This window comes from Oncorhynchus mykiss, chromosome 17 (genome assembly GCF_013265735.2).
Source record: "Oncorhynchus mykiss isolate Arlee chromosome 17, USDA_OmykA_1.1, whole genome shotgun sequence".
Taxonomy (NCBI): domain Eukaryota; kingdom Metazoa; phylum Chordata; class Actinopteri; order Salmoniformes; family Salmonidae; genus Oncorhynchus; species Oncorhynchus mykiss.
This window is the reverse complement of record NC_048581.1, coordinates 39,470,640-39,542,728: the sequence shown is the minus strand read 5'-3', so window position 1 is coordinate 39,542,728 and position 72,089 is coordinate 39,470,640. Positions and strand designations below refer to the sequence as shown.

The window sequence follows — 72,089 nt, the reverse complement described above, 5'->3', positions numbered from 1 at the left end:
GAACACGTGAACGGAACCTTGGGAGAGATGAGTGCAGAGAGGAGGGAAGCCAGGGAGCTGTAACCCCGGATAAAGCGGCAATAAAGTTGGCGAATCCCAGGAAACTTTGTAGCTGCACCTTGGACGTAGGCTGTGGCCAATCCACCACCACTCTCACCTTCCGGGGATCCATCTGTACACTCCCTGCACAGCGATGATGTAACCCAGGAAGAGGATGGTGAAGCGATGGATTTCGCACTTTCCCGCTTTCACAAAAAGCTGGTTCTCCAGGAGGCATTGAGGACCTGTCGGACATGGAGCACATGTTCTTGGGCAAAGTGGGAGAAGACAAGGTTGTCATTGAGGTAGACTAAGACGAACCGGTTCAACATGTCAAGGAGAACATCATTAACCAGAGCCTGGAACACAGCTGGGGATGTCAAATGACATGACCAGATACTCGTAGTGACCGCTGGCCGTGTTGAAGGCAGTCTTCCACTCGTCCCCTTCCCGTATCTGCACCAGGTGGTAGGCATTCCGTAGGTCCAGCTTGGAGAACACGGTGGACCCCTGGAGTGGCTTGAAGGCCGAGGAGATGAGTGGTAGCAGGTAGCGGTTCTTCACCATGATGTCGTTGAGGCCCTGGTAGTCAATGCCGGTGGGGGAGGCAGAAGGACAGATGAAACCTGCAGCTAGGGAGTCCTCAATGTAGGTCTCCATAGTCTTGGTCTCCGGAACCGACAGAGAGTAAAGTCGTCCCCGGGGCATAGTGGTGCCTGGGAGAAGGTCTATCCCACAGTCAGGGTCGGTGCGGCAGAAGCGAAGTGGCCCGGGCTTAACTGAACACCTCCCAGAGGTCCTGGTACTCCGTGGGAATGGCGGAGAGGTCCGGGGCAACTTCCGAGCCCACAGACTTCAGACAATGGGCTTGTTAGAACGGACTCCAGCCCATAATGGCACCAGCAGTCCAGTCTATGATGGGATTGTGTTGCTGGAACCAAGAGAATCCCAATACCACGGTAACCTGAGGGACTTAGGTAGAGGAAGAGGAAAAGTTAGAGGAAAAGTTATCTATAAGGCCCACCAGGGTACTCACCCCTTCTTGATGAGCCTGGATTTTTAATGGGCAGGTAGCTACAAAATGTCCCATTGCTTAACAATATAGACAGCTCTGGGTGTGGAGTCGGCGTAAGCGCTCAGCCAGAGTCAATCTAGCTCTGTCCAGGTGCCTGGACTCCGAAGGAGGCGAGTTGGCAGCCCTCGGTGACTCCCCGAGAGAACTCGGGTGACGTTGGTTTCACTCGGACATGTAGACTTTGGGGGACTCCGGGAAGGTAGGAATCGAGGGCGAACGAGGGCAACAGGGCACAGATTCCCTCTCCCTTCTATCCGGATGGTCTAGGCTTACAGGGAGTCAAGGTCCATGAGCAGCTCCCGGGCTGCAAGCTCATCTTTGACCACCTCCGATAATCAGTGAAGGAACCTGTCGAACAATGCTTCCGGGATCCAGGAACTCTCAGCCGCCAACATACGAAAATCCACCGCATAGTCTGCCACACTACGATAGTTTTGACATAGCTGGAGCAGATTACGAGCAGCCTCTCTTCCGGACAACGGAGAATCAAAAACCTTCCGAACTTCCGCCACAAACTCCTCTAGACTGAGGCAGATGGCAGACTGTTGCCCCCACACTGCCGTAGCCCAGGCGAGTGCCCTCCCGGACATCAGCATTATGATATACTCTATCCTCGAGCGGTTCGAGGGGAACTAAGAAGGCTGCATCTCAAAAATGAGGGAGCACTGGGAGAGAAAAGCCCGGCAGGATCCAGAATCTCCAGCATAGAACTCATGAGATAAGCGGGGTTCTCGGAACACTGGGGTAGGCTGGGTGATTACGGGTGTGACCCGCTGCCCAGTGGGGAATCCTCAGAATTGCTCCAGCAAAGTCTCAAATGCCTGGTCATGGAGTCTGCCAGAGTATGGAGTCTCTCCGTAAGACATTGCAGTAATTCCTCGTGTCGTCTAATGGTGGCTCCTTGCAGGGAGACAGTTCGTACTATCACGTTTTAGGGAAGACCCAGATTCAGACCGTACCTTCTCCACTATGCAATCTCGTTTCTGAGCTGGTCATGGGTGCACCTCAACCATGCTCAAGGTCCTAAATTATATCATAACTGCCATCGATAAAAGACAATACTGTGCAGCTGTCTTCATCGACCTGGCCAAGGCATTCGACTCTGTCAATCATTGCATTCTTATTGGCAGACTCAATAGCTTTGGTTTCTCAAATGACTGCCTCGCTGGTTCACCAACTACTTCGCAGATAGAGTTCAGTGTGTCAAATCGGAGGGACTGTTGTCCGGACCTCTGGCAGTCTCCATGGGGGTGCCACCCGGGTTCAATTCTTGGGCCGACCCTTTTCTCTGTATAAATCAATGATGTTGCTCTTGCTGCTGGGGATTCTCTGATTCACCTCTACGCAGACGACACCATTCTGTATACATCTGGCTCTTCTTTGGAGACTGTGTTAACAAACCTCCAAACGAGCTTCAATGCCATATAACACTCCTTCCGTGGCCTCCAAATGCTTTTAAATGCTATTAAAACTAAATGCATGCTCTTCAACCGATCGCTGCCCGCACCCGCCTGCCCGACTAGCATCACTACTCTGGACAGTTCTGACGTAGAATATGTCGAACTACAAATACCTAGGTATCTGGTTAGACTGTAAACTCTCCTTCCAGACTCACGTTAAGCATCTCCAATCCAAAATGAAATCTAGAATCGGCTTCCTATTTTGCAACAAAGCATCCTTCATTCATCCTGCCAAACATACCCTCGTAAAACTGACTATCCTACCAATTCTTGACTTCGGCGATGTCATTTACAAAATAGCCTCCAACACTCTTTTCAGCAAACTGGATGTAGTCTATCACAGTGCCATCCGTGCCAAGCCCCATATACTTCCCACCACTGCGACCTGTATGCTCTCGTTAACTGGCCCTCGCTACCAAGTCTTTTCTAGGTAAAGTCCCGCCTTATCTTAGCTCACTGGTCACCATAGCAACACCCACCTGTAGCACACGCTCCACCATTTATATTTCACTGGTCATCCCCAAAGCCAATACTTTCTTTGGCTGCTTTTCCATCCAGTTCTCTGCTGCCAATGACTGGAATGAATTGCAAAAATCACTGAAGCTGGAGACTTATATCTCCCTCTCTAACTTTAAGCATCAGCTGTCAGAGCAGCTTACCGATGGCTGTGTACAGGTACAGTGAATCTGTAAATAGCACACCCAACTACCTCATCCCCATATTGTTATTTATTTTTGCATTTTGCACCCCAGTACCTCTACTTGCACATCCATCACTCTAGTGTTAATGCTAAATTGAAATTATTTTGCATCTATTTATTGTCTTACCTCCCTAATCTTCTATATTTGCACACACTGTACATATAGATGTTTCTATTGTGTTATTGACTGTACCTTTGTTTATGCGTAACTCTGTGCTGTTGTTTTTGTCGCACTGCTTTGCTTTATCTTGGCCAGGTTGCAGTTGTAAATAAAAACTTGTTCTGGTTAAATAAAGGTGAAATCACATTTTTTTAAATGAAATAGGTCAAAACCTCAAAATTCTACCTAGTGTTAATAGGGTTAGTGTATATTTTCCAAGCTGCTAGAAGGAGAGACAGGAAAGATGTCTATCCTCAGCGTCGGATGGATACATCCTCCCCATCTCTACCCCCAGTAGATCGCACATACCATCCCTCACTCCATACCATTCTCCACCCTCAAAATACACCCCTCTTCCCAAGTCCATCATGGCGCAGGTGCCTCCGGACCCCTGGCTCCTCCCCTCTCCCTCCTTTCCAGTCTGCTGATTGCTGCAACCGCCGTTTCATGCCATTTCATGACCGACTCTACTTCGCTCTCGGATGCTTCCAGGCGGCACGGATGCTTCCAGACGGCAGCTGATGAACAAGAGCACAAATGGTTGCAAATTTGTGAAAATGCAGTTGCAACAGGGTGAATGGAATACTGTAAAATGTAATCTTTCAAAAAGAGTTTTAGATACAAAGTTGAATGAGACTTACCAGTATCAGTTTGAAATCAGCCCCCTGTTGTTTGATTTCTACTTGTCAAAACCAGAATGTAGGGGATCTAGTTTCAGGCGTTTATGTTATACCTGCTATTTTAGGTTAACGTCAATGCTACCATGAATATGCATTATGGTTAATTATGAATTAATTGTGAATGATCAACAGTGAGGAAGTTACTGAGGGACAAAGATCATATCCCTCCCAAAACATTTAAACAAACCATACTAATCTCCCTTGTCATTGGTAATGGTGAGAGGTTAGCATGTGTTGCAGCTTCTGACTTTCTCACTCATCATTATTCATACCTAATTTTTCTTAATCATGGCATTATCATGATTTAGAAGTGTTCAGAAACATCTTACTTTATAAACTCACTTAAAAATAAAATGAGTCTAGTCATCATTCAGTTCAATTGGACAAAACATATCATAACCCAAAACAAACTGCAAAAGTCGAGTGTGTAGTCACAAGCTGTAGTCATTGCGTGCCAGGAATATGGGACTTTATTAAACTTTGAGTGAATTTGTCCAAATATGTATGAGTTCTTCAAATAGGGTTACTATACTGAACAAAAATACAAACGCAACAATTTCAAAGATTTTACTGAGTTACAGTTCATATAAGGAAATCAGTCAATTGAAATGAATTCATCGGGCCCTAATTTATGGATTTCACATGACTGGGCAAAGGCACAGCCATGGGTGGGCCTGGGGAGCTGTTGGCAGCCAGGCCCTCCCACTGGGGAGCCAGGCCCATCCAATCAGAATGAGTTTTTCCCCACAAAAGGGCTTTATTACAGACAGAAATAATCCTCAGCACACAGTCAGGCGATCCCGCAGGTGAAGAAGCTGGCTGTGGAGGTCCTGGGCTGGTGTGGTTACACATGGTCTGCGGTTGTGAGGCCGGTTGGAGGCACTGCCAAATTCTCTAAACGACGTTGGAGGTGGCTTATGGTAGAGAAATGAATATTAAATTATCTGGCAACAGTTTTGATGGACATTCCTGCAGTCAGACTGCCAATTGCACGCTCCCTCAAAACTTGAGACGTCTGCGGTGTTGTGTGACAAAACTGCACATTTCAGAGTGCCTTTTATTGTCCCCCAGCACAAGGTGCACCTGTGTGATGATCATGCTGTTTAATCAGCTTATTGATATACCACATCTTGGCAAGAAGAAATGCTCACTAACAGGGATGTAAAAAAATTGTGCCCCAAATTTGTGAGAAATAAGCTTTTTATGCATATGGAAAATGTTGGATCTTTAATTTTAGCTCATGAAACATGGGACCAACACTTTACATGTTGCCTTTATGTTTTTCTTCAGAATATATATGTAAAGTGCTTTCATATGTATATAGTGGATATGTACAAATTAATATGATATTTGAGGCTCTCTTTCCCCAATTGATAGTACAATGTACTACACACATACACTACCAAAAGTATGTGGACACCTGCTCGTCGAACATCTCATTCCAAAATCATGGGTTTGGAGTTTGTTCCCCCTTTGCTGATATAACAGCCTCCACTCTTCTGGGAAGGCTTTCCACTAGATGTTGGAACATTGCTGCGGGGACTTTCTTCTGTTTAGCCACAAGCATTAGTGAGGTCGGGCACTAATCGGCATTCCAATTCATCCCAAAGGTGTTCGATGGAGTTGAGGTCAGGGCTTTGTGCAGGCCAGTCTAGTTCTTCCACACCGATCCCGACAAACCATTTATGTATGGATCTTGCTTTGTGTACAGGGGTCTTTGTCATACTGAAACAAGAAAGGGCCTTCCCAAAATTGTTGCCACAAATTTGGAAGCACAAAATCATCTAGAATGTCATTTTTTGTTATAACGTTAAGATTTCCCTACAGTGAAACTAAGGGACCTAGCCCGAACCATGAAAAACAGCCCTAGACCATTATTCCTCTTCAACCAAACTTTACAGTTGGCACAATGCATTCGGGCACTTAGTGTTTTCCTGGCATCCGCCAAACCAAGATTCGTCCATCGGACTGCCAGATGGTGAAGCGTGATTCATCACTCCAAAGAACTGCTTCAGAGTCCAATGACGGTGAGCTTTACACAACTCCAGCTGACGCATGGCTTTGCACATGGTGATCCTAGGCTTGTGTGTGGCTGCTAGGCCATGGAAACCCATTTCGTGAAGCTCTCGACAAACAGTTATTGTGCTGATGTTTCTTCCAGAGGCAGTTTGGAACTCGTTAGTGAGTGTTGCAACTGAGGACAGGCAATTTTTACACGCTACGTGCTTCAGCACTAGACGGTCCCGTTATGTGAGCTTGTGTGGCCTACCACTTCGCGGCTGAGTCTTTGTTACTCTTAGACGTTTCCACAATAACAGTACTTACAGTTGCCCGGGGCAGCTCTTGCAGGGCAGAAATTTGACGAACTGACTTGTTGAAAAGTTGGCATCCTATGACGGTGCCACGTTGAATGTCACTGAGCTCTTCAGTAAGTTCATTCTACTGCCAATGTTTGTCTTTGGAAATTGCATGGGTGTGTGCTCGATTTTACACACCTGTCAGCAACGGGTGTGGCTGAAATAGCTGAATCTGCTAATTTGAAAGTGTGCATATCTGCACATCTGTAATCCCAGTCATGTGAAATCCATAGTGTTAGGTTCTAATTTTGAGTAAATAACTCACGGACACTAGAGAAGCTTAAACAAGTTGAATTCTTCCCAAAGGGTCGATACAGCTGTAAGTCAAATCAAATCAAATCTATTTGTCACATACACATGGTTAGCAGATGTTAATGCGAGTGTAGCGAAATGAAATGCTTGTGCATCTAGTTCCGACAATGCAGTAATAACCAACGAGTAATCTAACCTAACAATTCCAAAACTACTACCTTATACACACAAGTGTAAAGGGATAAAGAATATGTACATAAAGATATGAATGAGTGATGGTACAGAACAGTCAGACACAGACATGGCTTCCCCCGTGGTAGTATACATACCCCACTTGGGGTGGAGTCTCCTTATCGCTACACATTGCATCATTATTGCTAAGCAGGGAGTTAAGTGATATGAGCCTTCAACGGTTTCTCCCCTTATCAGTACTGCCACATGCAATCGTTTCCCTGCACTCAACACATTCCAAGCTTAATTGCACCCACTATATACCTTCCTCCTATAACACTTAACTTCTGGTGTAGACCCTCTAAACCTTAGCACTCCATCAGTGACATAAGTATATTTCATATTCTCAGAACCCAACAATAGATTAGGACCTAATGAATGTATTTCAATTGACTGATTTACTTATATGAACTTTAACTCAGTAAAATCATAGAAATTGTTGCATGTTGCGTTTATATTTTTGTTCAGTGTAGTTAGATTGCATCATATCAGCTTTCAAAATTAAATATCAACTTTTAATAATATGCACAGGTGTGATAGTTGTGTGAATTAATCACAATGCAAGCCTACTCCATTAGAAAAAAAACATTAGCAGTACTAATGCAATATTAGCTTCATAGTGAAACACCACTATTCTGACTATTAATCATTCTTAAACAGTCAGTAAAATAACTTATTTAGCTTAAAAAAATCATAGCCTGTATGATATCATGCATGCAAGCTTACCTGTCATGTCCACAACGATGGATGTATTCAATGTGATATGGCTTAGAGGAAAAACATAGAATAGTACATATATTGCATGCAGTCATATATAGAGGGAGACAAAAAAAAGAACCACCAGCAACAAAAATGGTAATAGCAATACTGTATTTCTAATACTGAAGACTTTCTGTTACCTCCTTATTTTACGTGATGTGGCTAGCCTATACTTTATTATACTGCACATCATAGTATCTAAACAACAGTTATTACAACCTGTTAACTTCACTATTACATTTTTTATTATTAACAAATTCCATAATTTATTTTAAACAAAATTACTTTTCACTATATCAAAATCAAATACAATTTTATTTGTCAGGCCTCCCGAGGGGCGCAGTGGTCTAAGGCACTGCATCGCAGTGCTAGCCGTGCCAGTAGAGATTCTGGGTTCGAGTCCAGACTCTTTTGCAACCGGGAGACCCATGAGACGGCGCACCAGCGTCGTCCGGGTTAGGGGAGGGTTTGGCTGGCAGGGATGTCCTTGTTCCATCGCGCACTAGCGACTCCTGTGGCGGGCCATGGCGCAGTGCACGCTGACACGGTCGCCAGGTGTACGGTGTTTCCTCCAATACATTGGTGCGGCTGGCTTCTGGTTTAAGTGGACATTGTGTCAAGAAGCAGTGCGGGCTTGTTTGGGTTGTGTTTCAGAGGACGCACGGTTCTCGACCTTCGCCTCTCCCGAGTCCGTACGGGAGTTGCAGCGATGAGACAAGACTGTAACTACCAATTGGATATTGGGGCGGAAAAGGGGTAAAAAAAAAAATCTTTGTTGCATGCTTCGTAAACAACTTGGCTATATACACAGGGTATCAGTACTGAGTTGATGTGCATGGTTACGAGATGTTTGAGATAGATATGTACATATATACAGTGCCTTGCGAAAGTATTCGGCCCCCTTGAACTTTGCGACCTTTTGCCACATTTCAGGCTTCCAACATAAAGATATAAAACTGTATTTTTTTGTGAAGAATCAACAACAAGTGGGACACAATCATGAAGTGGAACGACATTTATTGGATATTTCAAACTTTTTTAACAAATCAAAAACTGAAAAATTGGGCGTGCAAAATTATTCAGCCCCCTTAAGTTAATACTTTGTAGCGCCACCTTTTGCTGTGATTACAGCTGTAAGTCGCTTGGGGTATGTCTCTATCAGTTTTGCACATCGAGAGACTGAATTCTTTTCCCATTCCTCCTTGCAAAACAGCTCGAGCTCAGTGAGGTTGGATGGAGAGCATTTGTGAACAGCAGTTTTCAGTTCTTTCCACAGATTCTCGATTGGATTCAGGTCTGGACTTTGACTTGGCCATTCTAACACCTGGATATGTTTATTTTTGAACCATTCCATTGTAGATTTTGCTTTATGTTTTGGATCATTGTCTTGTTGGAAGACAAATCTCCGTCCCAGTCTCAGGTCTTTTGCAGACTCCATCAGGTTTTCTTCCAGAATGGTCCTGTATTTGGCTCCATCCATCTTCCCATCAATTTTAACCATCTTCCCTGTCCCTGCTGAAGAAAAGCAGGCCCAAACCATGATGCTGCCACCACCATGTTTGACAGTGGGGATGGTGTGTTCAGCTGTGTTGCTTTTACGCCAAACATAACGTTTTGCATTGTTGCCAAAAAGTTCAATTTGGGTTTCATCTGACCAGAGCACCTTCTTCCACATGTTTGGTGTGTCTCCCAGGTGGCTTGTGGCAAACTTTAAATGACACTTTTTATGGATATCTTTAAGAAATGGCTTTCTTCTTGCCACTCTTCCATAAAGGCCAGATTTGTGCAATATACGACTGATTGTTGTCCTATGGACAGAGTCTCCCACCTCAGCTGTAGATCTCTGCAGTTCATCCAGAGTGATCATGGGCTTCTTGGCTGCATCTCTGATCAGTCTTGTCCTTGTATGAGCTGAAAGTTTAGAGGGACGGCCAGGTCTTGGTAGATTTGCAGTGGTCTGATACTCCTTTCATTTCAATATTATCGCTTGCACAGTGCTCCTTGGGATGTTTAAAGCTTGGGAAATCTTTTTGTATCCAAATCCGGCTTTAAACTTCTTCACAACAGTATCTTGGACCTGCCTGGTGTGTTCCTTGTTCTTCATGATGCTCTCTGCGCTTTTAACGGACCTCTGAGACTATCACAGTGCAGGTGCATTTATACGGAGACTTGATTACACACAGGTGGATTGTATTTATCATCATTAGTCATTTAGGTCAACATTGGATCATTCAGAGATCCTCACTGAACTTCTGGAGAGAGTTTGCTGCACTGAAAGTAAAGGGGCTGAATAATTTTGCACGCCCAATTTTTCAGTTTTTGATTTGCTAAAAAAGTTTTGAAATATCCAATAAATGTCGTTCCACTTCATGATTGTGTCCCACTTGTTTTTGATTCTTCACAAAAAAATACAGTTTTATATCTTTATGTTTGAAGCCTGAAATGTGGCAAAAGTCGCAAAGTTCAAGGGGGCCGAATACTTTCGCAAGGCACTGTACATGGGTAGAGTGACTCGGCAACAGGATAAATAAGCACTAGCAGCAGCTTATATTGTTGGTTAAGGGCTTGTAAGTAAGTATTTCACTGTAAGGTCTACTACACCTGTTGTATTCGGGGCATGTAACAAATACAATTTGAATAGATTTGATTTGAAAAGGGGCTCAATGCAGATAGTCCGGGTAGCTATTCGATGAACTATTTAGCAGTCTTATGGGTTGGGGGTAGAAGCTGTTCAGGGTCCTGTTGGTTCCTGACTTGGTGCATCGGTACCACTTCATGTGCGGTATCAGAGAGAACAGTCTATGACTTGGGTGGCTGGAGTCTGACAATTTTTAGGTCCTTCCTCTGACACTGCCTGGTATAGATGCCCTGGATGGCCGTACACACTACCCTCTGTAGCAGCTTGTGGTCAGATGCCAAGCAGTTGCCATACCAAGTGATGATGCAGCCAGTCAAGATACTCTCAATGGTACAGCTGTAGACCTTCTTGAGGATGGGAAAACATGTTGTCGTGCCTTCTTCACGACTATGTTGGTGTGTGGACTATGTTAATTCCTAGGTGATGGGGATACCTAGGAACTTGATGCTCTCGACCCGCTCCACTACAGTCCCATCAATGTGGATGGGGGATTGCTCAGCCCTCCGTTTCCTGTAGTCCACGATCAGCTGACGTTGAGGGAAAGTCTTGCTGACGTTGAGGGAAAGGTTGCCCCCTGGCACCACACTGCCCCTGGCACCACACTGCCAGGTCACTGACCTCTTCCCTGTAGGATGTCTCATAGTCTTCGGTGATCAGGCCTACCACCGTCGTATCGTCAGCAAACTTAATGATGGTGTTGGAGTCATGTGCCGCCATGCAGTTGTGGGTGAACAGGGAGTACAGGAGGGTACTAAGCACGCACCCATGAGGGGCGGTAGTGTGATACGAGGCAATAGTCATTTAGACAGGTTACCTTGGCCACAGAGACATTGGTGGTCTGCTTGAAACATGTAGGTATTACAGACTGGGTCAGGGAGAAGTTGAATATGTCAGAGAAGACACTTCTGTGCATGCTCTGACTACACGTACTGGTAATCCGTCTGGCCTTGTGAATATTAAAAGTCTTACAATGCCTATGGAGAGCTAGATCACACAGTCGTCCGGAACAGTTGGTGCTCTCATGCATGGTTCATTGTTGCTTGCTTCGACGTGAGCATACACAGCTGGTTTACCTATGAAATCTGGGATAGTTTGCAAGCCCTGCCACATCCAACAAGCATATTTTTTATGGTGGTGGGGGTAATTAAAGAAAAGAGAAACAAAGGAAGGTGGGCCTACACTCCCAACTCCCCATTCCATTCCCCCAGCCCAACACGTCTCCGTTCAACTCCCTGCATTTGCCAAAGGGAGGGTGAGGGAGAGCCTTGTATGTGTTTCTGTTGTGAAGTAAAGGTGATCAAGAGTTTTGTCACCTCTACTTGCACAGGTGACATAAATGAGGTAAAACAGATTTCAGTTTCCCTGCATTAAAATCACTGGCCACATGAAGCGCCGACTCTGCATGTGCATTTTCTCATTTGCTTAGTCTTAGTGCCAGCATCGAAAATATAGATGAAAACTCTCTTGGTAAATAGTATGGTATGCAGTTTATCATGAGGTATTCTAACTCTGCCGAGCAAAACCTTGAGACTTCTTTAACATTAAAGATTGTGCACAAGCTGTTGCTATCAAAAGAGACACACCCCTCCCCCCTACCAGAGGCTGCTGTCCGGTCTAGATGATGCATGGAATAACCAGAGAGATGTACCAGTCAAAAGTTTGGACACGCCTACTCATTCCAAGGTTTTCTTTATTTTTACTATTTGAGAATCTCATTCTGGATAATGTCTCTGCACTCAATCTAGGAATTATTTTCCACTGCCATAAATCCATGTTCAAATGATGCTGTTTACAACAGCAACAAAAATATGGATTTATGGAAGAGTGGACATATTTTTCTAAAATTGAGTGTGAACTTCCCCATTAATGTCTATCACTGACGTATGACTGAAATAATCAAAATTATGTTTTCTATTAGTGTACTTTAGGATCACCACCTCTGAACCTCAAGATGGCGCTCAATACCTTTTTTCTGCCTGGGGACATTTACACACGTTCATTCACATTACCTGAGGCCCTATGATAGTATAAGTTAGTATAAGTTATAAGTTAATGATCAAATAATGTATTGAACCATGAAATAAAACTAAAACCGTAAGGAGAGTCGTATACCTAAAGCAATTAAATCTCAATGCTGCACTTAAACTCACATCTCTGGTTTAATATGAATGCTGATGTGGTGATATTTAATATGTAGCCTACTGGACACCTCATCAAACCACTACCTGGTCACTGTCTTCAAGCAGAACAATATAAGCCAGAAGCTATTAGAAAATAATATCAATACAAATGCAATTAAAAAGGGAGCCTATGTTGATTAATGCTCATAAACTGTACATTTAATGATCTAGGACCTAGGTCATGCTATGTCTTCAATATTGAGCGTAGCCAACTTGCCAAGGGCAAGACCATTCCTGTCCTGTTCTGCATGAGGACCATTTCCTGCAAGGTAAGAAAGGGTGTGTACATTTCTAACTCTATGACGTTAGAGACATTGTTGTGATATGGGTAGGGCTCATTTTAAAAGCTCTGGCATTCTTTCACTACAGTACTATGACAAGCAACTCGCTCCACTTGCAAACATAACCACGTGACAGATGGCTTGAATGGATTTTGGTAAATCAACTAGTACTGCTCTTCACAAGATTAAAAAAAAAATCTAATTCAGATAATGGAAAATGTGGATATTGAAATGTCAACGTAGTCTATATCATGTTAAGACAGAGGGTCATATAGTACAGTGGCTGGGCAATTGGGTGACATGAAAAACTAATACTGAGTATGGTAAAGGTGTAGAATGTCACATTTCCTTACACCAATAAGGATTTAAATATTTTGGATGTTCTGTTCATTTAATGATTTCTGACAGCAGTCATTTTAATGTTTTATTTATTTATTTACTGAGCCTTAAAAAAAAACGTTTTTAAAAGGCCTGTACAGTATATTGCAGAGAACTATATACTATTTACAGATATGGGCAGATCAGCAAATTATGTTACAGCAGGACATAACATGCGGATTTGTTCCTGTGTCTGTACATACTTTGTATAGTTACACTGTAGTTCATTATAAAATGTTATCAGTACAACCTTCCTTTTTTGAATGCTTTCTGCCGTTTAGGGCCGTTAATTTCCTCACTGCCATAATTTTTTATTTATTTTTTTAACTTGAATTAAATGTCATGGGCTACTCTGCAAATTTTTTTTACAAATAGATTGCTTTTTCATACTGTCCCAAGGTTCTCTTTCACCTATTTTTATGCATATTGTGCATGCATTAAGCATGATGAAAGGCGAAATGTTTCTCATTCCAATGGTCTCGACCAGCCTGACTGACAACCTGTTTCTGCTTTGCTGCTGTCAGGCAAAACTTTGACGTACCGATTATTGGAGGACCAAAAAAAAAGCCGATGCCGATTTTTAAAAAAAATGTATTTGTAATAATGACAATTACAATAATACTGAATGAACACTTATTATAAATTAATATAATACATCATCCATTTAGCCTCAAGTAAATAATGAAACATGTTCAATTTGGTTTAAATAATGCAAAATGTTGGAGAAGAAAGTAAAAGTGCAATATGTGCCATGTAAAAAAGCTAACGTTTAAGTCCCTCGCTCAGAACATGAGAACATATGAAAGTTGGTGGTTCCTTTTAACAACTTCAATATTCCAAGGTAAAGGTTTTAGGTTGTAGTTAATATAGTATTTATAGGACTATTTCGCTCTATACCATTTGTATTTCATATACCTTTGACTATTGGATGTTCTTATAGGCACTTTAGTATTGCCAGTGTAACAGTATAGCTTCTGTCCCTCTCCTCGCCCCTACCTGGGCTCGAACCAGGAACACATCGACAATAGCCACCCTCGAAGCATTGTTACCCATGCAGAGCAAGGGGAACAACTACTCCAAGTCTCAGAGCGAGTGATGTTTGAAACGCTATTAGCGTGCTCCCCGCTAACTAGCTAGCCATTTCACATCGGTTACACCAGCCTAATCTCGGGAGTTGATCGGCTTGAAGTCATAAACAGCGCAATGCTTCAAGCACAACGAAGAGCTGCTAGCAAAACGCACGAAAGTGCTGTTTGAATGAATGCTTACGAGCCTGCTGCTGCCTACCAAACTGTTGCATATACCCTGACTCTGCGTGCAATGAACGCAAGAGAAGTGACACAATTTCAACTGGTTAATATTGCCTGCTAACCTGAATTTATTTTAGCTAAATATGCAGGTTTAAAAATATATACTTCTGTGTATTGATTTTAAGAAAGGCATGGGTGTTTATGGTTAGGTACAGTCGTGCAACGATTGGGCTTTTTTCGCAAATGTGCTTTTGTTAAATCATCCCCCTGCGTTGCATCGATTATATGCAACGCAGGACACGCTAGATAACTACACATGGTTGATGATATTACTAGTTTAACAAGTGATTATGATTGATTGATTGTTTTTTATAAGATAGGTTTAATGCCTGCTAGCAACTTACCTTGGCTACTTACTGCATTCGCGTAACAGGCAGGCTCCTTGTGGAGTGCAATGAGAGGCAGGTGGTTAGAGCGTTGGAATCCCAGAGCTGACAAGGTAAAAATCTGTCGTTCTGCCCCTTAACAAGGCAGTTAACCCACCGTTCCTAGGCCGTTACTGAAAATAAGAAAGTGTCCTTAACTGACTTGCCTAGTTAAATAAAGGTGTAAAAAAAAAAGGGGAAAAAAAGAAAATCGGACAAATCTGTGTCCAAAAATACCGATTTCCGATTGTTATGAAAACTTGAAATCGGCCCTAATTAATCGGTCGACCTCTACAAGACAATGACAAAAACAGATTGATGTCCACAATGCACATTTTATGTGTTTGCAGACCACATTCATGTTAAACATTGCATTTGTTGGCTCAATCGGAAATTACCTTTAAATGGTGCATTGTCCAAATCAGCAATCGGATTGAATCCAGACCTACATTTTATGATCAGGACAATATAGAATCAGTATTTTGGCTAAGGGATACCTTTCAATTATATGGAGGATAAATGTCAGAAAAGCAGGAATTCATGATTAATTTCTACTTTGGTAGTTGCGACAAAAAAAATACTGATCTTTTTATTAATTTTCTTTTTTGAAGACTTTGGTAAAGTGGAGCTCCACTGTAAGAACAACAAAGCCCACAACACCAATGACATCTCAGTGGTCCTTCCTGGTCACCTTTGACCTCCATGGCCCTTTCAGGCCCCCTGTGTTGACCATGGAGACAGGTAGCAAGCTCTGCTATACTATATATAGTATTGCTGAGATCTAAGTAACGCGGACAGAAAATACTGTTTATTTTTGGACAGATAGTACCTCACCATTTCATCCATTTTTGAAAGTTTTCCATTTCGTGCCTACTGAGCACAACCTTAAACTAATCCCCCACCTCCATCCAGGGCCCCAGCCTTCAGAGACGTTGGGGAGCAAGTCTGTGTTCGGGCTCCCTGAGGCCGTGGGAAGTGTCAGTCACCTTAAGTGTAACCAGCCCAGCAAACACCCCAGTGGGAGAGTACAGCCTGTATTTAAAGACAGGGGCCACTGCCACAGAGGGCACAGAGGGCACCACCCTGTAATGGTTTTACTATTTAATACATTTGCAAAAATAAGAAATAAACTTTTTGCTTGGTCATTATGGGGTTATTGTGTGCAGCTTGATGAGCAAAAAAAAAACATTCATCCATTTTAGAATAAGGCTGTAACGTAACAAAAATGTTGAAAAAGTCAAAGGGGCTGAATACTTTCCAAATGCATTGTAAGTAAAGTTTTACAGTATTAGCACGTTCAATGTCGATTCCCCACTGAGCATTTTAGAAACAAAACAGATTCTTAAGGAAACGTTATCATTTCAACATTATTTTCCTTTCCCAGATCAGCGCTAACGATGACAGAGGTGTCCTGATGGGGCGGTGGGATGGTCAGTACATTGGTGGCATATCTCCCACTCACTCGAACGGCAGTGTGGAGGTACTAAGGCGTTTGGCTCAAATATGGCGGCCATCCAGTCAAGTATGGCCAGTGTTGGGTGTTCGCAGGTGTAATGTGCACAGGTAGGCCAATCACTGTCTCTAAACCCTCTAGACATAGACATATCTGACAGTCAACTACTTTTGAATCTGATCCCATAAGGCCCATGATAATGTATGGTAAGTGCTATATGAGGTCATTATGGCTACTTAGAGAGGTGTCAATTGGATAAGGTCTTAAAGACTGTTGTGTTTCTGCTCAGGACATACCATGTGTGGATGGAGACTGCCTGATCTCTCTGGAGACTCCTTATGACGGCTGGCAAGCTGTAGCCTCCACCCCACTGAAGAAAAGCACTGGTACGCTCCAACTTCCATCTCATCTCACACTCCTGGGATATTTTTTGTTTTTATTGCGCAGATTGACCTCAAGCTTGTACTGAAAAGCAACCACCGTGTGACTCAGATACTACTAATCCATGTCAACACATAAGGTACACTGGCATCCCATCCTTCCAGATAGACCGAATTGAAAGAACAGGAGATCCGTCCTAACCAAGGTAGAGTGACAATGTCGCCTGAACTCTTATGAGTAGGCCATTGGGAAACTCTTCTCAAAACCACATTACAGCTATTAACTTTTAGAAATCTTTGTCACCATCCTGGGTTTGATGCATGCATCAATCTAAATGATTGATTATGACAAAAAGGTGGTGTATTTCAGGAGGGCAAATAGTGAAGGTCTTGAAAAGGTCACTAACGTTGTCCTGTGACCTCCACAGTATGTTGGCCTGTGATACCATGACATTGAAATACATAATCTGTGGACAGATCTGACTATCCCCATCTCCTTCTGTGTACGGTGAGCACATGCTGGAGAACAACAGCATCAAGGTTTTGGCTGTGGTCACAGACAAGGTCAATAGTGAGAAAGTGTATATCACAGAGAAAGACATTGCGCTAGAGAGGCCTTCCCTCGCCATCAAAGAGAGTACAGTCCTGACATTTTGTAATTTCACAATCTGTCAGATCCTTCAGCCACTCCAATAACTTCCCTAGAACAACAACATTCTCTGAGTGACATGGAACAAGCCCCAAGGCTCTTTACATACTCTTAGGTAACCATTTTAATTTGTAGGTGGCAAACATTCTAGTAGCGAGAATAACAATTTGCAAGGGAAATAAACTTGTTGCGAGACTGAAAAGACTGAAAATCAAAAGTGTGTTAGACTGTCATCTGAACAGTTGATCTAGTAAATACCATCCCAATATCAGTAACACCCACTAGATAAATGGTTTATTCAGTGTAAGTTTATTCAGTACTTTAAAAAAAAGTTGCAGGTGAAAGACATTGATTATCCCGGACCAGGGCTTAAATACTTGAAAAGGGCGCTATAGAAGGTTGCGTGCGGGCACCCTGATGAAATTACGGTGGCAAATGAATAAATCACCTCTATCCTCTGTTCTATTGCTGAATGTGCAATCACTAGAGAATAAACTGGACAAGTTCCATTCGAGACTATCCTATCAACAGGACATTAAGAACTGTAATACACTATGCTTCTCTGGACATGGCTAATATACATCTAGCTGGTTTTTCTATGCATCGGCAAGACCGCACTCAACGAGCTGTATAGGGCCATAAGAAAATAAGAAAATGCTCATCCAGAGGCAACGCTCCTAATGGCCAATAATTTTAATCAGCATGTCACCTGTGCAACTAGAGGGATAAAAACTATAGATCACCTTTACTCCGCATACAAAGCTGTCCCCACCCTCCATTTGGCAAATCGGACCATAACTCTATCCTCCTGATAAGCAAAAACTCAAACAGGAAGTACAAATGAAGCGCCAAATATGGAAGTGGTCCGATGAAGGGGATGCTAAGCTACAGGCCTGTTTTGCTAGCACAGACTGGAATATGTTAAGGGATCATCTGATGGCATTTAGTTCAGCACTACCAGTCTGTAATACTTACATGTTTCAAGCAAACCACCATAGTTCATGTGCCTAAAATTGCCAAAGGTAACCTGTATAAATGACTACCGCCCGGTAGTGCTCACATCTATAGCCATCAAAGGCTAGTCATGGCTCACATCTACACCATCATCCAAAAAAACATGGATCCACCCCAATTCGCATACCGGCCCAACAGACCGACAGATCACTCAATCGCTATTGCACTCCACACTGCCTTTTCCCACTTGGACAAAAGGAACACTTGCATGAGAATGCTGTTCGTTGACTGCAGCTCAACACTATAGTGCCCTCCAAGCTCATCACAATTCTGACTTGTGCTCGGATTTCTTCGCTCGTAAAAGCCTGGGTTTTCAATTGAAAGTGTGGGTTCACAGCTCCAATCTAGATGTTGGTCATTACTGAGACGTGGTTAAAGAAGAGAGCTTTAAATGTTGATCTTAACCTTTCTCGGCAAGATAGATCGTTAACAAAGATCATCTTCAGCGCTCGGTTGTCTCCACCAAGTCTGTCCAAACAATTTGATTTGCTGGTTTTAAGCGTTAAACTTTTAAATAGCTCTTTGTTGACTGTTGTTGGATGCTATTGTCCTCCATCAGAATCAGCCTATACCCTACCTCCAAACACCCAGAAAGTGCTACTTTCCTCAATGTTATCCACAAATAATCCTGATAGGTATCAGTCTGGTGTTTTATGTAATGATCTTAGTAATCACTGTTTTACAGCCTGTGTTCGTAATGGCTGCTCAGTGAAAGGACCTGTCAGACGCTTTAATGAGCAAGCCTTCATGAACAGGCCTCTGTAAAATGGTATAGAATTAGCTTGAAGTGGGGGAGATAAAGCTGATCCTTTATCAGGTCTATTTCTATTTGCCCTGTTTATCAAAAGTGTAGGAAAAACTTGTCAATAATCAACGGATTGGCTTTCTTGATGTCTTATAGTATTCTCTCTGGTATGCAATCTGGTTTTCACTCTGGTTATGGATGTGTCACTGCAAACTTAAAAAGGTCCTCAGTGTCACCACCATTGCCCTTGATTCTAAGCAATGTTGTGCTGATATTTTTATTGACTTGGCCAAAGCTTTTGATACGGTAGACCATTCCATTCTTGTGGGACAGCTAAGGAGTATTGGTGTCTCTGAGGGGTCTTTGCGCTGGCTTGCTAACTATCCCTGGAAGAGTGCAGTGTATAAAGTCAGAAAATATGTTGTCTCAGCTACTGCCTGTATTCACCAAGGGAATACCCCAAGGCTTGATCCTAGGCCCCACACTTTCAATTTACATCAACAACATAGCTCAAGCAGTAGGAAGCTCGCTCATCATTTATATGCAGGTGATAGTCTTACAGTGCCTTGCGAAAGTATTCGGCCCCCTTGAACTTTGCGACCTTTGGCCACATTTCAGGCTTCAAACAAAGATAAAACTGTATTTTTTTGTGAAGAATCAACAACAAGTGGGACACAATCATGAAGTGGAACGACATTAATTGGATATTTCAAACTTTTTTAACAAATCAAAAACTGAAAAATTGGGCGTGCAAAATATTTATTATTAACTTGTAGATTCCATTTCAAAATCAACCAAAGCTTGAAACTCTAGGCCTATATGTGATCTATTTTTAGTGTAAACCTGGATTGAATTTAAAAAATGTTAATTACTTCCCAAATGCTATATCGGACAAATGGCATCCATCACTGATGCTAGACGATTGATAAAGTAAAGTTACATTTCACTTGCTCTGTTGAACCTACCCTTTGGAATAACTTCAATAGCAACAGTGAATCTATTAAGTGGAGATTCCTCAAATCATTCTCACAATAGCAGATTGGTAATAGTCAGTGACAATATCAAAGCTAAATAGTGCTGGGCTTAGTTAAATCCATGGATGGGACACTGAAGGAATAGCTGAAGAGAAAATCTCCAGTACGAGGTGCTGCACACCGTTTCTTTCCTTAACGTGGATATTACATTGAAGATCTGACGTTGTTTCAAAAATGTACACATAGAAACCTTGTAGAAAATTGGTTACCATGACAATCACAGATGAAATGTTACCCTCAAAACAGTTTACTTTCAAATCCAATGTATTTGCTACAGATTCTACATCACAATACATTGACAAATTGTGTTGATTTAACCAGTTTGTGCCCAGTGGGATGTGACACTTCTCTGCTGGCTTTACGAACTAGGTTTCAGTTTGTCATAAAACCTAAATATCCATGTGGAACCAATTTAGCTCTTAATCTTGGAAACACAGAACTAAAGTCTCACGGAATTTCCTCAGATGCTTGATTAGGTTCTGGCGGGAGAAATACTAAACGAGACTAGCGAAGTCTCCACCCCTCTAAACAGAAAATGTCAGCCAACACACCCCCCCCCCCCCCCCCCTTCCAAAAACTTCCTGCTTGAAATCCCTTCACCCACTTTCAGCACTACCTTCACACAATCCTTGTGTCTAAATAACCAGTGACAGAAAACCAAAGCACCTGAACTACGATTGCTCATTAGTTGTCATATCTCAATCTTTTGACAATACCATTTATGTAGTCTGCCCATGAGAGATTATTGAGCTCTTGGCTAAACTTGAAAGGACATGCATTCATCCATGGATTGGTCATGTGGTTAAAGCTTTGAGTTCTCTCATCTGTGATATTTTACACACAACCTTGTGTGTTTGTAGTTTAGAAGTCTAGAAATGTTTTGGAGGTATAATTTGTACATGTCTCAGATTTTCTCTGCTAAAACCAGGGCATCAGGTACGTGTGCAGGTGCCCTTCACTCCAAAGAAGCTAGTGGCCAATTCACAGATATTAAGGCAAGCTGCAATGTGACCGGTGTCTACAGGCAGAGACCGTAAAGCCCTCGTGAAGAATAACGAAAACCACTTCTGAAAAAGAAATGTAATCCTGCTCATGTTTGAGTGCAAGGCGAGTTACTTTTATTTTGTATTTACAAAAGTGCCGGTCATTGTCATTTAATAAAATCATATTTTATAGCATGGTCTTCATTGTTGAACAATATTCAGCAAAAATTCTAATTTCCAAAAGTGGGCAGCAGAAGTACACAGAAATCGCTTTCCCTCAATGTATAATACTGTAGTTTGACTGTGTACAAATTCTATGCAAACGGCATCTTGTTATTGTTCTTTGCAAAGTCAAGCCTGTTGATTAAAGATCTCCAAACAGACTTATGCCACTGCAAAACATCCATCTAGATGAGTGGTAAAGCCAAAATTAATCTATAAATATTTATACACACATGAAGCAAGATTTTTACATTTTGCAAATATGTCTGCTGTCTTAATGATGTATAGAGTGTGTACACAAGGGGGAAGTAAACACTTGCATAACATTCAACAAAGTCCATTGAGCTCAGGGTCAGAGAGGATGGCCCCAGTCCTCTTCACACATCTTCCCTTTCTCCATAAACGTATACACACACCTTTGTCTCCATTCACCTCACGCACACCCTCCACTCATCATCTAGCTGGAGCCTTGAATCAGACCTTTGATCTTCTGTAGGTTGTGATCCAGGGCCCCGTTCAGAAACTGCACCCAGTTCAGGTCTGCTTCTAAACACACGTGACTCACCCTGAGGGAGGAGGACAAGAAGGCTGTGTCAAAGTAGAGTACACTAAAAAGCAATACTTTTCTTCCTTCCCTCATTCATCCACTTATCAAATCCTCTCAGACTGGTCCCCTTGATGAAAAACTAATAATATTGAGACAAAGAGTTTAAGTGAGATGTGATTTAAAGAGCAACTTAAGTCATTATTTCTCTCATGAAAGTGTGATGGCTGGCTTCCTCCCTACAACTATGATGCATCAGAAACTAGTGGTTCTCGGTAGACTGTAGCTCATCCGCTACCATTGTACAGTCGTGGCCAAAAGTTTTGAAAATGACACATTAATTTTCAAAGTCTGCTGCCTCAGTTTGTATGATGGGATTTTGCGAATACTCTAGAATGTTATGAAGAGTGATCAGATGAATTGCAAAGTCCCTCTTTGCCTTGCAAATGAACGAAATCCCCAAAAACATTTCCACTGCATTTCAGCACTGCCACAAAAGGTTACAGCTGACATGTCAGTGATTCTTTCATTAACACAGGTGTGAGTTGATGAAGACAAGGCTGAAGATCACTCCGTCATGCTGAGTGAGTTCGAATAACAGACTGGAAGTTTCAAAAGGAGGGTGGTGCTTGGAATCAATGTTCTTCCTCTGTCAACCATGGTTACCTACAAGGAAACACGTGCAGTCATCATTGCTTTGCACAAAAAGGGCTTCACAGGCAAGGATATTGCTGCAAGTAAGATTGCATCTAAATCAACCATTTATCAGATCATCAAGAACTTCAAATTGTTGTGAAGGCGGCTTCAGGGCACCCAAGTTCAGCAAGCGCCAGGACCGTCTCCTAAAGTTGATTCAGCTGCGGGATCGGGGCACCACCAGTACAGAGCTTGCTCAGGAATGGCAGCAGGCAGGTGTGAGTGTATCTGCATGCACAGTGAGGCGAAGACTTTTGGAGGATGGCCTGGTGTCAAGAAGGAAGCCACTTCTCTCCAGGAAAAACATCAAGGACAGACTGATATTCTGCAAAAGGTACAAGGATTGGACTGCTGAGGACTAGGGTAAAGTCATTTTCTCTGATGAATCCCCTTTCCGATTGTTTGGGGCATCCGGAAAAAAGCTTGTCCGGAGAAGACAAGGTGAGCGCTACCATCAGTCCTGTGTCATGCCAACAGTAAAGAGACCATTCATGTGTGGGGTTGCGTCTCAGCCAAAGGAGTGGGTTCACTCACAATTTCACCTAAGACACAGCCATGAATAAAGAATGGTACCAACACATCCTCCGAGAGCAACTTCTCCCAACCATCCAGGAACAGTTTGAAGACGAACAATGCTTTTTCCAGCATGATGGAGCACCTTCCCATAAGGCAAATGTGATAACTAACTGGCTCGGGGAACAAAACATTGATATTTTGGGTCCATGGCAGGAAACTCCCCACACCTTAATTTCATTGAGAACTTGTGGTCAATCCTCAAGAGGTGGGTGGACAAACAAAAACCCACAAATTCTGAAACTCCAAGCATTGATTTTGCAAGAACGGGCTGCCATCAGTCAGAATGTGGCCCAGAAGTTAATTGACAGCATGCCAGGGCGGATTGCAGAGGTCTTGAAAATGAAGGGTCATCACTGCAAACATTGATTCTTTGCATCAACTTCATGTAATTGTCAATAAAAGCCTTTGACACTAATGAAATGCTTGTAATTATACTTCAGTATTCCATAGTAACATCTGACAAAAATATCTAAAAACACAAGCAGCAAACTTTGTGGAAATTAATATGTGTCATTCTCAAAACTTTTGGCCACGACTGTCATTAGAAGCCAGTTCTATCAGGTCTTTTCTTAAGAATAATTTATAGATAAGCCTTGCCAAGTGGATGTTTCAGTAGCCAACAGGTAAAAACATAACACTGTCTACGTGGCTCACACAGACAAACAGGCCCTTCTATACACACCTGATGATATCCAACACTTTCTTTAGCACCAAGGTCAGTTTACATGCCTGGAACGAAGACAGAGAGCGTTTGGAAGAAACATAAAAGTAAATGTTGCTTTAACAATACAAGCCATCCCAAACATACTTAAACAGAAAATAAATTAAGTGTATGTATACAACATGCCAAGTTGTCTGTCTCCTCCGCTATTGTGTTTCAACTACTTCAACAAAGCCTTTCAATAAGGAAATCCTAATAGCATTAACAAAGTAAAACATTTAAATAATGGTATTATTCATTTGGATCCACCACTTCCAATTAAACAGCACAACTTTCGTCATGACTGAGGTACAATCACTTAATTATATACACTGTCTGGCACAAATGATCCAAGCGCCTTACGTTTTGATCCACTCCTGAGTAATCCATGGGTGGGTAGAGACTGAGTACCAGGTCATCAACACTGGAAGCACACAGAGAGAGTCAGAGGTCAACCCCATAAACAAGCGTTGGTTCCTGAGTTAAGCGTATTTCAAAGATTACTAGATCGATCATATACTGTGACCTTGTCCCCAAGGTCAGTGTCTGGTGTGGGCATTATATACACTTTGGCTAATGATGCACAAGCATGAGAACAAACTATTCTCAGTCATTACATGAGCATATCTGGTATTCAGTGTAGTTGTATCAACCTGCTTCCTAATTGTGCACCAATTGGCTACCAATGTGCACTCTTTATTTAAAAATGACTTTTGCTGCTTCATGTACTTGATGGCAAGGGTCTTTGGAGGTACTAGGAACCAACAATTTATTAAACTTCTGCAGAGTAATGCCAAAACCCGGTTTCCTTGAATGTTGGTGTGTCTATGGTTGCAAAATTCCAGAAATTCACTCCAAATTCCCAGAAATCCTGCTCATTGGACTCCAGATTACTTGCTCCTGATTCTGGCAATATTCCAACCGGCATTTCTGGAAAACAGTGGAATTTTGGGAAAGTTACCACCGCTCCTGCACTTTTAATTTCTCCTTTATATAGATCTGTCAATAGCCCACGGATCTAATCTCTTGAGTCTTGAGTCTGATTGTAGTGGGACACTAGCTACACCACTGCATTCAGAAGAAACTACTCCTTTGATTTGGTAGACATATTTTATGCCACAAACAGCTTGTCTGTACTTGTTTTGGAGTATAAGTATATGGAGTAGCCAGCCAAATCGAAAAAAATAGCCAGCCAGGGAGTTCCGGGCTGGGGGGGGTGTAATTGGATTCCATCTGAAATAAACAGCAAAATTATTGAATACTTGAATTACTTTACCTCCCAGATTGGTCAAATTTGTTGTGTTATTGAGTAGAAAGACATGACATTACAATTATTGAACATTTATTAATTGAGTGTTGTTTCAGATATTGTCTAGGCCAGGGGTCTCGAACCCTGTTCCAGGAGGGCTATCCTCCTGTAGGTTTTCGCTCCAACCCCAGTTGTAACTAACCTGGTTCAGTTTATCAACCAGCTAATTATTAGAATCAGGTGTGCGAGATTAGGGTTGGAGTGAAAACCTACAGGACCGTAGGTCTCCAGGAACAGGGTTGGAGAGCCCTAGTTTAGGCACAAAGTTGGTAAGGTTTCAGACCTGTCAAATCTCTGGTTGAGACTTTGAGGGAAGACGGTAGATAATTAATCTAGTCAGAAAAACGAGTCTACTGTTTCGATTTAGTTTGTGGCAAAAATGTAAGAAAACATTTGTTTTCTGTCAAGTAAACATGGATTCCCTGTTGAGAAACATAGAATTGCAGAAAATTTGTGTTAAAAATGCAACCCCCCCCCCCGCCTGATTGTAGAAAAGTGGGTGTGGACAAATCCAGGCGCCCATGAACTACAATTATGATTGAAGAATGAAGCAGGTGTTAAACATGGGCTTTGCTGCACAGAAAGCAGCAGTTAACTGCATTGTTGACACTAATCAAAATCAGTAGGCCTATATCATAATAAACTCGGCAAATTGAGTTTTTTTTCCAGAAAAAACTTAACATGTGTAAATATTTGTATGAACATAAGATTCAACAAGAGACAAACTGAACAAGTTCCAGACATGTGACAGAAATGTGTCCCTGAACAAAGGGAGGGGGGGGCACTTTGAGATATCAGATGATGTAAAAAGGGCTTTATAAAAAAATAAATAGATTTGATGTGGCCACAAGCTGTGTTAAGTACTGCAGTGCATCTCCTCCTCGTGGACTGCACTAGATTTGCCAGTTCTTGCTGTGAGATGTTACCCCACTCTTCCACCAAGGCACCTGCACGTTCCCAGACATTTCTGGTGGTATGGCCTTAGCACTCACCCTCCGATCCAACAGGTCCCAGACGTGCTCAATGGGATTGAGATCCGGGCTGCGTGAACATTGTCATTGCAGGCAATCTCAACGCAGTGCGTTACAGGGAAGACATCCTCCTCCCTCATGTGGTGCCCTCCCTGCAGGCTCATCCTGAGATGACCCTCCAGCATGTTCTGTGCGTGACTTCCTGCAAGACAGGAATGTCAGTGTTCTGCCATGGCCAGTGAAGAGCCCGGATCTCAATCCCATTGAACACGTCCAGCAACGGTGGGTTTGTGCCCATAGGCGAAGTTGTTGCCGATGATGTCTGGTGAGGACCTGCCTTACAACAGGCCTACAAGCCCTCAGTTCAGCCTCTCTCAGACAGTCTGAGCACCAGTGGAGGGATTGTGCATCCCTGGTGTAACTCGGGCAGTTGTTGTCATCCTGTACCTGTCCCGCAGGTGTGATGTTCGGATGTACCGATCCTGTGCAGGTGTTGTTACACGTGGTCTGCCACTGCGAGGATGATCGGCTATCCGTCCTGCCTCCCCTGTAGCGCTGTCTAGGCGTCTCAGTACGGACATTGTAATTTATTGCCCTGGCCACATCTGCAGTCCTCATGCCTCCTTGCAGCATGCCTAAGGCACGGTCACGCAGATGAGCAGGGACCCTGGGCATCTTTCTTTGTGTTTTTCAAAGTCAGTACAAAGGACTCCTTAGTGTCCTAAGTTTTCATAACTGTGACCTTAATTGCCTACCGTCTGTAAGCGTCTTAACGACCGTTCCACAGGTGCATGTTCATTAACTTCTTGGTGACAGGGGGCAGTATTTTCACATCCGGATGAAATACATGCCCAAATTCAACTGCCTGCTACTCATCCCCAGAAGATAAGATATGCATATTATTAGTAGTTTTGAATACAAAACTCTGAAGTTTCTAAAACTGTTTGAATCATGTCTGTGAGTATAACAGAACTTATTTAGCAGGCGAAACACCGAGGACAAACCATTCAGATTTTACATTTTTCTTTTGAGGTCACTCTTTTCAATGGGTTTTCATTGGGAATCCAGATTTTTAAGGGACCTTCTTGCAGGTCCTACCGCTTCCATTGGATGTCAGTCTTTAGAAATTGGTTGAGGTTTTTCCTTTGTTTAATGAAGAAGTCTTTATTTAAGTCGGCTGTTCAGAACGAGGGTAACTTGAAGTGTACTGTTAGAGGCGCGTGACCAGAAAGCTAGCTACAGTTTGTTTTCCTCCCGTATTGAACACAGATCACCCAGTCTTCAATTTTATTGATTATTTACGTTAAAAAAAAGTTGTAAAGTTGTATTACAAAAGTAGTTTGAAATGTTTTGGCAAAGTTTACAGGTAACTTTTGAGATATTTTGTAGTCACGTTGCGCAAGTTGAAACCGGTGTTTTTCTGGATCAAACGTGCCAAATAAATGGACATTTTGGATATATACCAACGGAATTAATTGAACAAAAGGACCATTGTGATGTTTATGGGACATATTGGCGTGCCAACAAAAGAAGCTCGTCAAAGTTAAGGCATGAATTATATTTTTATTTCAGCGTTTTGTGTCGTGCCTGCAGGGTTGAAATATGCTTATTTTTGTTTACTGGTGTGCTATCCTCAGATAATAGCATCTTTTGCTTTCGCCGAAAAGCCTTATTGAAATCTGACATGTTGGCTGGATTCACAACAAATGTAGCTTTAATTTGCTATCTTGCATGTGTGATTTAATGAAAGTTTGATATTTACGGTCATTTATTTGAATTTGGTGCTCTGCATTTTCCCTGGCTTTTGGCCAGGTGAGACGCGTCCCACATATCCCAGAGAGGTTAACTGTTTATGGTTCATTGAACAAGTATGGGAAACAAGGTTTAAACCCTTTACAATGAAGATATTTGGATTTTTACAAATTCTTTGAAAGACAGGGTCCTGAAAAAGGTATGTTTCTTTTTTTTGCTGAGTTTGTAATAATACCATACAAGTAGCTTTTAAAACTTTCAATCTGCTTTATTTTACCATATTTTGGACCAGAATGAGGCTCTCTCCACTACCTATTGTTCCTGCAGTGATGATTCGTCATCGAATGTTTTCATAATTTATCTGCAGATAATCTCCAAAATCGCTTGCAACATGCAACAATATCAGTTCATTGCAAAGTTGATCAGGCTGTTGATTGTGGCCTTTGGAATGTTGTCCCACTCCTCTCCAATGGCTGTGCAAAGTTGCTGGATATTCGCGGGAACTGGAACACGCTTTTGTACACGATCCAGAGCATCCCAAACAACTGGGTTGTGTCCATAGAAAAATAACAAAAATTCTGGCAACGGAACCGATAGAAAGCTGGTTTGGGTAGCAACCCTAGATTTGTGTCTGGACTAATATGTATATATATATATCTTGTGGAATGATGAAATAGTATGAATAAATTCATCAAAACACTAATGAAAATATGCCAATCATTATTTGAATATGTTGGTAACCCATTGTATACTGCTCAAAAAAATAAAGGGAACACTAAAATAACACATCCTAGATCTGAATGAATGAAATATTCTTATTAAATACTTTTTTCTTTACATAGTTGAATGTGCTGACACCAAAATCACAAAAATTATCAATGGAAATCAAATTTATCAACCCATGGAGGTCTGTATTTGGAGTCACACTCAAAATTAAAGTGGAAAACCACACTACAGGCTGATCCAACTTTGATGTAATGTCCTTGAAACAAGTCAAAATGAGGCTCAGTAGTGTGTGGCCTCCACGTACCTGGATTAAAGCATCCGCCAACTCCTGGACAGTCTGTGGTGGATGGAGCGAGACATGATGTCCCAGATGTGCTCAATTGGATTCAGGTCTGGGGAACAGGCGGGCCAGTCCATACCATCAATGCCTTCCTCTTGCAGGAACTGCTGACACACTCCAGCCACATGAGGTCTAGCATTGTCTTGCATTAGGAGGAACCCAGGGCCAACCGCACCAGCATATGGTCTCACAAGGGGTCTGAGGATCTCATCTTGGTACCTAATGGCAGTCAGGCTACCTCTGGCGAGCACATTGAGGGCTGTGCGGCCCCCCAAAGAAATGCCACCCCACACCATGACTGACCCACCGCCAAACCGGTCATGCTGGAGGACGTTGCAGGCAGCAGGACGTTCTCCACGGCGTCTTCAGACTCTGTCACATGTGCTCAGTGTGAACCTGCTTTCATCTGTGAAGAGCACAGGGCGCCAGTGGCAAATTTGCCAATCTTGGTGTTCTCTGGCAAATGCCAAACGTCCTGCACGGTGTTGGGCTGTAAGCACAACCCCCACCTGTGGACGTCGGGCCCTCATACCACCCTCATGGAGTCTGTTTCTGACCGTTTGAGCAGACACATGCACATTTGTGGCCTGCTGGAGGTCATTTTGCAGGGCTCTGGCAGTGCTCCTCCTGCTCCTCCTTGCACAAAGGCGGAGGTAGCGGTCCTGCTGCTGGGTTGTTGCCTTCCTACGGCCTCCTCCACGTCTCCTGATGTACTGGCCTGTCTCCTGGTAGCGCCTCCATGCTATGGACACTATGCTGACAGACACATCAAACCTTCTTGCCACAGCTCACATTGATGTGCCATCCTGGATGAGCTGCACTACCGGAGCCACTTGTGTGGGTTGTAGACTCCGTCTCATGCTACCACTAGAGTGAAAGCACCAGCATTCAAAAGTGACCAAAACATCAGCCAGGAAGCATAGGAACTGAGAAGTGGTCTGTGGTCACCACCTGCAGAACCACTCCTTTATTGGGGGTGTCTTGCTAATTGCCTATAATTTCCACCTGTTGTCTATTCCATTTGCACAACAGCATGTGAACTTTATTGTCAATCAGTGTTGCTTCCTAAGTGGACAGTTTGATTTCACAGAAGTGTGATTGACTTGGAGTTACATTGTGTTGTTTATGTGTCCCCTTTATTTTTTTGAGCAGTGTATAAAAGTGATAATGCCCTCAAATGCGGTGTTGAGGATATATTGGCACGGGACTTTACCGGTAGGTGTGTGCCTGCATAAGTGTGTCCCCCTGTTTAATATGTGTGGGAGATTATGCATTTGCCTTATTTCTTTGATATTAATAGACAATTATATACACTTAATAAATAGTATGACCTTTCTATTCTGTTGAGTTGTGTGTTCCTGTAAAGGGATGGGTTCCACTTTAGCTTTCCGCAGTTAGCCTGGGCTATGGTCAAGGAAATGGGTTTTTGCCAGAGATACAGTTGAAGTCGGAAGTTTACATACACCTTAGCCAAATACATTTAAACTTTCAATTCCTGACATTTAATCCTAGTAAAAATTCTGTTTTAGGTCAGTTAGGATCACCACTTTATTTTAAGAATGTGAAATGTCAGAATAATAGTACAGAATGATTTATTTGTTTCATCACATTCCCAGTGGGTCAGAAGTTTACATACACTCAATTAGTATTTGTTAGCATTGCCAATTGTTTAACTTGGGTCAAACGTTTTGGAAAGCCAAGCTTCCACAAGCTTCCCACAATAAGCTGGGTGAATTTAGGCCCATTCCTCCTGACAAAGCTGGTGTAACTGAGTCAAGTTTGTAGGCCTCCTTACTCACACATGCTTATTCAGTTCTGCCCACATATTTTCTATGGGATTAAGGTCCGGGCTTTGTGATGGCAACACCTCAACTCTGTTGTCCTTAAGCCATATTGCCACATATTTGGAAGTATGCTTGGTGTCATTGTCCATTTGGAAGACCCATTTGGAACCAAGCTTTAACTTCCTGACTGATGTCTTGAGATGTTGCTTCAATATATCCACATAATTATTCTTCCTCATGAAGCCATCTATTTCGTGAAGTGCACCAGTCCCTCCTGCAGCAAAGCACCCCCACAACATAATGCTGCCACACCCGTGCTTCACAGTTGGGATGGTGTTCTTCAGCTTGCAAGCCTCCCCCTTTTTCCTCCAAACATAATGATGGTTATTATAGCCAAACAGTTATACTTTTGTTTCATCAGACCAGAGAACATTTCTCCAAAAAGTAAGATTTTTGTCCACATGTGCAGTTGCAAACCGTAGTCTGGTTTATTTATGGCGGTTTTGGAGCAGTGGCTTCTTCCTTGCTGAGCAGCCTTTCAGGTGATGTTGATATAGGATTCATTTTACTGGATATAGATACTTTTGTACCTGTTTCCTCCAGCATCTTCACAAGGTCCTTTGGTGTTGTTCTGGGATTGATTTGCACTTTTCGCACCAAAGTATGTTCAATCTCTAGGAGACAGAACTTTCTGAAAGGTATGACGGCTGCATGGACCCATGGTGTTTATACTTGCGTACTATTGTTTGTACAGAGGAACATGGTACCTTCAGGCATTTGGAATTTTTTTCTGAGGTCTTGGCTGATTTCTTTTGGTTTTCCCATGATGTCAGCAAAGAGGCACTGAGTTTGAAGGTAGGCCTTGAAATATATCCTTAGGTCCACCTCCAATTGACTCAAATTATGTCAATTAGCCTATCAGATGCTTCTAAAGCCATGACATCATTTTCTGGAAGTTTCCAAGTTGTTTAATTAAAGGCACAGTCAACTTAGTGTATGTAAACTTCTGACTCACTGGAATTGTGATAGTGAATAAGTGAAACAATCTGTCTGTAAACAATTGTTAGGAAAATTACTTGTGTCATGCACAAAGTAGATGTCCTAAACGACTTGCCAAAACTATAGTTTGTTAACAAGAAATTTGTGGAGTGGTTGAAAAAATATTTTTAATGACTCCAATCTAAGTGTGTGTAAACTTCTGACTTCAACTGTAGCTTGAGTTGACAATAACTGATAGAAACCTACAGACTGCATTCCATAGACAAGATGTGGTGTGTGACCTGAGATAGCCTGGAAGAGTTTAGAACAACGCCTCATTGTCTCATCATCCTGGCATCTGGGAAACTAAGCCAGGGTGGGTGGTAAAACAACATCCGGTGTAAATAATCAGGAGATGAACCTTATGAGAGTACTGGCTTATGAGAGTACTGGAACCAGCGCTGACTAAGCACTTTTAAGTTCTACATAATGTCTATCATTATCAGTTATGCACTCGGCAACACACACTTCGGAGTGTGGGGTCGACGGTTTCATTATTGCAATAATTAATCGATATTGAATAAAGTTGATTGTTTGAAGAAATGACAGTCTCACTTGATTAGAATATTCCACAACATACAGGCGACATACAAACATAAAACTCTGTGGTGAGTGTAATTCAACCATTCTCTAATGGATGATTAATATGATGAGGGTGAATCAACTAGGCTAGGGGTAGAGTTTCCATGAAACGTTTTCATATTATAATCTACAGTACTTCTGACTAGTGCATTAGACTAGAATTGTTGTCAAAGTGAAATATTCTATAAAGTACTTTTCAGCAAGTGTTTTTATGGCATGTCAACGCATACTAGGTGTGGTAAAGTTACAAGCTAGAAATTGCACTGTACACTATTTTGTCCTGTCACACCAAAATGGAATAACTTGTTCTCAGACTAGCTTTTACTAGCATTCTAGCTGAGTGAAACACCCTTAGTAACAAACCAAAGTAGTAAAGAGCTGTTTTGATGACACCTTCAAGGTCATCTGCCAAACACCAAAATCAACCCTCTAACCTAGCTCTACACCCTAATAAGCACTTATGTAGACTAAACTGCCTTAACTTCTCTTTCCCTTTAAATGCATAGGTGAGGAAAGGGCTAGGAGTGGATTTGGAATTGACCATCCTCTTTTACCTGGGGCTGATCTCCTTGCTGATATCGGCCAGGTCGTCCAGCTGCGCCACAGTCTCTGGTATGCTTACGTTGCCATTGGCCTTGACGGCAGACAACAGCTTCCTCAGGCAGGCAGCAGATGCTTTCATCAGGCCCTGGCAAGGCGCCATGAGCTGGCGGTCCTCCTCGGACCAGTATGTGTCCTGGTTGCCCCGCGAGTCCTGGTCCTCGTCATCCAACACATCACTGAATGGGTCCTGGCTCTCAGCCTGTGCCTAGTGGGAGGGAGAGGGGATTTGAGTATATAAACTAGGGCTATGTCACAATTATTGTTCCTTCCTCCGAAAGCGTGCACTTGTTCACTTCCTTTCACTGATTTAAAAGGAAATTACTGGTACAAGACATATGGTCTCCCTTCAGCATCCACAAATCCAATACTTTGTAATGAACGAGTGTACACTTCAGGATAATTAAATAATATATATTATTGGGACACACCCAAGCGAACAAGTATAGGATACAAAAGGGACATGTGGAGACAGACATGGCAACATAAGGTGACATTACATTTTCAGCTCAATGAAAATGCTAATGTATTCATGGAAAATGTGTACAGCCATTTTTATTAAGTTAGCTACAACTATAAAAGGGTTATTTTCGTGAAGAAAATGTGGTGAGAAGTGAAATGAAGCCATCATTGGTGAAAGAGTAAAGGGCACCTGTTCCATCTCCTCTATGGCATCCTTTACCACCCCGATATAGGAGGCCAAGACCCCCAGCACTGCTGCCCGGTTATCTGCATGGACAAACACGACAGGCACATGCTCTTATGGCCCTATGGTTTTCGTAACAATCAGATTGTAGAAAGGGCTGTATAAAAACGCCAGCAGTTGCATGCCTAACCATGTATATTTATGGCTCTGGGCCAGACATTATATACACTAGATTTTTTTTACAGGAATATACTGTATTAACATGAGAATGTACACAGTTGGGGATTGCTTTGGAATAGTTCTTCCTTGTACATAAAACACTTGATTACGTGGGTGCCAATCAAAATGTATCATCCTTTTCTTACACAGCTTATCTTTGTCAGAAAAATATGTTCTAGACTAGAGCCAAGTATTATGAAATGTTTGTTTTTCGCCAGACATAATAGGACCCGTTTCCCCAAAAAAGCACCTGGATGATCTTGGAAGAATGTCCATGGACAGAGGAGTCAAATATATAACTTTTTGGACAAAATGGGTCCCATTATGCCTGCAGAAAACCAAACACTACATTCCTCAGTAAGAACCTTACACCAACGGTCAAGCACGGTGGTGGTAGTGTGATGCTTTGAGGATGCTTTGCTGCCTCAGGACCTGGGCAACTTGCCTTGATAGAAGGAACTGTGAATTTTGCTCTGAATCAGATAATTCTAAGGGAGAATGTCAGGCCATCCGTATGGGAGCTGAAGCGCAGCAAAACAATGATCCCAAACACACAATCAAGTCCACATGAAAATGTCTAAAAAGCAACAAATTTGAAGTTTTGGAATGGCCCAGTCAAAGTCCAGACCTAATCTCAATTGAGATGTGCAGGACTTGAAACGAGAAGTTCATGCTTGAAAACCCACAAATGTCGCCGTGTTAAAGCAGTTCTACATGGAAGAATGGGCCAAAATTCCTCCACAGCAACGCGAGACTGACCCACAACTACAGAAAGCATTTGGTTGGAGTCATTGCAGCTAAAGGTGGCACAACCAGTTAAGAGTAAGGGGGGAAATTACTTTTTCACACTGGGGCATTGGGTGTTAGATAACTTGGTTTATGAAATAAGTAAGTAATTGTTATTTGTTCACTCAGGTTCCATTGATCTAATATTAGGTTTTGGTTGAAGACCTGATAACATTCAGAATCAAAAAGAGAAAATTAGAAAGGGGGCAAATACTTTTTCACAGCACTGTATACTTAAATGCCTCATGAGCTTTGATCAACCCAAAATATCAGCTTGTTTGACGCCAATGTTTGTTTACAATGTAAATGTAAACAAACGTCTAAAACAGTACTTAAAACAGTCCTTCCTTCCATAGCTCTGTCTATGAATTTGAGAAGTGTTACATTTCTCCAGGCCCATCCCCTTTTAACTAAAACAGAAGCAGGGTGGCCACTTTGTTATTGCTACAATTAAGGATTCTTGCTTTAAAAGAGCCCTGTACTACAAATGTAAGTTGAGGAGTTAGCGAGACAACTTTAGTCAACTTTGAGTTCTATTTAGGATAACCGGTACCATGAAATTGGCTCATCTTTTATACAGGTACATTTCTATGGCAACAAATCATTCAGATCTAACCTGCTCCGGGGTAGGCTAACTTAGGGCTAACTACATTTAACCTGAATGAAGTGTCAAGAGGCACAAGTTGAGGACCAATGAAATCAGATTCCCTCCCTCTTACAAAGATTGCGTCATTATCCACTTGATTTGCGGAAGAGTGATTAAATATTTATTAAATCAAATGCGTTTGTGTGTGTTAAAAATAGTCATGTTAAAATACCTATCACATTACACATTTAGTAATGATAAATGCATTGGAAACTTCACACAGTAAAACTTTAGAGGGGAAGAAAGCTGCTTGTACATTGATAAAGACACCAAAGTAATAAAATAAAGACGGCACTTCTAAAAGTCAATTTCACACGATAGCCTGCTGAATTTGCAAAACTTCTTAATTGATGTTTCAACATCGTCCTACTGAAGAGTTCGGCGTTCGACTAGCAAGTGTGGCATGCACACGCAGTTACAAGTCTGCTAGAGTTAGCAGCAGGCAGATGAGCAATTTCCACTGTTGTAGTACGTATGAAGCCTGAGCTGGAATGGAAGGTAACTGAAACTGACTAGCTTTAGAAAACCCTGAATAGATCTAGCTTGCTTCGTAGTATACTTTTCTGGACATGGAGGCTCAGGGCTGCGTTCAGCAGGGCAAACCGTTGTGGAACATTCAGATCGAAATAGACACGTCTTGTTCACACAATCTGACAGGTACAGTAAGCAATCATGCCAGCTCTATTCATGTCATTTTTATCTGCAACGTTCAGTACATGCTGAACTAGATGGATTCTGTAAAGTTTACTCACCTCTTGGTAAGTGTGCAAACTGGTCACACGCTGACCACACCCCACCTGTAGATTGGAGCTGTTCCTGTGATAAACTAAATACAAAAGCTTTAGTAAGTATTGTAGGTCCTTCAATAAAACTGTATAATTCTCCTGTCTGACACACTAGCTAGGATTCCATCCAATTGGCGACAGATTTTCATGCAAAAATCTGCATTAAAACAATACGCACATTTTTCACCAGAGATGTTTCTATGAAATTGACTTGTGCGGATAAAAGGCTGTGTGTGATGACGTAATGCACATTAAAAATAACTTTTCGGTTAAATTCTCATGTCCCGAATAAAAAAATACAAGTTCAGATGGTTTTCAATCGCATTTTCAACTATACGAATGGTTTTGTTACAAAAACTGTTGCGTTATATAGCAAATGTGCCCACTCCCGTATTTGCACATGCGCTCTGGTCAACAGCCCGCAGATACAGTGGAGGTAGGCTAGCCTAAATGATGACGCTATTAAGAGCGATTATTTTTGTCAAATGGCAGCCAAGCATCAATCGTCATGTCACCAGAACAGAACACTTTCCAATATTTATTGGAAAAGGGCATCAAGCTGATCACATGCACTTTTACCAAACTGTGAAGTTCATAACTTATTTTATCTGTTGCCTAATAAACCACATGCTTTCCCAAGTAGTAGTGGGAGAACCACAACATATCATTGTGTGATTTGCGCATAAAAAGCTGTTTCCAATCGCCATTTCACGCATAATTAATTTTACTGACACAAAAAGATTCCACCATGTTGAACAAACACATTTTGTTTCGGCATTTATGAAATTGTACTGACATTTCCTTTTTCCATCACCTACGCGTTGACTTTCCCACGTGTCAGGTAATTAATCTGCATTGAACTGTTTGGATCGAAACCTGCTAGTTGACATGCTAAAAAAGCAAAGTTCACCCAAGTGATTCCCAAACATTTTTATAGAAAAGCCAACGATAAAGGCTTACGTAATTTTTTATTTTATTGTGTTGCATTGTTGGTGGTAGCCACACCTGATTCAGAAGTCCTGCGCACCGCACCGGGTAGGCAAAGTGTTCCCATTGTGGACGATTTCATTTTTCTGAAAAGACAAACTTCGCCAACCCAGCATACTGGGAGATCTGTGGCTAGGTGTACATACTGCGCTGGCCAATCGGATAGCTAAAATCACTGTGCCTACAAGCTTCCACGACCTGGCCAGAGCAAAGTTTGATACCAGCCTAAGAGAATATCAAACTTTTAAAACCATGACCAGAGACTGTCAAATAATACCGCAAAGAGTTTGTTTTTATGAGTTCATGTTTAAGTTTTTAATCAACACTATTACAAAGCACACTTCTCCCACCTCCCACTTCAGCTGCAATGAATGAGTAGCCAAGTATATCGATATCCCTGCGTTTTTATTCATTATTAGCAGCTCGTCATGTCCTTTTTAGTATTGAGGAATATTTAACTTTCTCTGGTCATAGTAACAACATGAATTTGTGCATGAGGCAGATGCAGAGCGACTCAAGGTTTTCCATCAGGTGGAAGACTGTGTCCCCTCTCTGGTCAGTCCCACCGGATGAAAGGAAGGAGAGAGCAGGGACCATGAGCAGCCTCTGCTGCTCTATCCCTCCTTCCGCGGATACTAATGCCTTGTTCAAAACAAATGGGAACTCAGAAATCTCCGAATTCAGTGCATTCAACAGAACTGGAAACTCAAAAACGGTCATCCAACTAGGCATTCCAAGTCGGAAAATCTGGGCTCTTTCTAGAGCAGTTGTCTTCAAAGCATGACCATCAGTCCATTAAAATAAAAAAGCGAATTATTTCAATTTATGTTCAGCTGTACCTTGTAATTGCTACACCAACTGATCTATTTTGCATCAAAGCTCAAGTTCTGAAATAATATGGTCTGAGAAGAACAATATTGGCAGGTCAGACATATAGCCAAAATGCTATAATAATATTAGGCCTACTGCACAAACCTCATTCCTACAGAACTGTTTTTACTAGGGTAATGTTTTTTTAAAAAGATGAGTATAAGATCTCGGCTTGCTTTTTGACTGTGAAAGTGATATTGGGGCCTCCCGGGTGGCGCAGTGGTTAAGGGTGCTGTACTGCAGCGCCAGCTGTGCCATCAGAGTCCCTGGGTTCGCGCCCAGGCTCTGTCGTAACCGGCCGCGACCGGGAGGTCCGTGGGACGACGCACAATTGGCCTAGCGTCACCCGGGTTAGGGAGGGCTTGGTCGGTAGGGGTGTCCTTGTCTCATCGCGCACCAGCGACTCCTGTGGCGGGCTGGGCGCAGTGTGCGCTAGCCAGGTGCACGGTGTTTCCTCCGGCGCATTGGTGCGGCTGGCTTCCGGGTTGGATGCGCGCTGTGTTAAGAAGCAGTGTGGCTTGGTTGGGTTGTGTATCGGAGGACGCATGACTTTCAACCTTCGTCTCTCCCGAGCCCGTACCGGAGTTGTAGCGATGAGACAAGATAGTAGCTACTACAACAATTGGATACCACGAAATTGGGGAGAAAAAGGGGTAAAAAAAATAAATAATAATAATAATAATTTTTTTTAAAGTGATCTTGACTCATTTCTAAGTGACTATATTACCCCTTTTTCTCCCCAATTTCGTGGTATCCAATTGTTGTAGTAGCTACTATCTTGTCTCATCGCTACAACTCCGGTACGGGCTCGGGAGAGACGAAGGTTGAAAGTCATGCGTCCTCCGATACACAACCCAACCAAGCCACACTGCTTCTTAATATTTTATCCTCGCGTCTGTCTCCCAGGCCTTCGATTCCCACAATGCATTGCGGGCATGAAAACTGTCACTGGGTGCATATTACCTACAGCGATTACACATGCCTTAGTAACAAAATTATTGTTTGTGCAACTAAGCTTGAAGCAGCCTCCTCAACTTCAAAACTGGTCCACCAGCTTTACCCAAATGCTGTCAAAGCGAGCAAAGTTGGCTGCAAAGACTACAAGTTTTGAAGGCAATTGCCAAAGAAGAAACATTTTGCTTGACAGAGCTTCAAGTAAGATTTCTTAAATAAGTTGTCAATGACATTTTCTGAGAATATTAACAGTGGGTTGAATGAATACATGTGAGAAAAACAATTGGGAACCTTTTCCTTTAATAAGACTCTGCATCAATTCTACTAAGGACACCCTGAAAAATAGTTATTTTATTGTTTGTTTTGTATCTGACTAAATATCTCCATAAAATTACTCTGTTCAATTCCAAACTCCTGCACTCCAAATGTAGGCAATAACAAATCCTACACAGTAAATAGCCATGTAAAAAAAGGTTTAGTTTAAATTCTAACTAATAACTAGCCTCAACATTGTAATGCATATCAATGTAGATTGTTTCAAGGCTGTGGGCAGTGTTACCTCTGTAGTGGGGAACTGACGATGACATCCACCAGTTGCACAATGCCATCTAGCACCTCAGCTGTGGCATCTCTCACCAGTCTCCTCAATGTGATACCTACACAAGGAGTAGGAGAGAATTTTAAGACAACTAGCTTCCGTAGAGTACAACTAAAAAACCAATAGGGTGCATCTGTTTGTTTTTTGGGGGGCGGCATATTCAGGGATTAAAGCAACAACAAAACATGACTGATAGTTAAGTCGATCTGAGATTGATTTTCTGAGGCCAGGTTAACCACACCTTTCATGTAAAAAAAGTAATGACCATCATGCTTGTAGAGAAAGAGGGTAATTTTGTACATGTATTAAACTGCGAGTTTGACCAATTCCAGTCCCCTTACATAGGATCCTCTCCGGGATCATGTTTATGTACAAGGACTGAGAATACTTTTTACACCTAAATTAATTCAAATTAAATGTTTCTGATGCCATCTAAAATAGAATTTGCACCTCCGGAAATGATCCCAATAACATATTGGTAAAAATGATATAATTTTTATATATTGGACCATGTGCCTATTATCATATACATCATTAGCAATGAGCACTATAATCTATAGCCCAACTGATGCTGCATAGTGGCTATAAATACATAGGCTGAAGAATGGGGTTTGTCCTTCTGCATTTACCTATTGGACACAACATACTGATTATTATTATTTACTCTAAGAATTTTTTGGGGACTTCTATTTTAAAGCATTTCATTGCCCTTGTTAGACACCATTGTCCCTTTATTAAGAGTGAGCCTCGAGAGGAATATTAATCTTGCATAGAACACACAAGCCGACTAGGTAAAAAGTTCTAACTATTCTAATATGGGGTTGTCTGATTTTGTTTTAATAACATGGCAAAAATAGTACCACTGGAAAATTACACCCCGAGTGATAAAGTGTGGGCTTTGAACCACTGAGTTGAGGGCTGCGGCAGTGCATATTATAGACTTTTTAATTTCCTTCATCTGAATATCTGAGTGTCAGCAACAATCATGCATGTCAGTTCAATGCACAAAGCATATCAGAGAAAATAAAATATTGTAGAATGCATTTGGGGATTTATTTCATAGGACAGACCTGATTCTGTAATCTTCAGTCCCCCCCACCACCTCCCCAGAGAATTGTATTGTGGATCTACACTGACCTCAAAGAGAACTCTTACCACCGCATATTATGTTGACTTCAAGCAATCGAGTATTTCCTTATTGATCAGGGTAATAATTCCAACAAGGCATGCATATATCAGTCCTACATGCAGACACTTTCTGCATTTTCTGTAGCTTACCATGGCTTTTGGGCAACCAGTAATACACAGTGGATAGTGCCAAAACGCTCTTCTGGATGGATTCAGCAAACTTCTCACCATCCTGATGAGGAGGAAGAAGAAGTGGAAACATTTACTAATGACAAAATGTTTACTAGCATTATGGTTATAACTCAATTAAAATTGAACTTCAAGCCCATGTTTTAGAGACGACGGGGAATGCAGCAGCAAAGTGTAAGAAGGGTTGAGGGGGATTGGTTAAGGTTTCAGACTTTCAGTTTTGGGATTTGTTTGACGTGTTTTAATCTACAGTTTGAGGCATGTACCACCACGATTGGGAGACTGACTGTCGTGGTCTTCCATGCCTGACTGCAGTGCCTGTCAGCAATCCCCCTGTCGCTGGTGGCAGCTTCCCAGTAGTTTGTGTCAATATTTTGGGCCAATAATTATGGATGAGGGATGATGACAACTATTGTACCCTTGAGTAACTGTCACCGAGGAGAACCATATTACTTAGCTAAACATTTGTAAATTCAGTTTTACCTCTTGTGTTGGCAAGGGAGGCTTAGAGAAGGCAAGGCTGAGTTTAGTGGCTTCCTGTGAGGCTGCTTTCACTGCTTGCACTGAGGATTGGAGGGTTAGCGTTATTCACAGCTTTTTTTTATTTTTTTATCACCGAAGCCTTAGAAAGATAACCAAAGGCAATATGAAAGGAAATGTCAGTGCAATTGAGTCACATCTTGATGTGTGTTAAAGAAAGCAAAACTCAACTCAGCGTATCCCAGAAGTTTGACAGGTTGAACACCCCATTGGACTCGTTGGACTCCCCATCTGAAGACAAACAACGTTACAACAATTTCTGAATATGCTAATTAGCTAGCTACTTATATAATTGATTATAGCTTTAGCAAACGTGAGCTAGCTAGGAAGACTTAAGAAGCTAAAACATCCTATATTTAATTTAGCTCCCTCAGAAGGCACGCCATGTTTGCTATCTGCATCAAAACGGTGTTGTTAACGTTAGCGAAGCTAGCCTCCTAGCTAACGTTACCACCATGTTGCTAGCTAACAACAGCTATCACATGGCTCTAGATTGAAGCAAGCTATCTAAATGGTAAACATATCAATACAAAAAGCTGGAAACACCATTCACATAGCTACCCTTTACTCGGTCTCGAACACCCTGGACCGAGTTTAGGAGATTCCGTAAAGGTACCGACACGTCCGCACAAGAATTATCAGCACTCATGGCACCATGTACACACGCACAACTTCATGCTATTCTGGAACTATTATTTAGAACATTTTTGTAATGGCAGTCGGAAGAAAACAAGTGACACACCATCATAGCTCGGTTTCTGACTCCACCTTGGGGCAGTCTCATGTTACTGCAATCAGATTAGTTTATTTCACTAACAGTAAACCAACAAATTAATTCAGATATGCCTAATTTCTCTGAAGTTCTGTCAATTAAAAAACAAATGGTGGTGCTTCAATAAACATGTTGATGAACCAGATAACAATAAACGTAATTCAAATGAACAGTTGTGTCAAATATGTTTATAATTTATCCAAGATAGACCACGGCCTTGTCGTTTCAAATCGGAGCAAATAAATCATAGTGGGCACAGCCTATTACTCGCTAACGAGATCCTATTGCCGCGTTCTAGCATATATTTGCATATTTCGGTTAGTACGTCATACTTGAGTAAAAGTAAAGATACCTTAATAGAACATGACTCAAGTAAAAGTCACCCAGTAAAATACTACTTTAGTAAAAGTCTTGAAAGTATCTGGTGTTAAATATACGTAAGTATCAAAAGTAAACATAATTGCTCAAATATACTTAAAAGAAAAATCCACCCAAAGCCACTCTTCCCTGTCCACATATTAGTGGTACATAACATTTTTGTGAACAAATGTTTAATTTTGTCGTAAGGTTGGTAGCAACACGTGGAAATCTGTTGCAGCTCAAATCGACTACAAAGTCCACAATGCAATGCTTTCTAGGGTATGGCTGGCTAGCTAGCTAGCAAACGTAGCTACACACAACAATACAAAAGTCAATAACAGCAGTCAGCTAGTTAGCTGTAAAATCACCTAAACAAGCTGCGCTATCAATTTAGGAGTTTACAATATCCCAATGTTCGACCTGCAGTACAGATCATTGTGCCTCAGAGTGGAGTCTGGCATTCGTACCGCACCATGCAATGCACTCTGGACTGAAGAGGCAGACAAATAGGAGAAATGTGTTTGACCCTCTGTTATTAAAAAGAAAACATTCTCGAGGTAGGAATCAATGGCTCCTTCGAGAGAAGACAACCTATTGCAATTGTATTGCAAGTATTGAAAATGTATGATAGAAGTTTTCACGATCTCTAAAACTCGTATTCCTATATTTTATTTGAAAAAAATATTAATACAAAATACAAAAATGAAATGGGGAACAAAAGTATATAAAGAATATACAAAGGACAGTTGGGCTAGGGTACAATATCACATTACATAAGGACGTTAAGGGACATACACACATTTGTCATTCTAACAGTATTTAATTGTCTTAAAATATCGTTCAATTTATTTTTGTACGGTAATACAATGTGGTGTTTTGTTTGAAAATGTACATTTGTGAATATGAAATTTGGCCAAAAGAATAATGAAATGAATTACGTAACATTGTTCTACTTATTTCTATCAAAAGTAAATCATCCAAGCAGCACATCTCTCTATAATAGTGTAAAATCTTCATAAATGTGTTCAATTATAAATCTACTTACACTAATAAAATGCCAAAAACGATACAAACGGGGTTGTTTCTGGGTGGTCATTACAAAAGGTTAAAAAAAAGTGTTATGTTATGTGCCACACTGTCACGTTCTGACCTTAGTTCTGTTATTATATCTTTGTTTTAGTATGGACGAAAACCCTTACAGAAACACCCACCAACCAAGGACCAAGCAGCGTGGTAACGGGCAGCAGCAGCAGCAGGACTCCTGGTCATGGGAGGAGATACTTGACGGCAAGGGACCCTGGGCACAGGCTGGGGAATATGAGGAGGCAGCGCGACAGGCACGAGAGGCAGACGGGAGTGGGGCTGAGTCAGGTTGGAGACCTGATCCCACTCCTCGTGCTTATCGGAAGAAGCGCAGTACTGGTCAGGCACCGTATTATGCGGTCAAACGCACTGTGTCGCCAGTACGCGCTCATAGCCTGGTGGGCTATAGGCCAGCCTCCCCGCAAGTGCCATGCGAGAGTAGGAATCTAGCCAGGGCGTGTTGTGCCAGCCCAGCGTGTTTGGTCTCCAGTACGCCGTTTCGGTCCAGGATATCCTGCACTGCGTGCTGTGTCTCCAAGGCTCTGGGAGGGTGCAGTGCGTTCTATGCCTGCGCTCCTCCCGTGCCGGGCGAATGTGGGTATTGAGCCGAAGGGAGAGGTGCGAGTGGTATGCACCAGAGCTCCAGTGCTTACCCACAGCCTGGTTCAACCTGTGCCTGCACTCAGGAGGGTCCGGGCTAAAGTGGGCATTCAGCCTGGAGGAGCGGTGCCAAGGCTGCGCACCAGAGCTCCAGTGCTCCCCCACAGCCCGGTCCATCCGGTGCCTCCTCCATGCACCAGGCCTCCTGTAGGTCTCCACAGCCTGGTGGGCCCTGTGGCAGCCCCATGCACCAGGCTGTCTCTCTGTCTCCTCCCTACAGGTGGTCCCGCCTGTCCAGCGCTGCCAGAGTCTCCCGCCTGTCCGGCGCTGCCGGAGTCTCCCGCCTGTCCGGCGCTGCCGGAGTCTGCCGCCTGTCCGGCGCTGCCGGAATCTCCCGTCCATTCGGGTCCCGTGGCTTGGGTCCCCAGTCCGAGGACGGCGGCGAGGGTCGCCGCTCTAAAGAGGCCACGGAGGCGGGCTAAGAGGCGGACAAGGACTATGGTGAAGTGGGGTCCACGTCCCGCGCCAGAGCCGCCACCGCGGTCAGACACCCACCCAGACCCTCCCCTATAGGTTCAGGTTTTGCGGCCGGAGTCCGCACCTTTGGGGGGGGGGGGGGTACTGTCACATATCTTTTTTTTAGTATGGTCAGGGCGTGAGTTGGGTGGGCAGTCTATGTTTGTTTTTCTATGTTGGTTTTTGAGTTCGGCCTAGTATGGTTCTCAATCAGAGGCAGCTGTCAATTGTTGTCCCTGATTGAGAATCATACTTAGGTAGCCTGGGTTTCACTTTTGGGTTGTGGGTGTTTGTTTTCCGTGTGAGTGTTTGGTCCACACGGTACTGTTTTCAGTTTTGTATATTCACGTCATCATTTGTTGTTTTGTTCGAGTGTTCTATTGTCTTTATTAAAAAAACATTATGGATACTTACCACGCTGCGCATTGGTCCTCCGATCCTTCATACTACTCCTCTTCGTCAGATAGATCCATTCCAATAAGGTATAGATCCTGTTGAAACAAGGCTCGTATAGCTCTATTGTTGTTGAATGGACTAAAAGAAAAACAAATGTTTCCTACTGATGAGTCAACGGGGTTAATTGTAGGTATGTTCTGAGGGTCAGGTCTTGACACACATGGCATCTAAAAACAATTGCAAAATCTTTAGGTGTTACAGGGATCTTGTAAAGTGGTAAGAATTCCTTATAATTAAGTAAAAGACCCTCTGTATTTAAAAGTTGGCTAACCAAATAGGATATTATTTCGGAACCAACATTCTAAAAACAAAGTATTTTTATACAATCTGTCCCGATTATTCCATATATGTATTTGTGTGGAGAAAAATTATGCTTATAAATTAAGGACCATGACAAGAGAACCTGCCAATGAAAAGTAGAGAGTTTCACTGGAACTTTGTCTGTCACACCCTGATCTGTTTCACCTGTCCTTGTGCTTGTCTCCACCCCCATCCAGGTGTCACCCATCTTCCCCACTTATCCCCTGGGTATTTATACCTGTGTTTTCTGTCTGTCTGTGCCAGTTTGTCTTGTTTGCCAAGTCAACCAGCAGTTTTCTCTCAGCGCCTGGTTTTCCCCAGTCTCTCTTTTTCTCGTCCTCCTGGTTTTGACCCCTTTTTTAAAGGGGTGGGTCAGCTTTAATATTGCGGTAAGACTGTTGCTTCCATTAGTCTGCATTTCCAATCCCACATATATATTTTTTGGGGAGTGTGTATTCATGTATTACACATACTTTTTTAGTGTATACCTTTATCATTCCCCTCAAACCCTACCACCCCTCCCCCAATTGGCGTAAACAATAACACTTATCAAATCAAATCAAATCTAATTTTATTTGTCACATACACATGGTTAGCAGATGTTAATGCGAGTGTAGCGAAATGCTTGTGCTTCTAGTTCCGACAATGCAGTAATAACAAGTAATCTAACTAACAATTCCAAAACTACTGTCTTGTACACAGTGTAAGGGGATAAAGAATATGTACATAAGGATATATGAATGAGTGATGGTACAGAGCAGCATAGGCAAGATACAGTAGATGGTATCGAGTACAGTATGTACAAATGAGATGAGTATGTAAACAAAGTGGCATAGTTTAAAGTGGCTAGTGATACATGTATTACATAAGGATACAGTCGATGATATAGAGTACAGTATATACGTATGCATATGAGATGAATAATGTAGGGTAAGTAACATTATATAAGGTAGCATTGTTTAAAGTGGCTAGTGATATATTTACATCATTTCCCATCAATTCCCATTATTAAAGTGGCTGGAGTTGAGTCAGTGTCAGTGTGTTGGCAGCAGCCACTCAGTGTTAGTGGTGGCTGTTTAACAGTCTGATGGCCTTGAGATAGAAGCTGTTTTTCAGTCTCTCGGTCCCAGCTTTGATGCACCTGTACTGACCTCGCCTTCTGGATGATAGCGGGGTGAACAGGCAGTGGCTCGGGTGGTTGATGTCCTTGATGATCTTTATGGCCTTCCTGTGACATCGGGTGGTGTAGGTGTCCTGGAGGGCAGGTAGTTTGCTCCCGGTGATGCGTTGTGCAGACCTCACTACCCTCTGGAGAGCCTTACGGTTGAGGGCGGTGCAGTTGCCATACCAGGCGGTGATATAGCCCGCCAGGATGCTCTCGATTGTGCATCTGTAGAAGTTTGAGTGCTTTTGGTGACAAGCCGAATTTCTTCAGCCTCCTGAGGTTGAAGAGGCGCTGCTGCGCCTTCTTCACGATGCTGTCTGTGTGAGTGGACCAATTCAGTTTGTCTGTGATGTGTATGCCGAGGAACTTAAAACTTGCTACCCTCTCCACTACTGTTCCATCGATGTGGATAGGGGGGTGTTCCCTCTGCTGTTTCCTGAAGTCCACAATCATCTCCTTAATTTTGTTGACGTTGAGTGTGAGGTTATTTTCCTGACACCACACTCCGAGGGCCCTCACCTCCTCCCTGTAGGCCGTCTCGTCGTTGTTGGTAATCAAGCCTACCACTGTTGTGTCGTCCGCAAACTTGATGATTGAGTTGGAGGCGTGCGTGGCCACGCAGTCGTGGGTGAACAGGGAGTACAGGAGAGGGCTCAGAACGCACCCTTGTGGGGCCCCAGTGTTGAGGATCAGCGGGGAGGAGATGTTGTTGCCTACCCTCACCACCTGGGGGCGGCCCGTCAGGAAGTCCAGTACCCAGTTGCACAGGGCGGGGTCGAGACCCAGGGTCTCGAGCTTGATGACGAGCTTGGAGGGTACTATGGTGTTGAATGCCGAGCTGTAGTCGATGAACAGCATTCTCACATAGGTATTCCTCTTGTCCAGATGGGTTAGGGCAGTGTGCAGTGTGGTTGAGATTGCATCGTCTGTGGACCTATTTGGGCGGTAAGCAAATTGGAGTGGGTCTAGGGTGTCAGGTAGGGTGGAGGTGATATGGTCCTTGACTAGTCTCTCAAAGCACTTCATGATGACGGATGTGAGTGCTACGGGGCGGTAGTCGTTTAGCTCAGTTACCTTAGCTTTCTTGGGAACAGGAACAATGGTGGCCCTCTTGAAGCATGTGGGAACAGCAGACTGGTATAGGGATTGATTGAATATGTCCGTAAACACACCGGCCAGCTGGTCTGCGCATGCTCTGAGGGCGCGGCTGGGGATGCCGTCTGGGCCTGCAGCCTTGCGAGGGTTAACACGTTTAAATGTCTTACTCACCTCGGCTGCAGTGAAGGAGAGACCGCATGTTTTCGTTGCAGGCCGTGTCAGTGGCACTGTATTGTCCTCAAAGCGGGCAAAAAAGTTATTTAGTCTGCCTGGGAGCAAGACATCCTGGTCCGTGACTGGGCTGGATTTCTTCCTGTAGTCCGTGATTGACTGTAGACCCTGCCACATGCCTCTTGTGTCTGAGCCGTTGAATTGAGATTCTACTTTGTCTCTGTACTGGCGCTTAGCTTGTTTGATAGCCTTGCGGAGGGAATAGCTGCACTGTTTGTATTCGGTCATGTTACCAGACACCTTGCCCTGATTAAAAGCAGTGGTTCGCGCTTTCAGTTTCACACGAATGCTGCCATCAATCCACGGTTTCTGGTTAGGGAATGTTTTAATCGTTGCTATGGGAACGACATCTTCAACGCACGTTCTAATGAACTCGCACACCGAATCAGCGTATTCGTCAATGTTGTTATCTGACGCAATACGAAACATCTCCCAGTCCACGTGATGGAAGCAGTCTTGGAGTGTGGAGTCAGCTTGGTCGGACCAGCGTTGGACAGACCTCAGCGTGGGAGCCTCTTGTTTTAGTTTCTGTCTGTAGGCAGGGATCAACAAAATGGAGTCGTGGTCAGCTTTTCCGAAAGGGGGGCGGGGCAGGGCCTTATATGCGTCGCGGAAGTTAGAGTAACAATGATGCAAGGTCTTTCCTCCCCTGGTTGCGCAATCAATATGCTGATAAAATTTGGGGAGTCTTGTTTTCAGATTAGCCTTGTTAAAATCCCCAGCTACAATGAATGCAGCCTCCGGATAAATCGTTTCCAGTTTGCAGAGAGTTAAATAAAGTTTGTTCAGAGCCATCGATGTGTCTGCTTGGGGGGGGATATATACGGCTGTGATTATAATCGAAGAGAATTCTCTTGGTAGACAATGCGGTCTACATTTGATTGTGAGGAATTCTAAATCAGGTGAACAGAAGGATTTGAGTTCCTGTATGTTTCTTTCATCACACCATGTCACGTTGGCCATGAGGCATACGCCCCCGCCCCTCTTCTTACCAGAAAGATGTTTGTTTCTGTCAGCGCGATGAGTGGAGAAACCCGTTGGCACCGCTTCGGATAGAGTCTCTCCAGTGAGCCATGTTTCAGTGAAGCAAAGGACGTTACAGTCTCTGATGTCCCTCTGGAATGCTACCCTTGCTCGGATTTCATCAACCTTGTTGTCAAGAGACTGGACATTGGCAAGAAGAATGCTAGGGAGTGGTGCGCGCTGTGCTGTACTTAGAAGCCTATCCTCAGTTTATACACATTTTATAGACACAATATATTTTACAATAGTCATATTATTTATTTTTAGTCCTTCCTCTTTCTGATGTCCAGCCAGTTTGATTTCTATTTGTAACCGGTATTTCACCATTTCTGAACCTATATATACATTTTACAGACCCCATATCTTTTACAATGGTTGTTGTTAGTCCCACCCTTCAGCTCCATTCAACCGCTCCCATATAAGGCTGCCGGAGCCTTCCTCCTCTCCAGCGCTGCCGGAGTCTCCCGCCTGTTCAGAACTGCCAGTCTGCAAGGAGCTGCCAGTCTGCAAGGAGCTGCCAGTCTGCAAGGAGCTGCCAGTCTGCAAGGAGCTGCCAGTCTGCAAGGAGCTGCCAGTCTGCATAGAGCTGCCAGTCAGCATAGAGCTGCCAGTCTGCAAGGAGCTGCCAGTCTGCAAGGAGCCGCCAGAGCTGCCAGTCTGCAGGATGCCGCCAGAGCCGCCAGTCTGCATGGAGCCGCCAGAGCCGCCAGTCTGCATGGAGCCGCCAGAGCTGCCAGTCTGCATGGAGCCGCCAGAGCCGCCAGTCTGCATGGAGCCGCCAGAGCCGCCAGTCTGCATGGAGCCGCCAGAGCCGCCAGTCTGCATGGAGCAGCCAGAGCCGCCAGTCTGCATGGAGCAGCCAGAGCCGCCAGTCAGCATGGAGCAGCCAGAGCCGCCAGTCAGCATGGAGCAGCCAGAGCCGCCAGTCAGCATGGAGCAGCCAGAGCCGCCAGTCAGCATGGAGCAGCCAGGGCCGCCATTCAGCATGGAGCAGCCAGAGCCGCCAGTCAGCATGGAGCAGCCAGTCTGCATGGAGCAGCCAGAGCTGCCAGTCAGCATGGAGCAGCCAGTCAGCATGGAGCATGGAGCAGCCAGTCAGCATGGAGCAGCCAGATCTGCCAGTCAGCCAGACTCTTCCAGATCTGCCAGTCAGCCAGACTCTTCCAGATCTGCCAGTCAGCCAGACTCTTCCAGATCTGCCAGTCAACCAGACTCTTCCAGATCTGCCAGAACTGCCAGTCAGCCAGACTCTTCCAGATCTGCCAGTCAGCCAGACTCTTCCAGATCTGCCAGTCAGCCAGACTCTTCCAGATCTGCCAGTCAGCCAGACTCTTCCAGATCTGCCAGTCAACCAGACTCTTCCAGATCTGCCAGTCAACCAGACTCTTCCAGATCTGCCAGTCAACCAGACTCTTCCAGATCTGCCAGTCAACCAGACTCTTCCAGATCTGCCAGTCAACCAGACTCTTCCAGATCTGCCAGTCTACCAGACTCTTCCAGATCTGCCAGACAACCAGACTCTTCCAGATCTGCCAGTCTACCAGACTCTTCCAGATCTGCCAGTCAGCCAGACTCTTCCAGATCTGCCAGTCAACCAGACTCTTCCAGATCCGCCAGTCAGCCAGGATCTGCCAGATCTGCCAGTCAGCCAGGATCTGCCAGTCAGCCAGGATCTGCTAGATCCAACTACCTGCCTGGGCTTCCTCTCAGTGCTGAGCTTCCTCTCAGTGCTGAGCTACCCATCAGTCCCGAGCTACCTCTGTCCCGAGCTGCCCTTCTGTCCCGAGCTGCCCTTCTGTCCCGAGCTGCCCTTCTGTCCCGAGCTGCCCTTCTGTCCCGAGCTGCCCTTCTGTCCCGAGCTGCCCTTCTGTCCCGAGCTGCCCCTCTGTCCCGAGCTGCCCCTCTGTCCCGAGCTGCCCCTCTGTCCCAAAGTTTGCTTTGTATGTTTCTATGTTTTGGTTGGTCAGGGTGTGATCTGAGTGGGCATTCTATGTTACATACATGTTACGTCTAGTTTGTCCAGTTCTATGTTCGGCCTGATATGGTTCTCAATCAGAGGCAGGTGTTCGTCATTGTCTCTGATTGGGAACCATATTTAGGTAGCCTGGTTTTCACTGTGTGTTTGTGGGTGATTGTTCCTGTCTATTAGTTTTCACCAGATAGGGCTGTTTAAGTTTTCGTTACGTTCATTACGTTCTTTATTTTGTAGTGTTTGTATTGATTCGTGTTTTACGTTTGTTTATTAAAACATGGATCGAAATCGACACGCTGCATTTTGGTCCGACTCTCCTTCTCACCTAGAAAACCGTTACAATGTGTGGCTTAACTCCACCAGTCCTATTTATGATATAATTTACAAAAATGATACCTTTTAAAAAGAAAATATTGAAAAAAACGTTTTTTTTATCAATTAGTATATTTAGGTTTAACCACAATATTTCTTGTACTATTTGTTCTGTCTTTTCAGGTGGATTTAACTGAAATTGCAACTAACTTTCTATGGCTTGTTTAAAAAATTACGATATGAAAAATCACAGAAAGTGAGCAGTTGTAATCTGAATAAAGGTGAAAAACCCCATTCTTGAATATGGAGTGAGACATTCCTACCAATTTACTAGAGAACCATTTCAGATTTAGGTATAACTTTTGTGTGACTGATGCCTTTAGTGAGAGGTCTAATGCTTTAATATTTAATCATTTCTGCCCTCCGAATTCATATTGTTATAAAAATTGTCCCTTTCAATTTTGTCTGGCTTGCCATTCCAAAAAGAAAAAAAACCAACATTTTGTTCATATAATTTAAAAAACAGGTCACTAGGGTGTAGGCGAAACCATAAGCAAATAGGTAAACTGTGATATGACTAAAGAGTTAATCAGGGTGATTTTTCCACCCATAAACAGGTATTTTCCTTTCCATGGTAGCAAGTTATCTATTTTTGCTAACTTTCTATAAAAATGTATTGGAGTGAGATCATTTATTTCTGGATTTGTATACCGAGTATGTCGACATGCCTGTCAGACCATTTTTATTGGTAAACTACAAGGTAATGTAGAAGTTGCATTTTTTCAGTGATCCAATACATAATATTTATCATAATTTGGTTTTAATCCAGAGAGGTTAGCAAAAGTATCTAGATCCTCTATGAGGCTGTGGAGGGATTCTAATTGTTGTTTTAAAAGAACATGAATCAGCGTACCTGTCACACCCTGACCTTAGAGAGCCTTTTTATTTCTCTATTTGGTTAGGGCGGGGTGTGATTTGGGTGGGCATTCTAGTTTTTCTATTTCTTTGTTGGCCGGATATGGTTCCCAATCAGAGGCAGCTGTCTATCGTTGTCTCTGATTGGGGATCATACTTAGGCAACCTTTTTTACATCTTTAGTTGGTGGGATCTTGTTTGTGTGTAGTTGCTTTCTGCACTACATGTAGCTTTACGTTTGTTTTTGTATTTTGTTGTTTTTTCGGTGTCATTCTACCACGCTGCACCTTGGTCCAATCCATCTCTAAACGATCGTGATAGTACCTTTGTTTTAAAGCCACAGATTTTTAATCCCTTAATATTGTTGTTGGATTTAATTTTAATTACAGCTACCCCCCTACTTTGTGCAATTTCCACCTGAAGACATACCCAAATCTAACAGCCTGTAGCTCAGGCACAGAACCAAGGATATGCTTATTCTTGGTACCATTTGAAAGAAAACACTCTGAAGTTTGTGTAAATGTGAATTGAATGTAAGAGAATATAACACAATAGATCTGGTTTAGATAAAACAATGAAAACATAATCTTTAAAATGAACAAGATAAAACAAACATTCAGATAGGATGATGGGGAAAATTTCAGTGAAAAATATAAGAGTGCAACAGTACTTGTGCATAGTTTCAGAATGATAACTTACAAAATGAGTGTGCTACATGACATTTATCATGAAGTCACCCAGGTGTCCCACACAAGTAGCACAAATGTACCCAAGTGGCCAAATTGAAGGTATACATTTTGAAACAAATAACTATGTACAAAATACCAAAATGGTATTCTAACACACCCCCCCCCCAAAAAAAAAAATTGAGAAAAAAAATGGGGAAAAAATAATTATTGATTATAAAATATACAAGAAAAAAAAAATATATATATATATATATATATATACATTTACAAAATAACATGGGTAACTATTTACACACTTTCAATATTTGGAAGACCCTCAGTCCTCTATCAAATCAAATATATGTATATAGCCCCAGCCTAAAACCCCAAACAGCAAGCAATGCAGCTGTAGAAGCACGGTGGCTAGGAAAAACTCTGTAGAAAGGCAAAAACCGAGGAAGAAACCTAGAAAGGAACCAGGCTATGAGGGGTGGCCAGTCCTCTTCTGGCTGTGCCGGGTGGAGATCACAATGGTTGTAGAGGGTGCAACAGGACAGCACCTCAAGAGTAAAAATGAACAGTTTAGGGTTCCATAGCCGCAGGCAGAACAGTTGAAACTGGAAGAGCAGCAAGGCCAGGTGGACTGGGGACAGCAAGGAGTCATCATGCCAGTAGTCCTGACGCATGGTCCTAGGGATCAGGTCCTCCGAGAGAGAGAAAGAGAGAATTAGAGAGAGCATACTTAAATTCACACAGGACACCGGATAAGACTCCCATTTGGAGTCAGTGTCACTGTGTAAGAAAATGTTCAGTTAGAATAGTTTCACATATGAGCCCTGTATCAACAGGTATAATAAACATACATATATATATATATATATGAGTACAGGGAACATAAGGTTGAATATATTATTATTACCTGCTAGATCTATTGTCTCTTTTATATTATGACATTTCAGCTAGATCTACTGTCTCTATTATATTATGACAGACCAGCTAGATGTACTGTCTTTATTATATTATGACAGACCAGCTAGATCTACTGTCTTTATTATATTACAACAGACCAGCTGTATCTACTGTCTCCATTTCACTTTGGCCATTGATGTGGTCCTGCCCTCCCCTCAACAGCCTCAAATAGGCTATTTCATGTGGGTTGGGGTGAGGCGGCAGACACACGCATCTCACATTTCATGACATTACATGTTTATATATTGCTTCTAAAATGTAAAGAAAATCACAAATAATATTTTATATTATTAATTTCAAACAAAGGCATTAGCATGATAAGAACTTACCAGTCCAAAACTATGTCCTCTCCTGTTCAAAAAATATTCCTCCACAATCGCTAAATGAATCGTCCTACAACAATCTCTGTCTCACTTTCCCAATCAATTTATTCTAAAATTGTGTGTACATATGTATATCTAGACTTAGATTTAGCTTTCCCTGACTTAGTCGCCATACTGATTGATATGTAAACAGCTGAATCTGCGCGTTTACCAAACAATGCAGTGCGTAATATGTGTTTCTCTTTCCGGTATGAAATTTCAATAGCGAATGACTCTCTTTACGCTGGAGCTTACTACATGGGTTGGTCTTGCAACACATAAACATGGCCTATTGCCGTTTACCTCAGCTCATTGGCTATCTACCCAGCTAGATTTCAAGATGATCAGTGGTCATTGGGTTAAAAGACAGTCATTTAACGAAACAGCGGGCAAATCATTGGTGCACAATGATGTCATGACTTGTTGTCTTCAAATCGGTTTCTTTCAGTCAATACGTCCCGCGAAATGGCCCATCAGGTTTGATTGTGTTACAAACAAACCAGTTGATTGCAGTGAAACCAAACATGACTGGAAAAGTCACGTATTGTGTGGGTTATTTACCTGGAATGTGTCGTCGAAAATGAAATGAGACGGAATTCACGACACAAGCGGTTCACAAAATGTTTTGTTTTAGGCTATAAAAAATGATTTTATCAAACAAAAGATCATTCATTGTGTAACAATGAGCATTGGAATTGCAAACAGACGAAGATCGTCAAAAGTAAACAATTTATTTTAATGCAGTTTGTGATTGTTACGCCTGTGCTGGTTAAAATGGTTGTTTTTTATGGGGCTCTATGCTTAGATAATCGCAGTAAATCCTTTTTTAAATCTGACAACGCAGTTGGATTAGCAAGATTCTAGGCTTTCGATACATGTGAGACACTTGTATTTTCATGAATGTTTAATATGACTATTTATGTAGCGATCACCGTATGTTGTGGAATTTCAGCCCGCTAGCGGGTTCCGTGCGCAGAGAGGTTAACAGCTAACATTTCGATGGCAATAATAAATAGATATGCCGATAGTGGACAACCTTGTTTCACTCCTCTTGACAGTTTAAAACTTTCTGAGATGTAGACATTATTTACTATTTTACATCTAGGGTTACTATACATAACTTTAACCCATTTTATAAGAGATTCTCCAAAACTGAAATATTCTAGGCATTTATATTTAAACTCCAGTCATACTTTACCAAAAGCCTTTTCAGGTAAAAAAAAAACTATCTGATTAGGATGAATAATATTGTCAAATGGCGTGCGTTCTGGGAGCGGAGTCATGTGCAGGAGAGCAGAGAGTTGTGAACAGGCACACACTTTATTTAGGCAGGAGAAACCAACAGACGGATGCCACTGCGTCAACCTCCAGCCAATGCAAAAGTGCAAACACGCAAACAGTCACAATAATATTGTATAAACACAAGAACATATTTTGAAATAAAATATGGAATAAAAGCATACCAGCAAAGCGTGCAAACATTGACACATAACACAAAACAATCTCACACAAAGACATGAGGGGGAATAGAGGAATAAATACATGTTGTGTGATTGGGGAATGAAAACCAGGTGTGCAGGGAACAAGACAAAATTAATGGATAAATAAAAAATGGAGTGGCGATGGCTAGGAAGCCGGTGATGTCGACCGCCGAACGCCGCCTGAAAAAGGAGAGGGGCCTACTTTGGCGGAAGTCGTGACAAGTATCTGACAATACCTTTTTAATTATATGCGCCAAGCATTTAGATTTTTTGCATTACAACACTGAAGTGTAAGAGGCCTCCAATTTTTAAAAAATGGACTGGATCTTTATATATACCACTTGGATTCTGTTTCAGTAATAATAAAATCAGACCTTGTTGCGTGTCCGATAATCTACCGCTTATATAGTGGTAGATTGGTCAAAACATGCTCATAATGGTCCTCTGAGTATATAAAAAAAAAGTTTGATATTCTTCCACTGGTATGCTACCCAGCCCTGGAGTTTTCCCAGCCTTTATCACATTCGTCATAACGAGGAGACAAAGGTGCAGCATGATATGAATGCATTCTTCTTTGTTTAAACAAAGAACACTAAACAAAATAACAAAATAACAAAACGAACGTGAAGTTATAACACGAGTGCTGACATGCAACTACACGTAGACAATAACCCACAAAACCAAAATGGAAAAATGGCAACCTAAATAGGATACCCAATCAGAGACAACGATAAACAGCTGTTTCTGATTGGGAACCAATTCAGGCCACCATAGACCTACATATACCTAGACATACTAAAACCCCATAGATATACAAAAACACCTAGACAATTCAAAAACTAAACCAACCACCCTTGTCACACCCTGACCTAACCAAAATAATAAAGAAAACAAAGATAACTAAGGTCAGGGCGTGACAGCCTTAAAGGCTTTAATTGCATCAAGAAGTTCCTCCTCTGTAATTTGGCCTTCACATGAGTATTCCTGTACAGATGTTAATTTTACATTATTAATAGGGAAAAAATCCATGCAATTTGCTTCGGTTAGTGGAGATGGAGGAGACTGAAACGAAAACATATGCTTCAAGCACTTTACTTTCTCTTTCAAAATATCATTCAGTGACTCATGCGTGACTCCATTTGTAACAAGTTTCAATATATGTTTTTGGTAGCATTTCTATGTTGAAGATTGAAAAGGAATTTAGTGTATTTTCCCCCATATTCCATCCAGTTCGCTTTATTTTTTATAATATATTACACTGGATCTTTCTTGAATAAATTCCTCCATTTCTTTTAGTTTTTACTCTAACTTATTCTGTACCTCTATGTTTGTAATGAACATGATGGGAGACAGAGAGATGGTTTCAAGCGCAGAGCGCAGCAGGTGTTTATTGTAAAGGACCACAGGAGGAGGCAGGTAGCTGGGTCCAGGGGCAGGCAGAAGGTCATACACAGGGGGTCCAAAAAGGCAACAGTACAGGCAGGGAAAAGGCTAGTAATGTCATCCGGGAGATCAGCCAAAAGGTTGATAACAGAAAATCCGTCTAAAGTACAGGCAGGGAATAGGCAAAAAGCGTTGTTAGTGAGGCAGGTAAACTATCATACACAGGAGGATTAAATTAGGGGAAAGGGAGCTCTGAATAGAAGTGTCACAAAGCAAACAATACCTCACAATGATGGGGTGCAAGGAACTGAACTAAATAGTGTGATAATGACATACAGGTGATTGTGATCTGGAGAGTGAGCTGCGTTCAGGGGATCTACGTGTTTGAGAGTGTGTGTTGGAAGCAGACGTTAGTGGTACAGTTTTTATCTAACTGTACTGTTAGTCCTTCAACTTCCTTTTGTTAATATGGACTCTTTTGATCTAAATTGCTTTCGTTTTATAGATGAGGACTGAATTGCATAAAATTGTCCCATACAATAAGGGGATCTGCTGTACCTATGCTATGTCGGGGAAAAAGTCAGTTAGAAATTCTTCTGTCCTAGTTATAAACAAGTTATCATCCAGTAGGCTTTGATAAAATTTCCAATATCCTCGCCAATGTGGAAAGTCTGTAAGAGAAAAATTGTGCTTATAAATTAAGGACCGTGACAAGAAAACCTGCCAATGAAAAGCAGAGAGTTTCACTAGAACTTTGTCTGTCACACCCTGATCTGTTTCACCTGTCCTTGTGCTTGTCTCCACCCCCCTACAAGTAATCAAGACGACTAGCTTGATTAAGCTTCAGCCATGTATATCTCACTAGGTCAGGGTATTTAAGCCTCCATATATCCACTAATTCCAATATATCCATGACATTCATGATTTCCTTAAGTGCCTGGACCATAGAGGTACAGTGCCTTGCGAAAGTATTCGGCCCCCTTGAACTTTGCGACCTTTTGCCACATTTCAGGCTTCAAACATAAAGATATAAAACTGTATTTTTTTGTGAAGAATCAACAACAAGTGGGACACAATCATGAAGTGGAACGACATTTATTGGATATTTCAAACTTTTTTAACAAATCAAAAACTTAAAAATTGTGTGTGCAAAATTATTCAGCCCCTTTACTTTCAGTGCAGCAAACTCTCTCCAGAAGTTCAGTGAGGATCTCTGAATGATCCAATGTTGACCTAAATGACTAATGATGATAAATACAATCCACCTGTGTGTAATCAAGTCTCCGTATAAATGCACCTGCACTGTGATAGTCTCAGAGGTCCGTTAAAAGCGCAGAGAGCATCATGAAGAACAAGGAACACACCAGGCAGGTCCCAGATACTGTTGTGAAGAAGTTTAAAGACGGATTTGGATACAAAAAGATTTCCCAAGCTTTAAACATCCCAAGGAGCACTGTGCAAGCGATAATATTGAAATGGAAGGAGTATCAGACCACTGCAAATCTACCAAGACCTGGCCGTCCCTCTAAACTTTCAGCTCATACAAGGAGAAGACTGATCAGAGATGCAGCCAAGAGGCCCATGATCACTCTGGATGAACTGCAGAGATCTACAGCTGAGGTGGGAGACTCTGTCCATAGGACAACAATCAGTCGTATATTGCACAAATCTGGCCTTTATGGAAGAGTGGCAAGAAGAAAGCCATTTCTTAAAGATATCCATAAAAAGTGTTGTTTAAAGTTTGCCACAAGCCACCTGGGAGACACACCAAACATGTGGAAGAAGGTGCTCTGGTCAGATGAAACCAAAATTGAACTTTTTGGCAACAATGCAAAACGTTATGTTTGGCGTAAAAGCAACACAGCTGAACACATCATCCCCACTGTCAAACATGGTGGTGGCAGCATCATGGTTTGGGCCTGCTTTTCTTCAGCAGGGACAGGGAAGATGGTTAAAATTGATGGGAAGATGGATGGAGCCAAATACAGGACCATTCTGGAAGAAAACCTGATGGAGTCTGCAAAAGACCTGAGACTGGGACGGAGATTTGTCTTCCAACAAGACAATGATCCAAAACATAAAGCAAAATCTACAATGGAATGGTTCAAAAATAAACATATCCAGGTGTTAGAATGGCCAAGTCAAAGTCCAGACCTGAATCCAATCGAGAATCTGTGGAAAGAACTGAAAACTGCTGTTCACAAATGCTCTCCATCCAGTCTCACTGAGCTCGAGCTGTTTTGCAAGGAGAAATGGGAAAAAATGTCAGTCTCTCGATGTGCAAAACTGATAGAGACATACCCCAAGCGACTTACAGCTGTAATCGCAGCAAAAGGTGGTGCTACAAAGTATTAACTTAAGGGGGCTGAATAATTTTGCACGCCCAATTTTTCAGTTTTTGATTTGTTAAAAAAGTTTGAAATATCCAATAAATGTCGTTCCACTTCATGATTGTGTCCCACTTGTTGTTGATTCTTCACAAAAAAATACAGTTTTATATCTTTATGTTTGAAGCCTGAAATGTGGCAAAAGGTTGCAAAGTTCAAGGGGGCCGAATACTTTCGCAAGGCACTGTATTTAAAACCATATTAAAATCCCCCACCATAATAATAGAGTCTAGTGTTGCTTGTGGAGTTGATAAATTCTTAAATATTTTCAAAGAAGCTTGGATCATCATTATTTGAACCATTATTAAGCCATATCTGTTTATTGTCCAATAATATATTTAAAATAATCCATCTACCTTGATGATCTGTTTGGACAATTTGCACATTTAGATCACCCCTTTTGAATTCCTTTGTCCATGGGAGAAATATATTTCGCCCCCCCAGTCCTTTTTCCACAACTTCATCTAAAATTGTTGAATGAGTTTCCTGTAAAAAATATATATTATATTCCTTCTCTTTAAGCCAGGTAAATACTGATCGTCTTTTCTTATAATCTGCTAAGCCATTACAATTATAACTGGCTATACTTATTTCACCACTTACCATAATGAGACACAAGTTTCAATTCTATTTATCAAAATATGTTTGTAAACGTACCATTAAAAAGTAACATTCTGATTGAGTGTCTATGTAGCGGTACCATGATATTTGCATTGCTACTAAGTAAACCTCAAATTGGTCCCCACTATTCCACCCGCTAAAATCCCTCGTCATCCCAAATTGGTTTGTCAAATTGGGTGCCACCCATAGAACAGATGCAGATCAACCGCCAAATGCATTTCCATCGCCCTCACATACTAGATGATGGAGGTCAGATATACCCCCTTCCCCTGAAACACCCACAACAAGGTCTCCCGTATTGGCCATCTTCCAAAACATCTCCGTGCAGTCAGACCTTTGATTTTGTGCCACCAGGGCCACAATAATATGCCCCCTCTCTGAATGTCTGAGTGTGACGCCCTCCCTATCTGCATTTAAAAGTTGTATTTCGGAACCAATATTCTGCCAATGAAAAGCAGAGAGTTTCACTGGAAATTTGTCTTCACCTGTCCTTGTGCTTGTCTCCACCCCCCTCCAGGTGTCACCCATCTTCTCCACTTATCCCCTGGGCATTTATACCTGTTTTCTGTCTTGTTTGCCAAGTCAACCAGCAGTTTTCTCTGAGCTCCTGTTTTTCCCAGTGTCTTTTTCTTTTCCTCCTGGTTTTGACCCTTGCCTGTCCTGACTCTGAGCCTGCCTACCTGCCCCTGACCTCGAGTCTGCCTGCCGCCCTGTACCGTTTTGGACTCTGCCCTGACTATGAACGCTTGCCTGTCTCCGACCTGCCTTTTGTTTATCCCTTGGATTATAATAAATACCCGAACTCAAACCATCTGCCTCCTGTGTCTGCATCTGGGTCTCGCCTTGTGTCGTAATATTGTCAATATTATAACTGCAAACCAACATGAGGTTAAGGCCACCAAAAGTAAAGACATGATGAGGAATAAAGTTCCACATAGAAGTGGGTCTTCTTAGGAATTGTTTTATCCAATTAATCTTAAAAGTATTATTTAAGGTAGTAAACTCCAGAAAATTTACCACACCATACTCATAAGTGTTCATTTCAACAATGTTCCTAATGTAATTGGTACGGTTCTCCACAGAATGTTGAAAGCATCTGTTCTCTCTTTGCTTATTTTATCAACAAGATATAAAGAAATAGCTGCATATGTTTGTCTAGAGATACCTTCAGCCTTGGTTATTAGGACTCTGCCCTTTTAAAGATTAACTTAACTTCCAGTGTTGTGAGAGCGACTTTCTCAATGCTATGTCATACCGGCTGAATTTCTGCCTGCTTGAACAGCAATATCTCAGATGCACATTAAAACATGAATTGACCCAGGAAATCGATAGAACATTGCTCAGAGTGTCAAGGCTGTGGGTAACTGGTAAAGGAGTCAGGCGCAGGAGAGCTGAGATGTGTGGACAAGGTATTTAATTCAAGAAAACACCAATATAAACACAATACTATGGTGCTGGAAAAATACCGGTACCACGAAATAAACTTGCGTAATAACAAAACCAGGCAGCAATATACTAGCCGTCAGATACAGCCTTACAATAAAACAAACACGCACACAAACATGGGGGAAACCAGAGGGTTAAATAATGAACATGTAATGGGGAAATTGAAACCAGGTGTGTAAAAAAACAAAGACAAAACAAATGGAAAATGGAAAGTGGATCGGTGATGGCTAAAAGGCCGGTGACATCGACCGCCGCTCGACCAAGGAGAGGGACCGACTCCGGCGGAAGTCGTGACACAGAGATGCACAAAAACAATAACATTCAAAATGGGTGAATCTTTACTTTAAAAGTATCAAAAGTAAAAGTATTAAACAAATCAAATTCCTTATATTAAGCAAACCAGACAGCACACCTTTTGTAATTTTTTTTCTTTCAATTTACGGATAGCCAGGGGCACACTCCAACACTCAGACATCATTTGTGTGTTTAGTGAGTCCATCAGATCAGAGAAAGTACAGATGACCAGGGATGTTCTCATGATACGTGTGTGAATTGGACCCTTTTCCTGTCCTGCTAACCATTCAAAATGTAATGACTACTTTTGGGTGTACATTATTTTTTTAAGGAATGTAGTAAATTATCAGTTGTAAAAAATATAAATAGTAAAGTAAAGATACCCAACAAAAAATGACTGAAGTAGTACTTTAAAGTATTTTACTAAAGTACTTCACACCACTGACTCCTAAACAATACCATTTTTTAAAAACGGTTAGTAACAGATTCTAGTTTTGGGAACAGGAAACAGTATTGAGATCAAATGTTTCATCAATGAGAAAATGTGCAGAATGTCGGCCAAAATCCATCTTGCTCCATCTTCTCCCACTGCAGGCCAGTGGGCTTCTCTCATCACCATATTTGGTGGTGAGAGGAAATGTCAACCGGATGCTTCAGATGTCTGCATCCGGTGAAACATGTAGCTCATTGTTCTATCTGTGGTTGTGTCTTTCAGGAGTTCTACCTGAAGCTTCATTAATACTTTTTTTACTTTTTATTTGACCTTTATCAGGCATCATGGGCAATTAAACATAAAATGATGTAGTTTAAAGAGAGTTTTACTTTTGACAATTGAAATTAGTAGAATATTATATTATATTCATGCTATCGTAACGGATTGCATGTAACGTTCACATGTTGCACACTATCAACCTTCATCATTAACTTTCCACACCATCGATCATCACAATACAACACTTTCATGTGTCTCCCTTACATATTTGTAAATATAGATACGTAAGTAATATTATTAGTATCCCAGGCTTTTAAGACTAAGACTGAACTTGGCATAACCAGAGGTGATGCTTTTGTGAGTTGCAAAGCCCAGACCTACGTCATCGCTGACACTTGACACTTTGACTCCAGCCTTCTATCAAAGGGCATGTTTGCTGTTTGAGGTGCTCTTCCATGACGTACATGCTCAATACCTCACTTCTGTCCAGTTACACAAACCCAAACTCTCAGGTCAAAAAAAACGCGTTTTAATCGCAAAACACCCTCAAGGTGTTTGTTTAACCTGTGGAACAAAGAGATAATAGACACAGAGATTCTCAAAGAACAGTTAATGTTTACTGCTGCGCTTCAAATTCAAGCCCATATACTTATCCTCCTGGATATCTTTACTTTGCAGAGTCTGTAAAGTTCTTCAACCATAAACTTTAGGAGGAAAATAATTTACTGAGATGATATGGATAACATGTACTTTATGTAATAAACAAATAACTAAAAGCACTGCATTGAATACTGTTGGACGTTCCTCTGCAATGTTTGTTCTTGTTGCAATGACAACGAAGTTGATGATAGGTGAAAGAAAAAGCTAGATTTTTTATGTGAATTCAGAATCGGTTTGTAAAGAGATGATCAAACAGTCAAGAGATTATTTGTTTATATATGATATATATATGTTATATTGTAGGCCTACTTGATGTACACCATACACAGTATTGCTAGTGTGGTTGTGTATGGGTCACTCTTACTTTTAAGCAAAACAGTTTAATTTTTGGTCATGTTACAATCCACAGGCTAAATTTGACTTGGGTTAAAAATGTTGACACCGGGGCCTCCCGGGTGGCGCAGTGGTTGTAGTGCTGTACTGCAGCGCCAGCTGTGCCATCAGAGTCCTTGGGTTCGCGCCCAGGCTCTGTCGTAACCGGCCGCGACCGGGAGGTCCGTGGGGCGACGCACAATTGGCCTAGCGTCGCCCGGGTTAGGGAGGGCTTGGTCGGTAGGGGTGTCCTTGTCTCATCGCGCACCAGCGACTCCTGTGGTGGGCTGGGCGCAGTGTGCGCTAACCAAGGTGGCCAGGTGCACGGTGTTTCCTCCGGTGCATTGGTGCTGCTGGCTTCCGGGTTGGATGCGTGCTGTGGTTGTGTGCTGTGGTTGTGTATCATGACTTTCAACCTTCGTCTCTCCCGAGCCCGTACGGGAGTTGTAGCGATGAGACAAGATAGTAGCTACTACAACAATTGGATACCACGAAATTGGGGAGAAAAAGGGGTAAAATTAAAAAAAATAAAACTAAAACGTTGACACCTAAAAAGAAGAAGAAAACTATGCTTCCAGCACACAAACAATACATAATCGCCTCCCCACCACTAAACTTGCTGACCATTTGCAAGAATCAGATAACTTATCAGTAGTTGTTGAGCAACGTAGTCATGAAACCCATCCGGTTAACTTATTATCAGCTGTTTATGTTCTATCTGTAACACAAGGATGAGTAAGGTAATGTCCCTTTCCGACGGATAACAATAGGGTTCCTTGTTTTTAGCGTAGCCTATTTTCTTGTTTGCACAGCATTGTGTGTTTGAAATAAATATGTTGTGTAGGTTTTAATGTCAGATAACTGTTTCTGGAAATCTAATGTCAACATGTACATGTAGTGGAGCAGCTGAGATGAAATTTCTAGGACAATTGTTGTTTTGTGATAAAATCATCAAATTTGGCAGATGTAGATTTAGATGTCATGAAAAGATTTAGATATCAGGCCATCACAGATTTGGCTCATGGAGGGTGTGGCACCCATTTCACAAAATAAAGGTCGAACAAAATAAATACAAGTTTAATAAAATAAACACTTCCAGGAAGGAGCAGCATTACCCTTGATGCACAGGACTGACAGGAATGACTCCTAGTTAAATGTTTTGAAATGTGGAATGTTTTGATGGTATGTGAAGAAGACAACGGCACTGCTAAAGCATGGGAGCTGCTAGATAAAGACACCGATACACTTCACTTAGCACATGCTGCAAATATTGTTAATTTGTAACAGAGTCAGATTGTGTCGTAGAAACTTACCCACAGCTTTAAATGGCACAAGTGAATAGTATCCTTTTCAGTGTCACAACTGGTTAGTACATTGTCAAGCAGGGTGGTCATGTGTGTTGGTTAGACTGAGGGTACTATATCAAGTACTGTAGGGTAACAATGTTGTGAGTGCGGAAGCAGTGCTAAGCAGCACATTGGCACCTGTTGTAGTGGTGCCGTAAAGACCCAGATTAATTCATCTACATCTGTGCCAAATTTGGTACAAATATAAAAAAATAGTATGTTAAAACACATAAATAATATGACAGTCTCATTTTCTTTAATTTTAGAATAAATCAACTTCATTTTCAGAATAGTCATGGGGCATAGTTTTCTCGAGATACTGACTTGTTAGCATTTTGTGATATGTACAATTTACCTAGTTGACATCAAATCATGGAAATGACTGCGGTACCATAAATGCCAAGAATAATCATCTTTAATCATGATGCAATTGGTGCAGAATAAATGTACAAAATGTCTGGTTACCACATTTGTTTGTTTTTAATTGTGAACAATTTGATTGATCCACATTAGCTGTACAGGCAACATTTCCCTATTTTATTTATTCCGACCAAAATCATAATTTTTAACAAGAATAGGCCCAACGGCAGGGCACTGATGCAAAAACAGACACATCTGGGTGAATAACCTGGGTTATAAAACATATACAGATTTTTATACTGTACTTGATGTTAAACATAAAACTCTCTCAGATATTCACTCAGATAGTTTGCCTACCAATTCCTTTGAAATATATATAAAATAAATATTTATATCAATATAAAATAAATGTATCATCTACTATTCTTAAAACATATATTATCCTAAAAAGAAATTGTTCAGCTGTTGTCTAGCCTAGTGTATATTCTCAAGATTGGCAAGATGCCTAAATTCATCGAGCCTTTTTTTCATTACGTCGAGAGCTTCAAGTTCCTCGGTGTCCACATCATTAAGGACCTATAATGGTCCAAACACACCAGAACAGTTGTTAAGAGGGCACGGCAACGTCTCTTCCCCCTCAGGAGGCTGAAAATATTTGGCACAGTGTCACGCCCTGACCTTAGATATCTCTGTTTTCTTTATATTTTGGTTAGGTCAGGGCGTGACTAGGGTGGGTACGCTAGTTTTTGTATTGTCTACAGTAGCTTCACGTTTCGTTTGGTTGTTTGTTGTTTTGTTTAGGTGAATTTCAGTTGATAAAAAAATATGTGGAACTCTATTCAAGCTGCGCCTTGGTCTCATCTCTACGACGACCTTGACACACGGGCCCTCAGATCCTCAAAAGGTACTACAGCTGCACCACTACAGCTGCACCAAAGTTTCAAAGTTTCAAGTTTAAATGTCATGTACACAAGTACAGTGAAATTCCTTTATCGCAAGCTCTAAACCCAACAATGCAGTAATCAATATCAATGTAGTACTAAAAATGACATAAGGTAGAACAAAATCACACAAGAAAATGTTAATAAGAAATCATAAGAACACGAAAAGGTAAGAAGCTATGTACAGGGTCAGTTACAATAACATGTTTACAATGTCCAGGATACTGGAGTGATATAGGTAAGATGTAAAGGGGTAAGGTGACTAGGCATCAGGATGTATGATAAAAAGAGTAGCAGCAGCGTAAATGAAGATTGTGAAAGTGTGCATGACTGTAGATTCAATATAAATCTGTGTGCATGTTACAGTGGGGCAAAAAAGTATTTAGTCAGCCACCAATTGTGCAAGTTCTCCCACTTAAAAAGATGAGAGAGGCCTGTAATTTTCATCATAGGTACACTTCAACTATGACAGACAAAATTTGAAAAAAAAATCCAGAAAATACATTGTAGGATTTTTAATGAATTTATTTGCAAATTATGGTGGAAAAATAAGTATTTGGTCACCAACAAACAAGCAAGATTTCTGGCACTCACAGACCTGTAACTTCTTCTTTAAGAGGCTCCTCTATCCTCCACTCGTTACCTGTATTAATGGCACCTGTTTGAACTTGTTATCAGTATAAAAGATACCTGTTCACAACCTCAAACAGTCACACTCCAAACTTCACTATGGCCAAGACCAAAGAGCTGTCAAAGGACACCAGAAACAAAATTGTAGACCTGCACCAGGCTGGGAAGACTGAATCTGCAATAGGTAAGCAGCTTGGTTTGAAGAAATCAACTGTGGGAGCAATTATTAGGAAATGGAAGACATACAAGACCACTGATAATCTCCCTCGATCTGGGGCTCTACGCAAGATCTCACCCCGTGGGGTCAAAATGATCACAAGAATGGTGAGCAAAAATCCCAGAACCACACAGGGGGACCTAGTGAATGACCTGCAGAGAGCTGGGACCAAAGTAACAAAGCCTACCATCAGTAACACACTACGCCGCCAGGGACTCAAATCCTGCAGTGCCAGACGTGTCCCCCTGCTTAAGCCAGTACATGTCCAGGCCCGTCTGACGTTTGCTAGAGAGCATTTGGATGATCCAGAAGAAGATTGGGAGAATGTCATATGGTCAGATGAAACCAAAATAGAACTTTTTGGTAAAAACTCAACTCGTCGTGTTTGGAGGACAAAGAATGCTGAGTTGCATCCAAAGAACACCATACCTACTGTGAAGCATGGGGGTGGAGACATCATGCTTTGGGGCTGTTTTTCTGCAAAGGGACCAGGACAACTGATCCGTGTAAAGGAAAGAATGAATGGGGCCATGTATTGTGAGATTTTGAGTGAAAACCTCCTTCCATCAGCAAGGGCATTGAAGATGAAATGTGGCTGGGTCTTTCAGCATGATAATGATCCCAAACACACCGCCCGGGCAACAAAGGAGTGGCTTCGTAAGAAGCATTTCAAGGTCCTGGAGTGGCCTAGCCAGTCTCCAGATCTCAACCCCATAGAAAATCTTTGGAGGGAGTTGAAAGTCCGTGTTGCCCAGCAACAGCCCCAAAACGTCACTGCTCTAGAGGAGATCAGCATGGAGGAATGGGCTAAAATACCAGCAACAGTGTGTGAAAAACTTGTGAAAAAAAAAAAAAAAAAGATAAACTTTTGTTATTGACCAAATACTTATTTTCCACCGTAGGCCAGTTGAGAACAAGTTCTCATTTACAACTGTGACCTGGCCAAGATAAAGCAAAGCAGTTCCACAAAAACAACAACACAGAGTAACATGTGGGATAAACAAATACAAGTACAGTCAATAACACAATAGAAACATCTATATACAGTGTGTGCACATGTAGTAAGATTAGGGGAGTAAGGCAATAAATATGCCATAGTGGCAAAATAATTACAATTTAGCATTAACACTGGAGTGATAGACGTGCAGATGATGATGTGCAAGTAGGGATACCGGGGTGCAAAAGAGCAATAACAATATGTGGATGAGGTAGTTCGGTGGGCAATTTATAGATGGGCTGTGTACAGTGTCAGTGATCGGTAAGCTGCACTGACAGCTGACGCTTAAAGTTAGTGAGTGAGATATACAGTGGGGAGAACAAGTATTTGATACACTGCCGATTTTGCAGATTTTCCTACTTACAAAGCATGTAGAGGTCTGTAATTTGGTAAAAATGATGGTAAAAATCATACAATGTGATTTTCTGGATTTTTGTTTTAGATTCCGTCTCTCACAGTTGAAGTGTACCTATGATAAAAATTACAGACCTCTACATGCTTTGTAAGTAGGAAAACCTGCAAAATCGTCAGTGTATCAACTACTTGTTCTCCCCACTGTAAGTCTCCAGCTTCAGTGATTTTTGCAACTCGTTCCACTGATTGGGAGTAGAGAACTGGAAGGAAAGGCAGCCAAAGTAGGTGTTGGCTTTGGGGATGACCAGTAAAATATACCTGCTGGAGCACGTGCTACGGGTGGGTGTTGCTATGGTGACCAGTGAGCTAAGATAAGGCGGGGCTTTGCCTAGCAAAGACTTATAGATGACCTAGAGCCAGTGGGTTTGGCGATGAATATGAAGCGAGGGCCAGCCCACGAGAGCATACAGGTCACAGTGATCGGTAGTATATTGGGCTTTGGTGACAAAAGGTATGGCACTGTGATAGACTACATCCAATTTACTGAGTAGAGTGTTGGAGGCTATTTTGTAAATGACTTTTGCCAAAGTCAAAGATACCCTCGTAAAACTGACTATGTTTAGCAGCATGAGTGAAGGAGTGTCACGTTCTGACCTTTATTTCCTTTGTTTTGTATTTATTTAGTATGGTCAGGGCGTGAGTTGGGTGGGTAGTTTATGTTTGTTTTTCTATGTTTTGGGGTATTTCTATGTTTCGGCCTAGTATGGTTCTCAATCAGAGGCAGGTCTCATTAGTTGTCTCTGATTGAGAATCATACTTAGGTAGCCTGGGTTTCACTGTGTGTTTGTGGGTGATTGTTCCTGTCTCTGTGTTTTGCACCAGATAGGTCTGTTTTTGGTTTTCCACGTTTTTTGTTTTGTAGTGTTCGTGTTTATCTTTTGTTATTAAACATGAATCAAAGAAACCACGCTGCATTTTGGTCCGCCTCTCCTTCACCACTAGAGAACCGTTACAGAATCACCCACCACAACAGGACCATTTTCATTTTCAGAATAGTCATGGGGCATAGTTTTCTCGAGATACTGACTTGTTAGCATTTTGTGATATGTACAATTTACCTAGTTGACATCAAATCATGGAAATGACTCCGGTACCATAAATGCCAAGAATAATCATCTTTAATCATGATGCAATTGGTGCAGAATAAATGTACAAAATGTCTGGTTACCACATTTGTTTGTTTTTAATTGTGAACAATTTGATTGATCCACATTAGCTGTACAGGCAACATTTCCCTATTTTATTTATTCCGACCAAAATCATAATTTTTAACAAGAATAGGCCCAACGGCAGGGCACTGATGCAAAAACAGACACATCTGGGTGAATAACCTGGGTTATAAAACATATACAGATTTTTATACTGTACTTGATGTTAAACATAAAACTCTCTCAGATATTCACTCAGATAGTTTGCCTACCAATTCCTTTGAAATATATATAAAATAAATATTTATATCAATATAAAATAAATGTATCATCTACTATTCTTAAAACATATATTATCCTAAAAAGAAATTGTTCAGCTGTTGTCTAGCCTAGTGTATATTCTCAAGATTGGCAAGATGCCTAAATTCATCGAGCCTTTTTTTCATTACGTCGAGAGCTTCAAGTTCCTCGGTGTCCACATCATTAAGGACCTATAATGGTCCAAACACACCAGAACAGTTGTTAAGAGGGCACGGCAACGTCTCTTCCCCCTCAGGAGGCTGAAAATATTTGGCACAGTGTCACGCCCTGACCTTAGATATCTCTGTTTTCTTTATATTTTGGTTAGGTCAGGGCGTGACTAGGGTGGGTACGCTAGTTTTTGTATTGTCTACAGTAGCTTCACGTTTCGTTTGGTTGTTTGTTGTTTTGTTTAGGTGAATTTCAGTTGATAAAAAAATATGTGGAACTCTATTCAAGCTGCGCCTTGGTCTCATCTCTACGACGACCTTGACACACGGGCCCTCAGATCCTCAAAAGGTACTACAGCTGCACCACTACAGCTGCACCAAAGTTTCAAAGTTTCAAGTTTAAATGTCATGTACACAAGTACAGTGAAATTCCTTTATTGCAAGCTCTAAACCCAACAATGCAGTAATCAATATCAATGTAGTACTAAAAATGACATAAGGTAGAACAAAATCACACAAGAAAATGTTAATAAGAAATCATAAGAACACGAAAAGGTAAGAAGCTATGTACAGGGTCAGTTACAATAACATGTTTACAATGTCCAGGATACTGGAGTGATATAGGTAAGATGTAAAGGGGTAAGGTGACTAGGCATCAGGATGTATGATAAAAAGAGTAGCAGCAGCGTAAATGAAGATTGTGAAAGTGTGCATGACTGTAGATTCAATATAAATCTGTGTGCATGTTACAGTGGGGCAAAAAAGTATTTAGTCAGCCACCAATTGTGCAAGTTCTCCCACTTAAAAAGATGAGAGAGGCCTGTAATTTTCATCATAGGTACACTTCAACTATGACAGACAAAATTTGAAAAAAAAATCCAGAAAATACATTGTAGGATTTTTAATGAATTTATTTGCAAATTATGGTGGAAAAATAAGTATTTGGTCACCAACAAACAAGCAAGATTTCTGGCACTCACAGACCTGTAACTTCTTCTTTAAGAGGCTCCTCTATCCTCCACTCGTTACCTGTATTAATGGCACCTGTTTGAACTTGTTATCAGTATAAAAGATACCTGTTCACAACCTCAAACAGTCACACTCCAAACTTCACTATGGCCAAGACCAAAGAGCTGTCAAAGGACACCAGAAACAAAATTGTAGACCTGCACCAGGCTGGGAAGACTGAATCTGCAATAGGTAAGCAGCTTGGTTTGAAGAAATCAACTGTGGGAGCAATTATTAGGAAATGGAAGACATACAAGACCACTGATAATCTCCCTCGATCTGGGGCTCTACGCAAGATCTCACCCCGTGGGGTCAAAATGATCACAAGAATGGTGAGCAAAAATCCCAGAACCACACAGGGGGACCTAGTGAATGACCTGCAGAGAGCTGGGACCAAAGTAACAAAGCCTACCATCAGTAACACACTACGCCGCCAGGGACTCAAATCCTGCAGTGCCAGACGTGTCCCCCTGCTTAAGCCAGTACATGTCCAGGCCCGTCTGAAGTTTGCTAGAGAGCATTTGGATGATCCAGAAGAAGATTGGGAGAATGTCATATTGGTCAGATGAAACCAAAATAGAACTTTTTGGTAAAAACTCAACTCGTCGTGTTTGGAGGACAAAGAATGCTGAGTTGCATCCAAAGAACACCATACCTACTGTGAAGCATGGGGGTGGAGACATCATGCTTTGGGGCTGTTTTTCTGCAAAGGGACCAGGACAACTGATCCGTGTAAAGGAAAGAATGAATGGGGCCATGTATTGTGAGATTTTGAGTGAAAACCTCCTTCCATCAGCAAGGGCATTGAAGATGAAATGTGGCTGGGTCTTTCAGCATGATAATGATCCCAAACACACCGCCCGGGCAACAAAGGAGTGGCTTCGTAAGAAGCATTTCAAGGTCCTGGAGTGGCCTAGCCAGTCTCCAGATCTCAACCCCATAGAAAATCTTTGGAGGGAGTTGAAAGTCCGTGTTGCCCAGCAACAGCCCCAAAACGTCACTGCTCTAGAGGAGATCAGCATGGAGGAATGGGCTAAAATACCAGCAACAGTGTGTGAAAAACTTGTGAAAAAAAAAAAAAAAAAGATA

At 42.0% G+C, this 72,089-nt stretch overlaps 1 protein-coding gene across 2 annotated transcripts; it reads right to left on the bottom strand.

Moving 5' to 3' along the window:
* Nucleotides 1–21,230: 21,230 nt before the first annotated feature.
* ccndbp1 (cyclin D-type binding-protein 1) lies at nt 21,231–42,033 on the bottom strand. 2 transcript variants are annotated; one of them, XM_021568442.2, is made up of 11 exons: nt 41,873–42,033; nt 41,483–41,542; nt 41,255–41,334; nt 40,733–40,814; nt 39,416–39,512; nt 36,013–36,086; nt 33,616–33,692; nt 32,918–33,171; nt 24,225–24,285; nt 23,844–23,890; nt 21,231–21,911 (listed from the first exon to the last, which is right to left on the bottom strand). In XM_021568442.2, the coding sequence occupies exons 1-11, from the start codon at nt 41,958–41,960 to the stop codon at nt 21,803–21,805; spliced, it is 1,029 nt and encodes a 342-aa protein (XP_021424117.2). In that variant the 5' UTR covers nt 41,961–42,033; the 3' UTR covers nt 21,231–21,802. The 2 variants fall into 2 exon arrangements, with proteins under 2 accessions (XP_021424117.2, XP_036805759.1); XM_036949864.1 differs by lacking the exons at nt 21,231–21,911; nt 23,844–23,890; nt 24,225–24,285 and adding an exon at nt 24,292–24,791.
* Between the last annotated feature and the right edge of the window lie 30,056 nt (nt 42,034–72,089).

What these genes read in the sequence shown, in the direction of transcription:
- ccndbp1 (XM_021568442.2), bottom strand. Translation starts at nt 41,960, where the DNA reads ATGAGTGCTGATAATTCTTGTGCGGACGTGTCGGTACCTTTACGGAAT. An exon ending in AAACTTCTGGGATACGCTGA is followed by an intron (nt 41,335 to 41,482) that starts GTTGAGTTTTGC and finishes TCCAATCCTCAG; the next exon opens with TGCAAGCAGTGAAAGCAGCC. An exon ending in ACTCAGGAGTGGATCAAAAC is followed by an intron (nt 23,891 to 24,224) that starts GTAAGGCGCTTG and finishes TCTTCGTTCCAG; the next exon opens with GCATGTAAACTGACCTTGGT.